General features: G+C 45.6%; 1 protein-coding gene across 1 annotated transcript; it reads right to left on the reverse strand.

The window, feature by feature from the left end:
* Positions 1–15,814: 15,814 nt before the first annotated feature.
* Positions 15,815–43,724, reverse strand: LOC115074984 (membrane protein FAM174B-like). The gene is made up of 3 exons (XM_029575026.1): positions 43,074–43,724; positions 22,655–22,792; positions 15,815–16,456 (listed from the first exon to the last, which is right to left on the reverse strand). Exons 1-3 carry the CDS (start codon positions 43,376–43,378, stop codon positions 16,453–16,455), a joined length of 447 nt encoding a protein of 148 aa, XP_029430886.1. The 5' UTR covers positions 43,379–43,724; the 3' UTR covers positions 15,815–16,452.
* Between the last annotated feature and the right edge of the window lie 28,365 nt (positions 43,725–72,089).

A 72,089-nucleotide genomic window follows, 5' to 3' on the forward strand; every position in this document is an offset into this window, starting at 1 on the left:
AAATTGACTGTGCACTTCCATGGGAAGTTCATAAAAAGGCAGCACCCAACACAAGCTCCTGCCTTTCTCCTAAGTTGTGTAGACCCTGACACATCAGGGAATATCATCCCCCTTTGACCAGAAAAGGAAACATTCTTAAATTTGAAATGTTGCTGCAAAGCCAAGTTTTTTATCCATCTCAGAGCAAGAGGAGGCCAGCAGGGTCACCCCGGAAGTAATCTCATCCTGTGAAGACTCCAAAAAAAAGATGCATGTATTACCTACAAATCAATGACCATCATCCACAAAACCCTAAACAATGATCATCAAGGACTTAAACATAACCCCCCAAAATCCACAAAGAAACCTTCACTTTAAACGCAGGATACTTAAACATCCCCACCATCAGAAACGCTCATCTATCAACTACACGAGAAAGAGCATTTTCCATCGCTTCCCCCAAAATTTGGAACTCCCTACCTAAAGCCCTGAGAACCCAGCACAACCTGAAAACATTCAAAAAAGTCCTAAAAACATTTTTTTTCCGCAAATTCTATTCTAACTCTCAGACGTCTGATCATCAATTTATGAGTGAGTGCCCCACTACTTGCCCTTCCATCAAATCCTATATAGTGCAATCCTGTGTGAGGCTCAAACTTTTTTTTTTTGAGGGAATGCAACATTTTTTGGCCAAATTCAATCTGCCTCTGTGAAAGACAATTGGGGATGCTAAATAAGAAAATATGACATGGTACATGGATGGGTCATGATGTAAGGAAAAGGTTCTTGTGGACTCCCGGGAGCCCCTTGCTAATTATTTCTTACCATGAGAGAGGGAGGAAGAGATAGTACTACCTTGTTTGTATTTTTTGATGAACATCCTATTGTATTTCTATTACACATTGTCATGCTGGGTCAGACCAAAGTCCCTCAAGCCCAGCATCCTGTCTCCAGGTCACACGTAATTGTTTTTTTACATTTTTTTTTATGTATTATTGTTGTTATGTTATTTTGCTATGTTATGATCCATGCTGGGTCCTTTTGGAGAAAAGCAGCATATATAAATTGAAAATGTAATGTAATGAGCCTAACAGATCTGTTGAAAGCTATCCTGCCTCAGAAGAGTCTGCTCAAAACTGTTCCGCCTTTCACTGGTGCCACTCAGTACGATACTAGCAAAGTATTCCTTCCTCCTTCAAATCTTCAACAACATTCGCTAGTCTTAAAATAAAGTGAGACTTTTTCTGTTACCAAATGAATTCATGTATCAGAATCTTTATGGCTTCCAAAGCGTTTAGCAGTGTTTCCAGCAATAAAGTAGGGTCCAGGTGCCTGGATCACACTGCTTGCTACCAGCACCGAGCTGTTCGTTTTTGTGTGCGCTTATTCGTTCAGAATAGAGGCTTCGCTCATTTTCTGCAGATATGTCTATGGCACAGCTGCTTGTTATCCTGGAGGCTCAACTGCTATAGGAAGCAGCTGCTCTCCTGCCTCTAAGCCGAAGGACAGGAGAGGAAACGAGAGAGAGAACGCTTAATCCTTTTTCCTTCACGTATTTCTCTTGTATATTTATACTTTGCATTTGTTAGCCACCAGTCCAAACAAGGCTCTAGGCAATGTACAAGAGGTTACAAAATTACAAAACAACATGCTAGAAAATGCAAATAATGAGAAACAATAGAACAAAAAAAGGTGAACGCAGCTGCAACAATTATAATATGAATGCAAAATGAAGAGATCTAAAGATCACACCCATAGCATCCCCAAAAGATAAATGCTCTGGGCTATAGTGAAATAGGGAAAGCATGCTAAACTAGGTACAAGCTGTAGCTCAAAGCACTTTTTACACTGTTTCCTAAGGCGAATATGGCTTTGCATGATTTTCAAATCCTTGTTCCAGGATTGATGAGAGTAGTAGAACCGCACCACTAAGCCTCCAGTCTCCTGCGAGGGACACATGGGAGCCTTTAGATGACATCCTTGTTTGCGTGGAGGAAAACCGATGATATGAACAGCTACAACAGTACGTGTCCCTGCAAAGGCACCAACACTGGGCTCTAGACGAGTAGTGCTTTTGCCGTCTGTTTTTCTCCATTATATGGGGACATGGAGAGGGGAGGAGGAAATGGCATGAAAGAGGACCCCCTTCGGTTAGGAAGCCATCCTTGGCCAACGGAAAAGAGATCTGCACATTGAAGTAGACAATCTTTCCCTACTCTCACCAGGAGAGCCACACGTTGGCTTAAGCTACAGCCGCATTTATTTATTTTTATTTATTTATTTTATTTAAAAACTTTTCTATACCGTCGTATAGCAGGGCACCATCACAACCAGGAAACCGGTTTTGCATTGGCGTTCACATAGCAAATCAGTGTGGTACTGACTGGAAAACACTAGGAATAGTCGGATCCCTCTTTCAGTCTTAAATTATTTCCCTTCTCATTGCTCCCTTACTGCTTCCCAGCTCTGAAACTCTTGTTTCAGTATTCTGGGCCCTCCCCACCTTATTCTTTATCCCCCATCGAAGGTTGCAACGAGTCCTATCCTGCCACTTTGAGCTTGAAATCTCTATGAGAACAGACTTCTCTTCCTGATGGGCCTACTCTGTTGACTCTCCCTGCTCCATCTCCCAACAATCTCTCTCTTCTGTGTCGCTTAAGAAGCTTCTCCTAACCTATGACTCCCACAGCTCATGCTTACAGCTCCTACATAACGGCACAAGTGTTTTATTTTTTTAGGTAATCACAGGGTTGTTTTTGCTACTTCCCTTTCTTCAACAATCTTGGGTGTTTGCAGGGGGTTTCTGAAGACAGTGAGCATAATACACCACTTTGCTTAAATTTGCAATGATGGACGTAACTAAGCAGGAAGAGCTTGTTTCCTCTCAAAAATCAAGTCAAAATCAGAATGGATCTTAACAATTTTGTTTCATTGCCAACTGAGTAATTTAGAGCAATTTTGCTGCTGTCATTTCCTATTCGACTCCTGAGATATTGCAGCTCGCATTGAATACAGAGGGGTTTTTTTTCATGTAATTTGGGGAAAATTTAAATAAAGAAATTATAAGCAATTTCTTAATCCTTTGGGACTAATAAGACTTGCCATACTGGGATAGACCAACTATCCATCAAGACTAGCACCCTGGCCCCAGTAGTGACCAATTCAGGTCACAAGTACCTGGTCATATGAGGTTAGCATGGTCTATATGGCTAACAGTGGTCCATGAACTTGTCTAAACCCTTTTTAAACTCAGCTAAGCTGTTTTCACCACTTCCTCTGGTAAGAAATTCCTCTGGCAAAAATTGTGTGCCGAGTGAAAAAATGTCTCTGATTTGTTTTAAATGTGCTACCTACCTATTAGCTACATGGAGTATCCCCCAGGCCTAGAACTATTGGAAAGAGTAAATAATTGTTCCCTATTTATCAGTTTCACCCCACTCAATTTTATAGACCTCTATCATATCCCCCCTCAGCCGTCTCTTCTTCAAGCTGAACAGCCCCTGATCTCTTTAGCCTTTCCTCATAGGGGAGCCATTCCATCAACCTTTATCATTTTGGTCCCACTTCTGTTACATTTTTATTGAGATGGGGGTGACCAGAACTGAACACATTACTTAAGATGCAGTCGCACTATGGATCAAGACAGAGGCATTTTGTATCTTCAGTTTAATTTTCCATTCCTTTTCTAATCATATCTAATAATATTTTTTTTTTGACCACCACTGCCCATTGAGCCAAGGATTTCAAAGTCTTGTCCACAATGATTCCAAGATCCTTTTCCTGGGTATATGGAACCCAGCCTCATCTACCAATAGGTTGGATTATTCTTCTCTAAATTTCAGCTGCCATTTAGACACCCAATCCCCTAGTTACCCAAGGTCCTCTAGCAATTCCTCACAATCAACTTGTGATTTAACGATTTTGAATAATTTAGTGTCATCTGAAAATGTGATCACCTCACTCGTAGCTTCCTTTTCCATGTCACTATAAACATATTAACTGGTTCCAGTACATGTCATTTATAAACATATTAACTGGTTCATTTATAAACATATTAACTGGTTCCAGTACAGGTCTTTGAGTTACCTTTCTCCATTGAGAGAAGTGGCCATTCAGTCCTACTCTCTGTTTCCAGTCTTCTAGCCAATTACCAACCTGGAATCGGACATTGCCCCCTATTGCTTCCCTTGAATCTTTAATTTCCTAATGTCTCTCTTTGTTTTTTCTATCTATCTATCATTCCGCAAATCCAATTTATTCTGCACAGACTTTGTCAAATGCCTTTTGAAAATCCAGGTGGACTACATCAACTGACTCACCTTTGACCCCATGTTTATTAACCCCTTCAAAAAAAATCTAACAGACCTGTAAGGCTCTGCCACATTAATCTCTGTCAATCCAAATCATGCTCTTCAGAATCGCTTCTATCATTTCGCCCAGCACAGATGACAAGCTCACTGGTCTGTGATTTCCCAGATTAACCCTGGAGCCCTTTTTAAAAAGGGGCGTTATGGTGCCCACCCCCAATCCTCAAGTACCATAGCTGATTTGAATAACAAATTAGAGATTACTAGTAATAAGTCTGCAATTTCATTTTTTAGTTCTGGTTTACACTCTGGGGTGTAATCCAGCCGGTCTCGGTGATTTGTTGGTCAATATGTATTTGGCGGTCCGCGGGCTGCACGCACAAACAGCCTCACTTACCTCCCCAGGTCAGGCTGGCTTCACACCCCATGAATGTACCAAACATGCAGCAGGACACTGCTGTCCCCAAGACGCTACCAGCCGAAAGCCACTGACAACATGTGCCATGCCGCGCCTTCCCGTAGGCACACAAGCACCACTGCTCGAGATTTAAAGGAACCACATTGCGAAAGTCGCCATGGCCCCTAGATATGACATCATCAGCACTGCCCTATATAAAGGCAGGTTCCTGGAAGCAGCTCGCCTCAGCAGCAGGTCCACCTACTCTTCAGTAGCACGTGTGGCTTCCCAGCATCCAGCTTGTCTTCAGTCTTCATCCTGCCTGCCCTACCTATTCATCCCTCTCTTCCTCCTTCAGACGGATACCCGGTTTTGACCTCAGCCTGGAGCTGATTTATCTGACCGCCATCTGCCTCTGACTACCGATTGGTTCCTGGATACGTCTGACTGCCACCTCTCTACGTCTACAACTCTGGCTAACTATGGACCTTCTCATCTGCCATCAGCAAAGACCTCACCTAGGTCCTGCCAGCCCCAACACCCAAAGGCTTAACCAGAGGGGAGTGTGGGCTGGTATAGATAAAGGTCCTGAGTGGCCGCTGCTTTGCCTGGGTCCACCTGCCAATGGTGAGAACCTGCAGGTAGTGCCGATCTCACCTCGGCTCACGGGTCCACAGACACAACATTTGCTCCATTCCATCTTCCCACTTCTCCGGGATTTACATCCTCAAAGAACAAAGCAAAGAATTCATTTAGATTTTCTGCTATGGCCTCGTCTTCCCCGAGTACCCCTTTTACCTCTGGGTTACCTTAGTAGACCAGCTGCTTCACTCACAGACTTCTTGCTTCAAATAAACATTTTTTTTTTTGTTTTGAACCTTTGCCACTCAAGAAAGTTTCTTTTTAAATTCCCTTTTGGCCTGCCTTATTACTGCTTTACATCTACCGTGCCAGTGCTTATGCTGTTTCCTATTTTCTTCATTTGGATACTCTTTCCAATTTTTGAAAGATGTGCATTTGGCTTTAATAACCTCTTTCACTTCATAATTTATCCATGCTGGCAGTCATTTGTTCTTCTTTCTATCTTTTCTAACGAATGAAATACATGTAGTCTGAACTTCCAAGATAGTGTTTTTAAACAGCATCCGTGTCAAAGGCAAACTGTTACCCTTTGCAACTACTCCTTTTAATTGTTTTCAATTTCCTTGTTCAAAGTTAAATACAAACACAGTAGTTTTCCTTAATATCCTCCCCTTGTGATTGTTAAATCTGATAATACTGTATTATGAATAGGTAGCCCTTCTTATCAGTTCCAGGAAGTTGCTCCATGAAGCAGTCGTTTAAGGCACCTTGAGATTTTCTCTCTCTAGCATGTCCATATTGGGCTAACTGAAATCGCCCATTATTAGTATATTGCTTAATTGATTAGGTGTCCTAATTTCACTGTCTGTCTCTTCATCCTGGTAGTATACCCCCACTGTTACACTTTTTCTCAACCCACATGGAATTTCCATCCACAGAGATTCCACGGTGCATTTTGTTGCCTGTAGGACCGTTACCCTGTTTAGTTCTCTGCCATCCTTAACACATAGTGCACCCTTCCACCAGTTTGACTTGGCTTACCATTTTGTTACAATTTGTACCCTGGTATCACAGTGTTCTAGTCATGATTCTCCTTCCACCAGATGCCGATTACGTCTGCATCTTTGTCCAGTGCCATGCATTCTAACTCTACAATATTATTATTTTAGATTTCTGGCACTCACACATAGACAATTCAAAGAAAGTTTTTAATTGTATTCACAACACGCCTAGCAGTTGAAATGGGTAGATTGGAATCCTTTACCTCTGTATGCTCTTAACTGAAATGCACCTGGGCTACGTCTGCCTTTCTGTCAGGATATTTTAATTTTCCCCATTATGCCAGTATCCTTCGACGATACCTCATTCTGAACCCTGTGCTCCTAAGCAAGGGTTGGCTTTCCTCCACGGATCCAGTTTAAAAGCTACTCCACCTCCTTTTTAAAATATTAAAGCCAGCAGCCTGGTTCCACCTGGTAAAGGTAGAGCCACTCCTTTCAGAATAGGCTCTCCCCCTCCCCCAAAATGTTGCCCCGTTCCTATGAAATCAAAAGCCCTCTTCCCTGCACCGTTGCCTCATCCGTGCTTGCCTGTTACTGTTCTCAGGCCAGACAAATTTCCAATCTCAAGCCCCGAGAAGAAATGTTTCTTGTGTGTATCTACATCAATGAAAGAAGACTTATCACATGGAGGAAAGCTAAACCTGCAGCTGAAATACAGCATTAATAAACCATGCAGTATTAATAAATACACAAAACACGTCATTATTCAACTCGAGAATTCTTTCTGCATCAAAAGCATAAAAAGCAAAGCCCTCCAGCTTATAAAAACAGAAAGTGTCTGAAATGACTAATCCCAGTGTCCCTTGTGACACTCAGTGTAATGAATATTGGATAATTTACTGGCGGGTATTGCATTAGAAGCAACTCATTTTTTTCTGGGGATATAAACAATATGCTGTAACTATATATATATTTTGGTTTGGGTTTTGTTGCAACTTTGACTTGGCTCTTGACTGGAATATTTAATCCAATAGCAGCTTTTTCATTAAAAAGGCTTAATGAAATTAAAATATGCTCGAGTATTGTTAATTATTTCATTTTAGGCAAGCAGACTTCCAATTCTTTTTTTTTTTTTTTTTAAAGGAGAAAAAAATCTCTTTCTAGGGGCCAAAAGGAAACAAAATGTAAGCAACGATTCTGAAAGCTGGCCGCAATAAAATGAATCACTATTATATAGTGCTGTGCTCCGACTGGGCTGAGCGAGTTAGGAGGAGATTTAAAACCGGGTGAAAATCCCCGGAAAACCTCGATGGGACAAAGGAAGAATGAACGAAAGCTAGAAAATCAAAACCAGTCAGGCAAACTGTCCCGGCCACGCGCGGATCCTGGTTTTGATGGTGGAGCATGGCCAGGTAAATCAGCGGTACAGGTCATAGATGAAACCGGAAAATAGTCCATGCATAAAAACTTTCCTCCCACAAGTTAATCCCACCCTGCGGCTGCAAAAAGCAGAGAAGCCCTATCAATAAGGCCTAAATCCATCATTTATTACATAGCAAGAAGAGAGAGAAATAAAATCGTTCTTCCGGCACTATTCCATTTTACAGGGGCTCCCACTCGCAGCAGGCCGGACACATTTCATAAAGGTGAACTCGAGAACGAGGTTTCCCGCACTGCTCTGCCAGTACAGGCATTTCATTTTTGTTTTGGTTTTTTTGCACTTCCTTCTGGCCTAACTGCCTAGGCAAAGCCCAACAGGGACGGGCCCCAGCAGCCAACGTCCTGGGTTAGATTTAGAGGACTTTTTCTTAAGGGAGGGATGGGCCAGGGAAGCTCCTCAGAAGATGGGCCTTCAGCCTCTCTCCTGGGCAAGCAGCCTCTCGCCCTCCTATGGCCGCAGGACTGCTCTGCAGCTCGCTCTTGTCCTGCCAGCAAGCTCTGCCCCTCTGGTTGAGTGTGACAGCACGCAGCTTTCTGCTTCACAGTGCTAGTCACTCCATACAACATCATGCACCCTCTTCTACCTTCTTTAATTGTCCTGTTAACAAGACTTGGTGGTTTGGGTTTTTTTTTTGCTTTTAAAGAGTGTAGATGTGATAATGCCAGTGAAATTAAACAAAAGGTGACAAGGTTTAAAGGAGCAGAAAACAAATTCTCAAGTCTGAACACAGAGAGACCCATGGGAATTGTTTTCAACACTTACTGAGTCCTGTAACAGACAGGGGTCCCTCGTGTGTGTGTGTATCTGTGTGTGTGGGGGGGGTTTGAATGGCTCTGATCACAGCTGAATGATTTCGGATGCACATCACAGCTCCAAGCTCTTCATGTAGCAAAGAGCGCCCCATGTGTGATCCCTCCTTACCCAGTCTGTCAAAATACAGGAAGAGTTTGGGGAGGTATCTTGCAATATTTAAGCTGTCAAACCGCCTCATCAGAGGGTTTGCTGAAGCAGACTGGCTCAGGCCATGCTCTTGGTGCAGCGGGAGGGCGGCAGCTGCTCGGTCTGTCTAGCACTCGTCAGTACGGACCAGGCGGTGCAGAACATCTGGCTGTCAGAAGGAAAGAGGAGGAGCTGGTGGTGTTGCCTGGGCTTGCTGTGACCACTCCTGGAAACCTCAGGCCTTTTTCATCGTCCTGGACTTGCCAAGAGAAGGAGCAGCAGCGGCAGCTAAGTTAGCCCAGCTGGATAATTTTTGGATGGCCGCTCCATTTCCAGGAATACTGGAACATAAATCCCAGTGAATCAGGGACCGCTTCAAGGCCAGATGTAAGTTTCCAGCAAAAGCAGAGCAGGCCAAAACAAAGGGGAGAAGACCTCAAACGCAGCTCACATGACTTATGCCCCCAAACTGAAATTTCTCCTCGAAGAAGGGGGGAAAAATTAACAGTTAAAGGGTACAAGCAAACACCTCGAGGATCAGCATTTGCCATGCCGGGCACTTTCAGCATTCTCAGGTTATAATCCCCCCTGCGGATTATTTTTCCCCCATTCCATAAATAGCAGATTCCGTTCATGATCAAAAGATGCACAATTTCCAAACTGTGCCAACTCACTGACTTGTCAGCCTGTGGCAGGAATATTTTTGGGGTGCTGGGGCAGTGGGGTCAGAGAGTTGCCCAGAACTTACACTTGACCCTTCGCTGTCACAATTGTGATGAGCGCGTGACTTCAGAGCGAGCCATGGAGCTCCCGTCTCTATAACCACTGATGCTTTGGCTCAGCTGAAGCTACTACAAAACCTAAGGAAACAATTATCATCAAGCACTTTTAAAATGGTTTCATGTGTATTAAAAAGAGCTGTGCCCACAGAAAGTATTCTGTCCAGCTGTCCATCCATAGGTAACAGCGCACCTTATGTCACTGCACTTTCCCAGCCGCGCAGACGAAGGGTGCTGGCCTGGACCGCCGCTCTTAAGAGACAGCACCGGTGAGAACTCGAGGACACCTCGAGCTTGGATAGGAAACTCTGGAACATGTGAGTTATATTGCACTTTGTTATAAAATGGTGCCTTCTGCAGGAGGATGTACCGGAGTTAATTAACCCCTTCCTGAATGGACAGCAAAGAAAGAAATTGTTGGAAGATCTCTGAGGCCTGGGTCAAAGGCTCGGTGTCGGGACCTGCCCTCCGGCCATGCCCCAACCTAGGCTGAGCTCTGGCCTAGGCTATGGCTTCCAGGTTGGGCTCAGGCCTCAGGTCCAGTGCGAGGCCCAGGCATCAGAAGCAGTCACCAGCCGTCTCTCTCTCATCTCCCAAGCTCGAGCAGTCACTCACTTAATTCCCACTCCCCCTCATTCTCTCTCAATCCTCCCCAGCAGTCTCACTTTGTTAATCCCCCACCTCATCATAGCAGTCTCTCAATCTCCCCCTCATACTCTCCCTAACCCCCAACCCTACCAGGTACTGGGTGGGTCTCTCTCTCTCTCAATCCCTCTTTATTGCAGCAGTCACATCCCTCTCTCTCTCTCACACTCCCCCAAACTCATCCCCAGCTATCACGCTCTCAAGTCTGACTCCCCCCCCACTGCTTCGGCTCATGCCATTGGGGACCAGCTCCATCATTACCGTACTGCATTCAACTCTTCAATAAGCCGTCGATGGTTTAGGAGGCAGAGGTTGCAAACCCCTGGCTCCTGAGGTTTCGGCCCCTGTGACTTTCCCATCCTACGGTCAAGACCAAAGCACAACTGAAGTGACAAGAACATTTTAATGGAAACCGTTCTTACTGTAACAAAGCCTTGGAAGGCCAACACTAAATGCATCCCCCGTAACATAAGACATTTGTCTAGCAAGAAAACATATTAACAATGTTCTCAAAACCTTGTACAACAGCTTTGTAGAATCAATACAAATTTCCATAGCTAAGTTCTGAGCAAAGCTGAAAATAAGACATTGTAACAAATACGAGACCTGTTAAAAAAAAAATTAATAATAATAATTCCAAAAATTCCTGTGAAAATACAGATTGTCAGCACTGTCTGCATGATGGCACTTAAATATTAGAATACTTTTTTTTTTCTGTTAAGATAGTCATTTATTTTGGAAATGTCATGTGCTTCGGAAAGATTTCTAGAGTCATATATACACTTTGTAGTGTTATAAATTAATCATAAAAATACAACTTTGAGATAAATTCTTATGTTTTCCTGAATTTAAGTAACAAAAGAAGGGGGGAAGAAAGGTTACACAATTATTGTAGCAGCAAGAAAGAAAAAAAAAAAAAAAACCAACCACCCAGGCAGACAAAAAAAGGACCTCATTATACCAAAACATAATGAGAAACATAGGGAAAAGCACAGAGGTCGGAATATTAGCCTGGCGGCCACTTTTCTACTGCACAGCGCCTGCAGCCGGAAAACCCGCAACCAGCTGACTCTTGTTTTATTCGATTAAATGTACTGGTAATTGAAACACAGATCATGACTTTGTAGCATTCAACAGCTAATCAAAAACAGAATGACAAGATGCCTTTCCTCTGTGTTCAGTTCTTGTGTTTCCTCCCCCCCGAAAAACAAAACATTTGAAAAAAAAAAATCCTCTAACAGAGCATTTGTTAGGACGATTCACCCACCAAGCAGCAATACAGATTCTCACACTACAACTGCATCCTCGTGGGTTCCTGGCAGGAGACGACAGGTCAGAAAACATGGGTAGCTTACAACAGTTTAGTGATTAATGGTTATTCAATCTGCAAAAGGTCAAAGTTGCTTCAAAAGATACATTCCAATCACCATTTCAACATCGCTACACCGTAACCCCATTCAAAAATACAAATATAAATATATATCTATTACTTAGACTCAATGCATATATTATATAGGTATTCACATAAAATGCTTTTTTTAAACTCTCAATTATAGAAACTATAGCTTGAAAGGACAATATAAATATGTATAAATCAGAAGCTCAGAGCAATACTGATTAGAAGAGGTAAATTTTGCCCCCCGCCCCCGCCACCCAAAATAGCAAATTAACATGGAGCTAAATATTCCCCACCGTTATTAGCATTTCATATCATCATCAATGTTCCCTCTTCCCAGCAGCGTCTTTCGAAACTATCCTTGCTCATTTTCCTAGACCAGATACTTCCCCCCTCTCCCAGCCCCAGACTCAAAAGAGGCTCAGCTACATTTCACCGTTTACATTATTTCTATAGATTAGGATCAGTATGGAGTGCTTTGCATTTCCGAGTACTCTTACAGCTGCTTAGGATCAGAGACTCTCAATCTCCACGCACTAGCACCATATGTCATTAGACGCAGCTAGGCTCAATCCATTACACTCCGCCTTTAATGCACCTTTCTGCTCAGCAGCACAATCCAACTAACCCCAAGTGGGGGAAAAAACACAAAACGACGAGAGAACTGCATCCAGACCCTCAATATATGAGCATACAGCTGGCCGTGAGAAAGAAAGCCAAAGGCTTAGAATGGATTCGGATAGAGACAAAAGGTCAAAAATCTTGCAAGGTCAAAGACCATCCCCACCAAGCCAAGACGAAGCCTTCAAAGTCGGTGGCCCAGCTGCCTGCCCAAATGAAAACGTTGATAACGTTTGCTGCTTTGGGGCATCCTTGGGATAGATGTCCAAAGAACCCTGTTGGCTGCAGATTATAAACTGCCTTCCTGCACCTCGAGGAAGAGCTAATTCAAGACCTCTCTTGAGCTGGATGAACAGTCAAGTCCTCAGTTTATATACTGCACATGAATGGGAGGAGGTTATGTCATTTCACGCGACAGTTCAGATGGTTAGTTTATGTTTTGGTACATACACTGCTCTTCCATCATCTTCCTCTAATCGCATATTGTAATAGTTTAGTGCATTCACTGAAAGACCATAAGAAAATGCAAAAGCTAAAGAGATGGTGAGAATGCTTCTATTTCTCGAGACAGGTAGCACAGAGAATTCTCCCTTAGCAACGCATGCATCAGAGTCTTCTCTACGCATGGAAGATACACGACATTAGCAAGAGCTTTACGAATAGCTCTGTCTTCAAGGCATTTCCCCATCTCCCTGCCAGAGTTCAGGCTCCCCTCCCTCTTCCCCTTCAGGGCAGTTCTCCAGGTAAAGACCGCTTCTCTTCTCCCCCTTTCTCTTCAGGCTTGTAGGCCTGCAGACTCACAGATTGATTCAAAAGAGCAGAACTGCGAGCCCCCCCCCCGCAGCAGTTGCCCTTCCCATGTGACAGCCCAGCCCCCTTCTACCCTGAGCAGAAAATTAGGCAATTCAAGTTGCTGGACAAAGTAGCAGGAAGCCTCCTCTGAGAGGGCCTTCCACACAGCCACTTCGCTGTCACCTATACAACTATCCTCACCACCTTTATAGAGGCCTCAACCCAACCAGCAGGCTGCAAATCTGATACCCAAGCTGGGACAAGCCCCTCCCTCCCCTTAATGAAGGTTTAATTCAGCTTCCCCCCTCCCCCGATAGTACCCAGTTATAGGGCTGTACATGGGCAAAATTGTATTCTGGTCACTTCATTTGTTTTCTTCTGAATTTTTTTCCCCCCATCATGTTTTTAAAATTCATTTCCATTCGTTTTGTTACTTTATGCGCATGCCTTTGGTTTTTCAACCATAGTTTGTACTCTATGCATGTAAAATAGTGATGCACTCACAGACTGCGTATCCTTACATTACACACCTATAGTTACACTGACATCATCCCCTATGATATATTCTTAAAGGACAAGGGCTCGGATAATCTAGCAATACAACAGAAAAGATACATTACAATCTAAATAGATTTCCTTAATTGATCTATACAATACGATTTACAATACTGTGTTACTTTCACATTTTCTGTCTCTCGAGTCAATATGGATTTGTTTAGCACATGCCATGACAAGAGTGAATGCCACTCTTGAGCCAGGGTACGCTGGGCGTGATCTCAGTCTCTCGGATTTACTACTGGTGCTCTTCTTAATACTTGCATTGTGCCAAAGATGACCTCCCATCCTTCTCCAGCGAGGGACTCTTAGACTATTACCTTTCAAACAAAGCTTCAGTGGCTTGGGCTGCTTTGATAATCCACAGTGCAGAACAATGCATCCACCACCGAAGAGAGGTCAAGAATGTATTTACTGGAGAAGCACTGAAGGAACGAAAATGCTGAGCCTACTCCAAAAAGCAGTTTACGAGTGATGATTCCCAGGTTTCTCAGTGGTTAAATGCATTTCCAGAATTTACAGCCCTCCCTGGGAGACCAAAAGTGGAGTAAAGTGCAGTGCGGTGTCACAGTGCACCCCCTCTTCTCAAGGTGGTTTAGCCAATCACGACAGCCTCTGCTCTCCTCAGAATGAAGATGAGAGGCCTTGGATTCAATGCACGGGCTGGGACCTGAAGTGCAGTAGCTTAATATCACCCTGGGCTGCTTTCTAACCCCTGCATGGAGGGCACATTTCTGACTGCACTTCCACCTTCCACCCCATCAGGGAAGAGAGTTTTATGCCAATGTTGAGAAACCCCAAGCAAAAAGTAAAGAAACAATTAAAATCCATCAGCCCTTTCTCCCACAAAAATAATAATAATAAAAAAGAAATTACCACAGGAGTGTTTCAAAATAAAACAGGTATAAAGGAAGTGCTGCAGCTCTTCATCGGGTCACCCTCAGAACTGCTAAACTGGGGGCTAACTCTTCCCAGCGTCCAGCTTTCAGAAAAGGCACAGAACATAAGCAGCAACAGCTGCCGAAGCATCCATCTCCCCCTGAGTTACACCCAACCCACCCTCACACAGAGTCTCCAGTTCTAGGAGAAACTCGGCAACGAGTGCATTGCTACTGTAAACCATTGAGCTACAAAAATATTTGGAAGGTACCTGCGGTGACAGAGCGCCATTGGTAAAATCGGGGTGTGCCATGGCAATTCCTGTTCATTTCCAGCAGTGGGCAACAGTTGTGCCCATTACCATAGCCAACCTGGAAGCTCCACTAGGGTCACAGACATTAAAATGTGGTTTGCAAAGCCTTAAGATCTTTGTAAAGCACAGGACCTGGAAGATACTACATGCAGCAGAGAACACGAAAGAGCAAACAAGATCAGCAGGCACCCAGCAGACCTGATTTACCAAGGCTTTTTTCTCTTCTCCGTCTATGGGGAAACAAAAGCTGAATGCATCACATCTAGGGGGCTTTCCAGTTTTATGCAGAGCAATCCTCCGCTTCCTTAGGTCATTTTCTTTGTTTTTAATACCAATTAAAGTGAATCACGGGTCAGTTGACACTACCGTGCTGGACGGCTGGGCTTGGCTCGGCTCTCTCTTGTGGCTGGTGAGGTGCCAAGGGCTTTGCTGGAAGGGACATCTAGGCGGGGAGAGTAGATTTTTACTAGGATTGGGGTGACCCCTGCTGGCACACAAGAGTTTCCATCTCCGGAGTTTTCCTTCCAACTTGGCACCAGCCAAGGGACCGGGAAAACTGACTGGCTGCTAGCCTGCGGGGATGAGGAAGTGGGTAAAGAAACTGATTATAAGAAGAAAAACAAAACATTTTGTAATTTTTTAAATGTAAAATGTGCATTGCTTGTGTCATTAAAGACTACTGGCGGGCTTTTGGGATGTCAGGGAGGCGGGAAATGACAGAGCGCGAGAAACAATTCAGCAGTGGGTGCTTCAGATAAAATGGTGACATTTAGTGGCATCCTGGCTCTTGCAGTTACATATTTTTCCCACCTGCATCATTCCTAGCAAGGACCACTTTCCAAGGGCCGAGCCGGTGGCTCAGAGAAAAGGCTGTGTGCTGCCACGGCAGGAGACCTGGGTTCGATTCCCGAGCCCGGCTTCTGTCCTCAGGCCATCTTCGGCCAGGGTTGCCAGGGTTGCAGGGGAGGGAGTCCCAGCTATTGCACAAAGGCGACACCTAGTGGTCAGACTGTAACTGAGTTGTCTGGGTTTGTCGGGGGGGGAAGGAGAGAGAGCAAACAGGGATGGCATAAAATAAGGGGCAAACCCTGGGGAGTTGCAAATGGAGGTCAATGGTGCCACAGCCCAAGCACAGACCAGATCCCGTGAGGTGAAAGCTCAAACAAACAGAAGGGAAAAAATTTTTTTAAAAAGTTTGCAGAACAAGATCTTTGTTATCCAGAATGTGTTGTCTCCTGCTGCTCCCCTGCAGTCGTAATACGCTGCTCTGACATCCAAGACGGTCGAAGAGCCAACAAGCACGATGGCAAAAGCAGAGGACCACGACCTTTGGAGGAGAATCCGACATGAAATTCTAAACGTGCAGCTAAACTGGGTCCCTCCTTTGGTGTCCTTAACTAATAAATTGTGAGGGGAAACAGTAAGCGGAGGCAATGTCAAATTATAAATGTTGATTCGCGTAAATGTTAAGACTTTTTAAGCATTCCCTGAAGCACCAATAAAATACAGTTCAGCATCTTACAGATTTTATACAAAGCCTAGACATTTAAATACGTACATTAAAAAAAACCCAAAAACACCTCAGAAAGAGGAGGTCCAGTTTAAGAGGAACCACAGCGATTCCAGTGTGGCAGTTTGCAAACCGGGCGCTTAACAATGAGATTTTTGAGCCACTGCCAGATGCTGTACAAGTAAACACGGTGCACACATGAACATCGGTTTTGGTTTCAGATGCTACAGAAACGATGGTCTCCATCTTCTCTTCGCACGCGACTCAAAGCGGAGTGACCCCCTGTCTTGCTGCGCTCACAGTCCCGAGATAACATTTACCTGGAAAGAGAATTAAAAAAAAAAAAAAAAAAAAAACCACTTTTTAATCATTTTCTTTCAGCTACACAAAAAAGGTTTTGCAACAGTTTTAGTTAGAGAAAACTTCAGTCAACTGCCTAGTAACTATTTTCCCTCATAACATTTTTACTTTGAAGGCACCAAGGGGGGGAAAAAAAAAAGGCACTTGTAGCTTTGAGTCCGCATAGCAACCTGGGAAGCTACTTTAAGGTACTGATGTGCAGTGAACATAACAAACAGATGTTTTACACAGCGGGAGAAAAGGAGCCAGCACACACCAGACTCAAGTCACTGTTGTTTCTATGGGGAAAAAGTCCTGACATCTGGAGATCTCTCACAGATGTGCTGCCAGAAAGAGTATTTGAGAGGGTCTCAGGGACTATTCAGCTCTGTCCCACTGAGGTTTACTCCTGTGTGCAATTCTTTGCACACCTCCGCGTTTTGAAGAACCGAACCCAACCAAGGGAAGGAAAAGTAGCGCAGTTTGCACGTGGTCTCCGGCAGCCCCACATTTTCAAAGGTCACTATGCGAAGCCACCGCCCCTCTGCGCAGAGGAACAGGACGTGAACCTCAGAGGACGGAAAGAGCAAAGGCCATGGCAGTGCCTAAAAGCAGGGAGGGGAGAACTTTAGATCTGAGCTAGCAACCATGCAGGAAGAGCTCAAACTTCAGCCTTAGGCCTGCTGAAAACCCACGAAGATCATTCTAAGCATTTCAACAGCAACGGCTGCTGGACTTCCCCCCTGAAACTAAAAATGAGCCCGTTTTTGGACTGTAATTCATGGTGCAATCTGTATAAGGTTCTTGGGAGCAGGGAGGAGGGTTGGAACGAGAACAGGCTTCTGTCAGACGGTCGACTGACACCAGAATTTATCAATCCACCAAAACTGAAATAAGAAATGACTCCGTGAAACGAGGGCCTTACAGTGTCAAAGTCCAAGCGCAGATCACAACTGAAACTGCCAAGCCTGGGACAAAAAAAGTACCTCAGATCTGTGCTCAAGTGCGGGTATCTGGAAACCTTTACTTTTTTTCCTCTTTCCCGTATTTTCTAGAATGTTCCATCGCTGCAGGGCAATTTCCAGGCTCCTCTTCCTATTCGTCAGCTGCCGGATGTGCGGGCTCAGGTCTGAAGGATATTGCCACAGGAACAACCTTGCATTCAAGGACGGGAAGTAAGTGAGTGTGTGAGAGTGTGTGAGAGTGTGTACACAGCACCTAATCGCTCCAAGTACTATGGCAGAAGGGCAAGTAAAACAAATCCTTGTAAGAAGCATCCAGGTCTAGTCAACTTGACCAAACGTTGCTGTACAATGTTCCACAGCCCTTCAAGGATCCTCATCTGGAGGGATACAGCACCGCAGCATGCCAAAATATCCCAAGGGAAGAGATACAGGATGCGCCAGGAGGATATCTGCAGCCACACTATTCCTACACCCGTCCGTGTGTCACTGCGGACAGATGGACAACATGAATCTTAAAGAGACAACACCTGCTGCCAAGAAGAAAATGCAAATTGTAAACAGGGCTACGTATATAGTTGAAAAAAAAAATATTTTTTTAAGAAGGGGCATGCGACTCCTCTCCCTCTCATACGTTAACCTGCTTGACGTTAGCGCGTGGTCGGTGCCAAATACAAAAAATGAAAAGCTCTAAAGGCAAGGTGTGCTTGGATCCCTCTCTCTTTCTGCCACACCTGATAAACAAACACTGCAGGATCTTAAAAGCAAGGCCCAACCTTTCCTGCTGTTTCACAGGAGATGTGTTAATCGGGGATGTTGTGTCAGGAAACAAAACGAACAAAGCATCTGGGCTCTCGGCTGAAAAGTGAGCTGGCACCATACGTGTTAGACATAAAATCTATGCGTGGCCAAAAAAAAAGAGACACACGTTAGTTCTTGAACCATTAACACAGCAAGCAAATTAAGTTGGGAACGGTTCAAAAAAAAAAAAAAAAAAGGATAAATAAAGCTCTAGGCAGCTTCCTAAGCAGGGGTGGGCAGGCCGCAGAATCGCCAGCTTAGACCGCGTCCTGGTTCCGTTGTGCTTTCAGTTTGTCTAAGAAAAGCGGGACCACAATGGCTGGAACCAGGACCCAAACAAAATGCAGTCGATTGACAATCAAGTGCGACGAAAGCCTTTTTGCGTCCCAGGGTACTTTTTTAGCTATCAAAATTCACCAAGAGCGTGGGGTTGAATGAGTACTCCCTGCAGGGGCGCCGTCCGGACCTGGCTCTTTTCAGCTGCCGAGAGCTCCTAGAGGGCCCAGGCCTTTTCTTTCCATAAAGCCAACGTGATTTGACGTCACGAACCACAAGTTCCACGTGGAACCCAACGGGGCCTGTTTGTGGGACACGCATGCCTGCGTGTGTGAGCGGATCTCAAAAAAGGTAACCTAGCGAGATCCTGCAGAACTCCCCCCCCCCCCCGACATGTCCGGGGGGGGGGGGGCGGAAACCTGGGTGTGGATAGGATAGCAAACAAAAAACTCTCAGGGACACAGATGCACAAATGGACAAGGAAATCTCGGGAAGTAACCTAAAAAAAAATCAGACTGTTTCCATTAAACCCTAATGTGGCACAAACAGAAACGAGGGGGCATCGACTACACAAGGTACAAGTCATTTTGGGTGAGGAAAGCCACGGCTCATCCTGAAGGGCTTGCAGTGCTGCATCCCTTGCGCTGCCTCCTCTCCACATTTTCCTCCACGGCTGTGGTCAGTTCATTCTCTCTCTCTCCCCACTGCTTCTTCACTGCAGGCTGCGCTGCTGGGATCTCGGACACATCACTATGAAACGGACAGGTTTTGGCGAGGAGTTAAACCATCGGCACCTGCCCCCGCAACGCTCTTCTTCTATCTGTGATTCAGTGCAACTGCGCTCGCAGCCGTCAAGCTAGAAAGCAAATCTTTTCCTGTAAAACCCTGAACTCTGGAGCTTGTGTCTCAGGCAGTTTGGCTCCCCTAAATCTAAGCTGGCCGTCCTGACAAACACACCATGGGCATATCTGCTCTTGGAAATGAATTTCTGTCTAACAGAGACTACCAATGCCCGGTAGACTTAATGCTCCAAACAATACACAATCGCTTTCTGATTGCAACATTAGAACTGGCTGATGCTTTTGTGTCTGCCTAAAACTACATCAATTCTTCCTTTATGTTTCTACGCATCTAGACAAACTATTAAAATTGCCTTTGCAGACTGCCAGCCAATCATTTGTCTGTGCTGGAAAAGATCGGAGAGGGGATATGCACACACACACACACACACACACACTTTGAAGGAAAAGATTTGGTTTGGCTTTGCGTAGACGAAGAACTTTCAACTCAGTCCCCGAATCCTAAGAGTATCCCTCCAGAAGCTTCTGAGCGGCAGAAACCAGAACTCACAAATACCTTCATTTAAAAGCACAATAAAAAATTATCCACACAAAACAGATATTTGATTACTTCCCCTCCCTCCCCAGCTAAAGTTTTTGTCTGGGGGAAATCAGTGCCTGCCTGAAACAAAATGTACCCAGGCGGCTGGACTGGGCAGGGTCTGTTCCTAGGGCGCAGTTTTGCTTTCCAGGTAACTCTATCCAGATAAAGAGCTGTCCTTCAGCTCTCTGGAAGCATCCAGCAGCCCTGTCAGCCAGATATCTGGATAACGTTACCCCGGTAATTTACTTGGGAACAGGGCCCAGAATGGATTTTAGGCACAATAGCACTATCCAGCCACAGCTAAGCAGTTCAGCCTGGATCCCTGCTGAGAAGAGGAGGGAGTCACAACCAGGTCTGGCTTTCAGGAGAGCTGCAACGTTGGGGGATGAAAAACTGAAGTGCTGGGACCAGGAGTGATAGTGGCTGGGGATCTAAAGATGGCAAAGCAATGTGACAAGGCATTGCTGGGCTGCAGAGAGGAATAGCCAGTGAGAAAAAGGAGGTGGTAATCCCCTTGGACAGGGCCTTGGCGAGGCCTCACCTGGAGTACTGTGCTCAGTTCTGGAGCCCGTATCTCAAAAGGGACAGGGACAGGATGGAGGTGGTCCAGAGAAGGGCAACAAAAATGGTGAGGGGTCTGTATGAGAAGGACCTGAATATGTAAACCCTGGATCAGGGAAGATATGGTACAGACCTTCAGACACCTGAAAGGTTTTAATGATGCACAATCGACAAACCTTTGAAGGACTGGAATTGCCTAACTTGAAGCCGAAAGATTATTTAAAAGATGAGAAGAGTAGTTTGTTTTGTGATGGAGATTTCTTTTTAAAAATTTGCATTAGCTCAAATTTAGTCAAACATTGCCAGATTCAAAACGTGCAGAGCACGTGAAGCTATTACAGACCTGTGAATACTTTGAGTACCGGGGTAAATCTGCACAGGTACCCACCCAAACCAGGTAACGGCGAAGCTGAGTCAAGATCCAAGAAGCCTGCATGTACCTTGATCTGTGGCCAGATTATGCAAAGCCCCCCTCCCACGTGCCCCAGTACAAAGGAAGCTCAGATCTCCCCCAGGCTAGCTGAAATACCCTAAAATGGGGTGGTGGAAGCCGATCCTCAAGAGCCACAAAAGCCCGCCTGGTTTTCAGGATCCATGCAATTAATATGCATACAAAGGAGGCAGTGCATGCAAAGCGCTCTCATGCATATTCATTGTAGATTCCTAAAAACCAGGCCTCTGTGTGGCTCCTGAGGACCAGAGTTGGCCACCCCTGCGCCTATAACATCGCAGAGAACAAAACCCTTAAGACATGATATTCAATTTGTCTAACTTAAATATGCATTTACTGCACAGTTTAAAGAAAAAAGTGTTTACAGAAAAATAAACAGAAATGATGAGACTGCTAAATACAGACAGAGACTGGAAACAGCAAAATCCCTGTGTCTAAAATTGTACTTGCAGAAATAAGCACAAACTCCTCCTTGTATGTTGCAGAAGCTGTGACAGATCTAATGCACATAAAGGACGTGTTTGTTGGAAGAGTGGCCAGCTCGTCCACAGAGGAGGTCCAGCTACGGTACCTACACATCACATGAACGCCTTCAGCAGGCCGGAAATCCGCTCAGATTCGGCTCCTGGCCTAGGTTTTGCTCATTATCTTGCATTCACATCAACCAGTGGCCTCAAAACATCCTACACACAACCCACAGCAACGAACTGCCAGACCAATGCAATGAAGCGCAAATAAAATACATACAAGCTTACATTTTCTTTACTCGTGTGGGAAAAACAAGAGAGAGTTAACGCCTAGTGCAGTAAGCTAATGGCATGCTAATGCATCAGTGCTGGAAAAAAAAAAGAGAAAAAGGCAGGCTAACCCAGAAACATGCCCGGACGACGTGCTTAGCACGCAGAAAATGCACGGAAGACATGCTTAGCACGCAGAAAATGCAACGCGTTAAACATTCTGCACAGAATAAGAGGTTTCAGCACACAAATAGTGTTTTCTGCACATAAAACGTGATGCATGCACACAAACTGAGTGCATTAAAATAACATTACATACAAAGCATATTCTTTGTGCACCAAGCTTCACTTGTGCACAAACTGTGTCTGATGTGCATGAATGCAGAGCACAGGACCGCAGCACCATGTTTGTGGCGTACGTCTGCAGTCACACCGCAATTTCTCACTCTCCAAACTGAACACATTGCCCCTCTTCTAACGGTGGCAGCAGGTTATGTTTCATAAGGCGTAATTAGGGGGCTGTCTTGGAGGCTCGGGGCAGTGTTGTCTCCTGCTCCTTGGGCCAGGGGATGCTGCAGAGTTAGCACTCAGAGCCGCTGGATGAGGGGGGGGGGATTGGGGTCTCATCACATAAATACAACCCCTAGTGGCCAGACGCAGATGACTGCAGGTTCCAGAAGGAGCCCTGGTGCATGCCCCCCCCCCACCACCACCACCGGCCGAGGGCCGTCACTGCCATAACTGGGAGAGGATGCAACACTGGGGGGGGGGGGGGGGGAGGGGAAGAGCAGGGAATAAATCCGCAGGCAGATGACATCTAAACCTCATGGTGCCAGATCTCAGGCCCAGCTCCTGCTGAGCTGAAAACCCAAAAGGAGTGGGGGAAATATTAAAACAGGCGCCAAAGATTCTGCAAGGGCTATGGCCGCGTCCGCCGCCACAAGGCGCGGGAAGGAGAAGCCACCAGCGGGTAAAATATTATAATTAATTAAAGGCACTGTACTCTACCTGTACCTGTACTTCACATCAAACACCGTCGCATCTTCATCATCGTCGTTCTCTTCGTTCAGCGGCGCCATTTCCACTCTCTCAGCGGGTGTCGTGATGATGTCATACTTTCGGGTTTTTCTGATCTTTTTTCCAGACCTTAAAAGGAAAAAAAAAAAAAAAGTGACAAAACTGTATTTACGTGGCTTGAAAGACCGAGAGAGCAGACGTTCCCACCATCTAGATTAGCAGGGCTCAATAGATCTAGAGCGCAGCGGGACTTCGTAAATCCGGTTTCGTTCTCTTTCTTTCTTTGGAGCTACCACTTTTTCTCATCTCTACTAAGCTCAGTTTGTCAGCCTTTCCAGGCTGGGATACACAGCAATGATCCTTCGGTGCCCGGGATCAATGTACCGGCACTGCACATTAATGAGTCTCCCTACTGCCTTTTCTGAAGCAGTAATCCTGATGTTTAATCAATGCAGGCGCTTGACAAGTTGACAACTTGAAGAGAACAGCATCTAATTCTCCCCTGCCGATATCAAGGAGGAGCAGAGCAAACATTAGCAATTCACCACCAAAGGAAGACAAACCAAGTGGCAAAATACTGCCCTTTCAGTTGTCCCTATAGGCAGGATCCTCCCCTGGTGCTCCAGCATCAGTGCGGCGGTGCCAAGGCATTAATTCACTCTCTACATCTTAAGTATGGAAAACCAGCAGGAAATCGATGCAAAAGAAGAGCAACACTTAACCAGGACTTCCAGAGCAGTCTGCTCTGAAAATCCTCCCTCCAGCAAGACGGAACCTCTCTCGCTGTCTTTGCGGGCATGATCGAGTCTCTCGGAGGCTTATTCTCAAGCCTAAATTATCTCCAGCCCCCAAATACCTCCTCCTCACCCTTTTTGCTCCTACGAAATATCATTGGATTTTGCACCTCAAGAAAGCAAGGATATATGGTTCTCATTAAAGTAATTTCATTCACCTCCAAGTATTTCCTTTCCTACTGTGTTCGGTATTGCCCCTTACAACGCCGAGCAGCTTCCCTCTGTCATGCCCCAGGTTGAGACTGATGGGTAAGACTCAAATCCGGTGTCCCAAAGATCAAACGTAATCTTGGCAGGCCTTGCTTTCCACATCCCAGGGTCATGACCCTGCACTTCTTGGCCTTGGAGCACAGCTGACAAATCGTCAAACCACTTTTCAAGAATTCTTAAATCATTTTTCATTCTCTCTACTCCTTCAGGCATGTCCACTCTTGCAGGTCTTAACATCATCCACAAAAAGGCAAACTTTTCCTTTTAACCCCTCCAAAAATGTCGCCCACAAAGATTTTGAACAGAACCGGTCCTCGAGGTACTCCACTTCGCACCGTTCTCTCATCAGAGCGGATTCCAGTTACCCTGTCAGTTAACCAGTTTGTAATCTACTCCATCACCTTGGCACCTACATCCAAGCTTCTCATTTTATTAACGAGCTTCCTATGCGGGACTGTATCAAAAGCTTTGCTGAAATCCAAGTAAATTACAGCAAGTGCTCTTCCTTGACCCAGTTCTCTCATTGCCCAATCAAAAAAGTCAATCAGGTTTGTCTGGCAGGACTTTTCCCTGGTGAATCCATGCTGCTTTGGGTCCAGCAACCCACCAGACTGCAGATAGTTCGCTGTCCTTTCCTTCAGCAGAGACTCCATTAATTTCCCCACCACCAAGGTGAGGCTAACCGGCCTGCAGAACTAGGGAAGCATCTGTACATTTTTGGATGTCTAACCTAATAAACCAAGGCCAATAGGTAAGAAAGAACAGCGTTTACACGGTTACCTTCCAACCCAACCTTCTGAAGATTTAGCCCCACATCACCATCAAGTAGCATCCACTTTCTGTCACTGTTACCCTGGGCGCGACTGGAACCATTGGTCAACAGGTAAAAGGCTTCTCAATCCCCTCAGAGTTATTTAGTCCTGCCACGAATGCCACAAATACTGTAAATAATTCACTACAGCTTTCCCTGCCTGGCGCCCTTCATTCACAGGTTTGCAGAAGCAGTGACCAATCTCACTCATTTGATTCTCAGGAATTATGCAATTCTTTTTACTGGGTGTTTCAAAACCACATAGGTCCATTTTGCAAATAAGATTATTTAATTATCAACTTCCCTAAAATGTCAGGTCAGAGAAGGAAGTCTCCACACTTGATAAGGATTTATTTTATTTTAAAAAAATTCTAGACTGCTTTCTTGGACAAAATGACCACCTTAGGCAGTATGCAAGATGTCACCAAATGGTATCATTTACAATTTTAAATCTCGGATTCAGAATGCAGCCAAATCATTTGCCAATCTATAAACCACTTCAGCAGGGAGTGGAGTCAGACAGACACATTTGCTTCTTATCTACTTTGAGCTTGGAAATTTGATTTCTAACTCCCCTCCGTGACATCTGAAAAATAGCCACGGTTTACATATAAAAGGTATATAAAAGGCATCATGAGCCCCAAAGAGCCATGTGCGACTCCTGGTAATGTTATGTGACTATTCTCTCATATCAACTATGGAGCTGACTTTCAGAAAACCACTTGAACGGCAATATAGCCAGTTAGATCACAGCTGAAATGTTTCCAGAATCTAGCAGGCAAAAAAATATAGACACCTAGATTTAAACAAGTTCTGCCTGCACATAGGGACTCCCACCTGACTTGGCCGGCTAGTGCTGACAATTAGCATTGGCCAACTAATGGGGTTATTTTCTAAAGACTTATCGCATGCAAAAAGGCCCTTTTCGCGTGCGATAGCATGCAAAATTGATTCGAGGCGGAGTGGGTGGTGTCTTCGCTGGCGGCGATAAGGTTAGTAACATTACCATCGCCAGTTGCGCACCAAATAGCGCCACCTTTCACAGTAGCGCTATTTGGTGCGAAAGCCGGCAGCGAAGACACCGTGGTGGTACGAAGGCTGCGGGCTTTCGCAGACTGCCCCCCCCCTCCCCCGTTTTTGCTGGATTCATCATTCAGCGATGAATGATGAATCCAGGCCTAAGTTGTTACTTTCTTCAATCCAAATATGTCCCGGGACTGTCCAGAATTTGAGTGCTTAAACACAGTCACAGTAAAAACAGCTGCCTATACCTGTGGCAGCAGATTTTCAAAAGGGGCCCACCTGGTCATCTTAACTGTAGTTAGGCAGCTAGATTGGACCTACAGGGGTAGAAATTATCCGAAAAAGTGGTAAAAAAAGAGAGAAAAAAGTTATAGTCACAACAAGAACAATTTCACATCTATACACACATGCACACAAAACAAAAGAAACGAAGCTCATAAACGTATGCCCCAAAGTGTGAGATTTAAGGCAATAAGTGAAATCATTCCTGATCTAAGCCTGTACCTGCAGAAACTCCAGTCACTCACACCCCGGCACTGGCAAAGTTTTATTCTGTAACAGATGTTAGCACAAAGGGTTAAGGAATAGTCCAGATAGCAGAGGTGCTGGGCTAAGACCCTACTTGATCTTGACAAATCTGAAGGTGTTCCAGTGACCCCCACACCGAAACAGTGACGGGCGTTTGAAGATGTCAATCCATGATCTAACCCAACCCTTCAGTACTCCACTACCCAAAGACGGTAAGTTTCAATAGAGCCTCATAAAAAAACGGCGGGAAATGCAAAACCTCTAGGCCAGTTAGGAAGAATTTAAAGAACCGATTCTTGCAATTCATGATCTGCTTGAGAAAAAATTCAACATTTGAGAGGCAGACGGGACAAACCTGTTCCTTTTAAAAATGGGAGCATGACGAAGACTTAAGTTGAGTACGTAGTTCCATACGAGATAAACCATGCAACTAACAAGACGTAAAGTGGTTTCATGGGCCTGTTGGGGGAAGGGATGACTCAGTTTTTCCTGTTTCTTCCCATCCAGCGGTGCCTTTATTTTATTTTGTTTTCATTTTTACCCAGGGTGTTTTGGGCCAAATCCCTCATCATATGCAAGTTCTTCACACTCCTTGTTGAAGCATCAGTGATGGAAGAAAGACAGAAACTGATTCACTGGCTCATTATCCACTTTCTGGCACCATCCTATTTTAGGTCAGCAGCAACAGGGCGACGGGAATATTTCTATCAACCCTCGTGGCGAGAGCCCCGGAGACCTTGCTTCCGCCCCGCCCCACACGCACGCACACAAAAGGCTGCAGGAAAGAAACGCTTCCATTTCCCTTCCACCCTCATAAATTACATTTCCTATTCCCTTGAAAACTTGGTATTGTGCTAGAAATGAGACCCTTGGATTTGAAAAACGGAGTCGATAATCTCACCACCAAAATAATTCATTTCATGCCATTTCCAATCCATAAAATTGTAAGAAAAGCCACAGCAGAGCCAAGCTCAGTTCATGTATGCGTTGCAACCTGGATTTGGCAGTAATCAAGCGATGTCATGCATTTCTGACAACTGGATCCCCTTAGCCACAAGGAATTTATTTATTTTTAACTTTTATATACCGATGTTCCTGTATAGGATACATATCGCACCGGTTTACATGAAACAGAACTGTCGCCGAAGGGCGGATACAATGAACATGCGGAAACAATGAACATGGGAAACATTAGAAGTACACTATAGTATAATAATAATAAAATCATAATAAGATAATACTAATAATAAAATAGAAAACATAGGGCTATGCCTGATGAAACTTCAAATAATCTTTAGGAGAAAGCCATCGTGACGGGAAAGGAAGCGTAGCTGAAGGGTAACAGGAGAGAACTAACTAAGCATGTGGGCAAGTTAAGAGAGAAGAAGTCCACAAAGTGCAATTAGACGTTTAACTTAAAAGGATTCATAGAGGGACTAAGTGACTTGGTAGTTGTGTGAATGTCCGCGGTTAGGGAATTAATGTAACCTTTGTCTCCCGGAGAAGTCGAAGGTCTGGGGGATATATATAGAGTGCCGGTATAGATAAGAGGGCTTAGAGTCACAAATCTGGTCTATAGAATGGACATAGACCAGGGGAGCCTTAGTGCGAGGAATTATCTCTCCGAAAAGGCCTGGCAGAAGAGCCATGTTTTCAGTTTCTTTTTGAAAACCCAAGGGCAGGGTTCTTGGCGGAGGTCCGCCTAGCTGAAGAAATTGGAATACCAATTTCTTCCAAGTAGGCGGTTCAGTTCAGGCAATTAATAAGGAAAAACCAGGCCCGTGAAGACGATGAAAGGAAACAAGAGGTAATCTTCCCTGTGTTTTCATTTCATGAAATATTTGTATGTATTGAAGGCAATTCTACTCACCCGGGCAAATGGGGGCTTGTCTAGTAGACAGGAAATTAGCTGGGATCTATGGGGATCATTTTGTAACTTCATGTATAAAAAAAAAAAAAGTGGGCAAATATGCTCATAATTTACACCAATTTTCAAAGCAGTCTTATATGCTCAAGTCCATTTTGAAAATTATCCCACCAAATCTACCCAACAAGCTAGATCTGCTAAATCATCCACATAGACGTTTCTTCTTTTCAAAAGTATGCGTATAGATTTGCATGAAAAGCTTTCAAAGTTCACCTCCCAGGAATGCCTCTTGCTCAGTCATAAAGGTGACATACATGTGCAGGTTTTCCTGCATATCGGGCGGGCAATTCCTGCAGGCAAAAACACTGCTCTAACCACAGAAGGCCCCTTTGAAAATTACCCTCCCCATGTACAAATTGAAAATATACCCTTTAGGCATGGTGGTATTTGGTGAACTAGACAACCTGCATTCTCTTTATACCAACACAATATCTTCTGCTGGACCTCTGGCGTGAAAGAAGCAAAAATCAGCAGCCACTGGGTGCACGGCAATGCTTATCCACAGGCACGCAGTACTACAGCGATACGCTTGTGCCAAAGGAAAAACAACTGGAGGAGGCAACTCGGAAAGGAGGCGAGACTGCCCCCCTGGAAACAGAGCTCCCATTACAACCGGGTTCCAAGGAAAAGCAGGATGAGCCACCTCCTACTATTTCCCCAAATCTTCATTTCGGTTTTTTTTCATTTTATTATTCTTAATATCCCACTTGCTTAGCAGTGGTACAATTTAAAAGTAAATACCACAAACTGTGGCAAGTGGCCCAGGGGGAATTCTGTGCCTTTCAGGTCCTCTTCGAGGACTAGTTAAGAACCAAATTGCAAATCGAATACTGCTTCAGAAACAAAAAAAGTGGTTGTGCAGCATTTAGGGAGGAGGATTCGGTGGAATCAATATTCACCCTTATCATCCCCAAGACATTTGGTGGAAAACCTACACCCACCCTACTGCAGTATTAATTCACTACAGCCAAGAAGAAGACCTCACACTGTCAGCTTTAGGAACCCTTTGATTGGCAACGTCTTTATATGCTTCTAGAATTCCTCACAATACACAAGTGTGGATCACAATGACAAACAAGAACCCATCTAAGCTGACCCTACTCCATCTCCAGTTTTGTACTCCTCTCAGCTTTCTTGAATTCCGATAACCGTTTCTTCCTCTACCACCACCATTGGCAATCTAATCAAAGCCAGCGAAGGCTTTCAGCTCGGCTACTGGTGCCTTTCCATGAAACAGCAAATGAACCAGTAATGCTAATTTAATGAAACTAGAGGCTAGCCTAATGAAGCCGAATTCCTCCAATTCTAAATCTTCCATCAAGGGTTTATTTCATGCTAGCAATTAACAATTCCGCTCAGGCCTTGAATATTTCCCCAAAGTACTGGTAATTGTTCTTATTTAAAAACACTAATTTGTTACAGTAATCTGAAACTCACCAGCAGCTGTCCCAGGTACAACACTTGAATTCAAATGTGCGTATTTATTACACAAACTCTAACCGGCGTCCCCTCTAATAGCATTCACCCAGCTGAACCTCAGCTTTCAGGTATCCTTCAGCATTAGTAAAACTATGGCAAGGGTACCCAACTGATGCACATGATGAGTCCAACTAGCATTCAAGCAGCATCTCCCCAGCTGGGAATGAATGACGTCCTGACGACATAAGCACCAACCAACACAGAAGCTCTACTTTTCTGCACTAAGTCCTTATCACTGCTCACCATCAAAAACTTCAACACAAGCTGCAAAAGAGTTCTCATAGGTCCTCATGTTCACAGCACATAAAATAAAGCTAAAGGAAGTATGACATGCACAAGTCTTTACTGGTGTCCAAACCGTTTCGGGGTCCCCAAGTCCAACAGCTAAGTAAAAGCCTCTTAATGTTTGCATCTTCTAAATGCATTCTCGGTTTGGATTTCATGGGTTGATCCAGTTCTAACAGAGGTGTAACCATATGGCCCTGAATTTTGTGTTTGGGGAACTTTAAATAAGAAAAAAAATACTCAGATGTAGGTGTGGAAACTTTTCTGGAAAACTTGGATGCCAATCCATATTTTTAGGAGCCATGGGAAAATGTATATATATTTTTTTATTTTTGCTTTTAATGTCATTCTTTCAGCCGCAGACCAGTTCTTCTTCTTCTTCCTCCCGGACCTCAGATGACAAACTTCTCTGGCCCAGAGTCTGTCTCTCTCCTGACCACAACCAGAATCTCCTCCTCTGGTCTCAATTGCAGGCTCCAGATGCCAAACCTCGGGCATCCGACCTCCTGCAAATGGCCCTGCTGGTTGGAGTAACAGCGCACATGAGAAAGCCACCAAGCACAAAGGAACACGAGGGTCGATGGAGTGGAGCCGCCACTGGTGATCGGGGAGGAAGACACATGGTCTCGTGGTTAGAGAGCCTCCAAGACTTCGTTTCCAGTACTGCCCTTCCACCAGCCCTAAGGGACCTGAGCCAAACCACTATCTTGCTGTGGCTTAATTTGGAAATGAGCGATAACAACATGGTTGCTCCCCTCTCTGTCTTTGGAAGCATCAACAACGATGGCCACCGATTTTCTGCCCCAGAGCTGGATAAGGACAATTTTAAAAATATTATAGCTGTACAGAATGCTGGCTACGCTTTGGATTAAAAAAAAACCCAAACAAAACACTGAATATTAGCTCTCAAGAATTCCACCAAAAACTTGGCGAGGCTCCAAACGACCCATCGCCCTCGCTGCTGCCCTCAGGCCCCGCCTACATAAGAACATAAGAACATAAGAATTGCCATGCTGGGTCAGACCCAAGGGTCCATCAAGCCCAGCATCCTGTTTCCAACAGAGGCCAAACCAGGCCACAAGAACCTGGCAATTACCCAAACACCTAGAAGTTCCCATGCTACTGATGCAATTAATTAGCAGTGACTATTCCCTAAGTAAACTTGATTAATAGCAGTTAATGGCCTTCTCTTCCAAGAACTTATCCAAACCTTTTTTGAACCCAGCTACACTACCTGCACTAACCCCATCCTCTGGCAACAAATTCCAGAGATTATTGTGCGTTGAGGTGAAAAAGAATTTTCTCCGATTAGTCTTAAATGTGCTACTTGCTAACTTCATGGAATGCCCCCTAGTCCTTCTATTATTCGAAAGTGTAAATAACCGAGTCACATCTACTCGTTCAAGACCTCTCATGATCTTAAAGACCTCTATGATATCCCCCCCCATAGCCGTCTCTTCTCCAAGCTGAACAGCCCCTAACCTCTTCAGCCTTTCCTCATAGGGGAGCTGTTTCCATCCCCTTTATCATTTGGTTGCCCTTCTCTGTACCTTCTCCATTGCAACTATATCTTTTTGAGATACGGCGACCAGAATTGTACACAGTATTCAAGGTGTGGTCTCACCATGGAGCGATATAGAGGCATTATGACATTTTCCGTTTTATTAACCATTCCTTTCCTAATAATTCCTAACATTTTATTTGCTTTTTTGACTGCTACCTTTTCTCGGATGCTTTTCTGGTTTGTTTCAGGTTTGCTCCCCTTCTCCCTCCTCCAGCTTCTCTCTCTTCTTCTCCTCCTCTTCACCATGGCCTGCCAGCAGGGTTGGCCACAAACCACAGCAGCAGCAGCAGCATTTTCTTCTGCTTGCAAAGCCATTCAGGCTTATTTTTGCAGTTAGCGAGGCAGGATTCTTGACGTTCACAATACAAGCAGTAGCCTACCTGAGGCTGGGAATTGCAACCCAGCTCTTCAGGGCCTTCCGTGGAGCTCTTTCAGCCCACGGAAATGCTGGAGTCACGCGGAATAGAATGGGAGCGAGAACTGAATCTTCATCGAAAGTGGCTCACCGAGTGACAACAGACAAAGTCCGCCGTGCCTGTATAAATGCAAAGTACAATCGCCTGGCACAGGGCCACAGAGGGTCTTAGCCACGTAGAGCAGCTCAGGCCACGCAGAAATTCACAATTTCAGCTTTATTCAGGCACACAGAAACCAGTGCTGCCCAGGACTTCAGTCTGTTCCTCCAGGGCAAACTGGCTTAGCTGAGAAGTAGCTCTGTAGCCAGCCACAAGTGCATGCACGGTTTCCTGCTTTTGGCAGAGTTAAAAAAGGAGGCGGTCCTGAGTGAGGGGGAGGGAGGGGGAAAATAAAAATCTATAGAAATTTTCCAAACATTGTGCGTTATTTTACGTCACCCATACAAACAGCAGTACACAGTCGATCAGGCCACAGATGTTTTACTAGCTACGTGGGGAGCTTCTCCTTAAAACTGAGCCACAAAAGTACGCACGGCAAACACTTCCACATACTCTGCAACCCTGCAGGCTACCTGAAAAATCCCCCCCCCTTGTTTATTTATTAAACTGTGTACGCTGCAAATAAGTGGCTCTTGCAATCAAACAGCTCAAAGAAAATGCATAAATCCAAGGAAGAAAAAACCACCCTATAACCATTCCAAAAAGCCAGCCTAACAAGTCACATAAAGCAAAAAAAAAAACAAAAACCCTACCCCCCTACCAGCTTCACTCTAATCCCTTTCTAATGTCTAACAAACTCAATTCCTGAACTAAGATCACAGTAAACAAATGAATTCCCAAGGCAGGAATCCCTAACCAGAAGCCTGGCACAAGCACCAAGCTCCAGGATGTTTCCGAAGCCAGATCCTCTGGGAGAGAGCTGCATAAAGCAGGCCTGGCACCTATTTACCGACAGCCTGGCAAAGCTAGCAGGGGAGCGGCCAGAAACACCTGCCTGCCATGATCTCAGCGTCCTACCCGGATGGGAATCCTGCAGTAAAAGTTAGCCTAAGAGGACGTCAGGCAGCCAAAGCAGATCTTGCAGAACGGACTTAAATCTGCACACAGGCCTCAGCCCCCACCAAAAGACAGGCTGCAATATTCTGCAAGAGCTGCAGCTGCTTAAAACCGTCCAACGGCGCGCCACAGTACAGAGCGTTGTGGCAGGCATGAACAGCGGCGGCCAAGAGAGGGCGCAGCTGCCCGGCCGGAGTTAGAAAAGGGATTTCACCACACAGGCGGACAGGGCCTGCATCTAAAATATACTCCCCAATTTCAAAACCACCATTTTAGGTTGCAGAAATTCTCCCATAACCAAACTTACAAGAAGCCGGTCCCAGGGGCCAATCCATAGTGACTTTGATGGATGGAGACCCTTTCTGGTTCACCTGTGTCCAGCCGCTCTAGTGGTGTCCTGGTTCAGCTACCGAACCCACAGCGAGGCAAGAGGAGCGAAATCCTCCAGGGTCTCTTCCAATACAGACCCCCTACCCCACAGACAGAGGCCTCCTGAACTGCAGTATTCGCCCTCTTGTTGCAAAGTCCGGTCTGGCTTGGGCCGATGCTGTCCGGCTCTGACCCACGGAGGTTTACACCTGGGCATGAAATTTTGCACAGCTCCAGATTTCACAAGATCGAGGCCGAAACCAGCTCCAGTTTTGGGGGGAGAAATGCTTGAAATCAGCTTTAAAAAACGTGTCTCGAGCCAAGGTTTTGTGCTCGCCGTGGCCAACCTGTGTTTGGAGTCTGCTGTTTGGATTTCTCTCCCCAGTTGATTTTTCAGCTCTGGATTATTTAGCTTAACTGTAAGAAAAATAAACAAACTACTGCTTACAATTAAGGCCAGCTCTGGCTAATCCAAGCTATTTTACTGGGCGTGCAGACATCCTATGAAGTTCGTCAAAGCCACTGTGGGTCAAAGCAAGGTTTCCAACACAAAAATAAAAAAAACATTCCTTCAAAACATTGGATGGCAAAACACAAGCATGAAACAGCACAGCTACGGCCAGCTTCCGCAATCCACACATCGGCCTCCTGCAGTTTCCCTTCGTCTCGCCTTGCACCGTGCTTCAGCCATTCGTAGTCCAAAAAAAAAGACATTTCCTGCCAGCAAACCGGAATGCAAAAATCAACTGAAAATATTCTCCTTGTATTTCAACCAATTGCCTCCTATAAGAGATATCTGCAACGGAGAACAGCATCAGTCCCCAAAATCAGATCTGTACGGGGTTTTTTTTGTTTTTTTTTTACATCAATATGATCTTTCTTCTAATCAACAAAGGTTAATTCTCCTGTGAACACAACTGAAATGTTTTGTCACCTTTCCTGTCTACTTCTGCAAATCTAGAGCTTTTTTTTTTATTATTCTTGGCACGGTTCTGTTCCATTGCTCTATGGCCCAATCACAGCTGCTACGTGACCGTGAGGCGGCAGGGCCTATTTCAGGTATCAGCCAGCATACATGTACATTGTTGTATTATTTAGCAACCCCTATTTGTCACATTATAACCCTGCTACTGCTGCACTAAACAAATATAACCTGCTTAGCTGTTTCTGTTAATCTGTTAGTATAGTCACTCTGTAAGAGCTGTTCTATTGGTTACACTGTAAAGCTCGGTTGCTGACTCCATGTTGCCTGTAAACCGATATGATGTCCAACAACGAATGTCGGTATAGAAAAAACCTTAAATAAATAAATAAATATACCACTTTTGGGTGGCGATGTACTATTGGAAGTTTGCAAATCGCATTGCAATCTGAATCCGAAAGCTTGGTGTTTTTGGCTTTTTTTCATCTGGACTGATTTTTAGGATCGCAGATTTCTGAGCACTGGATCGGTGGGAACATCTGGCTAGGGGCTCTGGATGTTGCAGTGGCAACGATCACAGCCCCTGGGCGGGGAGGAGGAGAGAGTCTCTGTCCTTGTGCAACAGTGACCCCTAGTGGCCGGATTTAGGATCTCTTGGCCACAGATTGTCGTTACAGTGACTGAGATATAAAATAAGAAGGGAGGGGGGTGGACAAATCCCTGGGTATTAGCAATGGAAGGCTGGTGGTGCCCGAGCCCCGCCCCAACACACTCCTCATCCCAGCCCCTGAAACATGCAACACTACCCCACACGTCTGCATCCCAACCCTCGTCATCGGATTTATTTATTTAAAAGGATTTCCATCCCAAAGTGGGTTACAGCAAAACATTCATAAAAAAGTTCAAAGAAGCAACAACAGTACAAGAAAAGAACACAAAACCTCGGCGGGAGATAGGACAAAACATAAAAAAAAACCCAAAAACATAATTAGGCTTCAGTGCCATTCTTCATCTGACAAGTTACTCATCAATGCCGAAGGCCTTCCCAAACCAACACGTTTTGAATCTTTTTTTTTTGTTAAAGTCAGCTTCGTCGCCTGCTCACCTAATTTCTTCAGGAAGCGAGGCCCCCGTCACAGAGAAGGCGCGATCTGTGGTCTCAACTAAGAGAGAAAATGAAACTGAGGGGGGGGGGGGGGGGGTGGGTCTCAAGCAGAGCTACAGGAAGAACTGGGGGCATGGGCAAAGCAGCCGCGGGGGATCTGCGCTCGCTTTTCTTCTGCAGGTAATTCCCCCCCCCATGGAAAACTCCGCACATTGCTGCCTCCCCCCCCACCCTTTGCCTAGTCACGTGCATTGTCAGCTCCCAGGTGTGCCTTTACCCGGGGTAAAGGTAGGCAATATTCAATGGCGTTTCCGAAAAGTACCCTGAAGAGCTGGTGGTGTTCGTCTACATTCACTTACTGCGTTAACCATCTCCGTTTACAGCCCTCGGAGTTGCAGGAGGGCCCTAAATTCGGTCTCCCCTAGAACAGAGAAGAGGAAGAACAAAAAATACGACAGAAGCATTCAAGTACTCGAGAACGTACAAAACGTTCCACTCCTGGTGTCTTCGCAAGGTAGACATAATGAGCAGGCAAGCATTTTTCAGTCAAAGGGAAGCTCAGTAATGAGAGGTCATGACACGAGACTCGAGGGGGCACAGGACTAACGTTAGAAAATGTTTCTTCAGGAAAGGGTAGGGACAACAATAACAACGGAGCTCCCCCCAAAGCCTGGTACAGGCACAAAGGTTGCTCCGTTGCAAGCTGAAGAGATTAAGTGCGCTCTACGGCATCGAGAAAGGAAGCAATTTCGGCTGTCGTATAATAATATTTCTTTAAGAGCACAGGAAGGCCAGCTCAAGTCTTATCAAACCAGCAACCATGGTGCATTCTAAGCAGGAGACCCTTTCAGTCAAAAGCAAAGGCCCTTGTAGCAAGGCTGGGACTGAGAACCAACGTTAGTACCAAGTTTCGGCATTGGCTCTCCCACTTGATGTCAGACTCGAGTCAAATGTAAGCACATTCCAAAAATCTTTGAAGACCTGGTTGTTCGAGCAGGCTTATATTCAAACTGGTTAAAGTGAGAGTATCATCTCCCGCCCTATTTACTTACTGTATGTTAGGATCATTTTAATTTGTTTCTTTTCTTCCTAGTATACTTTAACCAAGAATTAGTCTATGGTAATGTGTTAGATATGGTGTAGATGAATTGTTTATTGAGTGGAATATTATTGAAACTTGTAACTGACTGAGTGTCATTTTGTTTTATGATTATGTTTATTAGCTGTCAATTTTTAGTTCTAAATTTAAATTTGTTGAAGAATGTTTTAATTATTTATGTTTTTTTTAAAGAATTATGTAAACCGGCTTGAAGTAATTAACGAAAACGTTTCGGTATATAAAAAGGTTAAATAAATAAATAGCTCCCCAGAAGTAATTCAGCAGTTCCCAAATCCGTCCTGGTGGAAGTTTTAAGGATGTGCACCGTGAACGTGCATGAGACATTCTTCTATATCCTGGAGGCAATGCGTGCATGTCTCATGCACATCCCGAAAACCTCAACCAGCCGGGGGTCTCCCCCCTTCCCCCACACGGACAAAATTTGGGAACCATGGGCCTGATGAGCTACTAAAGCTCTTTAAGCAGCCGGTACCATCTGACAGAAAAGGAGATGGGCTTCTCACACACTATGCTGCTATGAGACAGATTTCCACAGCATGGGTCAGACTCAAATCTAAGCCACAAGATGAGCTCCCTACAAGAAAAGAGATTTAGATGCACGGCACAGGACATCCAGGCAGCCAGCCCCGCAAGTGATTTCCAAAAGGCACAAGCAAGCCTCGTTTTTAGGCTAATCATAACGAACATTCATCAGATATATCTACATACGTCAGATCTAAAAACAAAGCCAATGGTTACCTGAAAAACTGGATTATGGGAAGTCTTGCCCTAGAGCACCGAAACACCGCCCCGCCCCCCAGGGTGACAGCCTCGAAGAGTAACGGGAAACCTATTTTGCCACCTTCAGAGAAAAATTCTGTGCTCAAAAAAAGATGAAAACATTTTGCCAAAGGAAACTGTCACGATTACCGCACTAAAACTTTGAAAGGCAAAAAAAAAAAAGATAGAAGGGTCAGGGAAGTGCTTCCTAAGCCCCTCCCCTCCCCCAGCCGGTCAGGTTTTCAGGCAATCGAACATGAACATGCGTGAGATGGATTTGGAAACAACGCATGGATAATCCGACCTCTAAGGCAGCGGTTCTCAACCGGTGTTGCGACACACCAGTGGGTCCCGAAGCACACACAGTGTATGTATGATTAAGAGCATGTGTGTTTGTATGTGACTGAGAGCGTGTAGGTGAGAGACTATGTGATCGAGAGCCTGTGTGTAAATAAGAGAGAGAGAGCATATTTGTAAGTGTGTGAATGAGAGTCTGTGTGTGTGAGTGAAAGACACAGCATGCATGTATGTAAGTGTGTGATTGAAAGCCTGTGTGTGTGTGTGTATGTGTGAAAAGACATCGTGTGTGTAAGTGTGTGATTAAGAGCGTATATAAGTGACAGAGAAAAAGCATGTGTATATGTGCGTGATTGAAAGCCAGTATGAGAGAGAGCGCTTGTGTGTGACAGAGAGAGGAGAAAGTTCCAAGCAAACCACCCCTCCTCCTGCTAACTCAAAACAATCTCAGGGCACCTGGATATCAAACATTCCCAGATATGCAGAGCAAAGCATTTTTTTTTTTTTAATCATTATTATTTTTCATTATTGGGTCTTTGTGCCTGCGATTTGGAAATATTTTATTGGTCTCTAGAAATTTTTGATATGAGTTTTTAAATTATTGGATATTTCCTTCATCAGCTGGTTTTACTGCTATCGATTTTATATTTCTTGATTTGTTTTATGACACTGGTGATGTTTCTCTTTTTCCACTGTTAACACTGCAAACAGAATCTCTGGCTTGTTGTGGTTTCCAGTTCAGTTTTCCTTGGCATGTTTCTATTTATGCTTTATGGTCTCCTTATTCTTTGTTAGGTGAGGATCTGAACGTGTGACTGAGGTCAGGTTTTCTGCTGGCGTGTAGTTTCTGTGTAGGACTCTATAGCAGCCTGGCTTGGTCCGTTTTCCTAATAGGAGGCGTATTGGAGTTTTAGGGCCTGGTGTAATATTTTCAGTTTTGCCCTGTAAGTCTGAGTGCTGGAAATTGGCGCTGTTTTGGGATGGGATGTTTGTGCAATTTCTGTTCAGAGTATTTATCTTTCCCTTGTGTCATTCTGAACAATAAAAATAATACTGGGCCTTTATTTTTTTATTTCCGCCATGAATTGTGATGAGCAGTGTGTCACGGATGTGAGCGTGGCCTGTCAGGTGTGTGTCACGATGGGAAAAAGGTTGAGAACCGCTGCACATTCCCCAGCGCTCCTCCCCGAGGAGCGCTGGGGAATGTGCGCTCCTCGGGGAGGATGCTGGCAACTACGTTTGGGATCCAGGAGACACTTACCCCATGCGGATTTCCGAAGCCCCTCAGGAAAGGGCAAAGGCCCACCCACGGACTCCTGGAGCTCTCGCCACCTAAGCCACGATGCGACTCTTTCATTTTCTATCTTTAGCAAGGCGTCGCATTTTAAAGGTGCATTTTGAAGTTAACTTCTTCTGCAGCAAGCCCGCTGCATTCTGTGAACAGCCGCGGCCCTTGGCCCACATCACTTCTGGGAACGAGGGCAGTGTGCTCAGCTGCCGTGGCAAGCTAGCACCAGGAAGATAGCAGAAGAAAGGTGAAGGTCGGGGGCCCACCCACCCTGCACCATGGGAGCCCTAGGTTGGCTTCTATTTCTCAGGACAGCTGGGGCTGCAGAGGCAGCGCTCACAAGCTCTGGGAGGAGGAATCGCCACCCTTGCATGATGGCCGTACCAAGCAACCCACCCAGGGCACATGCCCACGGGTTTCTCCAAGGCTTGGTCACTGCGAGGGGGAAAACCATGCCCAGGTGCAAAAATCTCATGGCACCACGGTCCAGCGGAGGCCGGTTCCGACCCAGCAGGAAGGAACTGCTGAGCCAAGGTGAACACTAATTCAGCACAAGCTTGAAACTTGTGAGCAGCGGTGCCAATTATCAAAGCTGAACGGCTGCAGGCACTGCTCACCAGCTTCAAACCAGTGTTAATTCAACCCTTTCTCAGTGCATTAGCATGTGCAGGAAGGTAAAGGTAACAAGAGGCTGTGTAGATCTCTAGTAAATATTTCCAGTGTGACTCAGATCACGTGTAAGACAAGTGAACAAGTCAGACGCACTGACTCCCACCACTGTCACCCCCCCCATCAGCAGTGCCACAGGTTAACACCACCTCCTCAAGCCAAGTTTGATTTTGCCGTAGCAGCGAGTGTCTGATCTCCAAGGTGCCTTCCAAGCCCTTTGGATCTGCTGTCCATCTACTGACGAGGCCTGCGCCAAATTAGCTCTTTCAGGCATGGTCGAAAGGTCAAAGGGCTTGAGTTAAGGAACTGTCCTTCCAACAGTGTGGACTCCACAACTGCTCACATCCAGGAGATGGACATGCAAAATCAACAGCCAATATTCTGCCGCCCAAGCACTCTCTCCCTTTTAGAAAGGGAATTTTAAAAAATAAAATTAAAATGTGTTTTGTTTTTTTTTTAACTGCTGCTTCAGTTATGAACTCCAGCAAATCTTCTACTGTCAGTTCGTGTCCACCGGATCTCCCTGCTGACTTTCCACCCTCCCAGACCTGAAATTCTGGTGTCTAGAAAACCCAGTTCACAGGAAAGGGGAACCCGGGAACATTTCTGCCAGTTCAACATTTTTTAAAAAGCTGCATCCTGCACCCTTCCATCTGCAGCACGACATTCTTGAAATCCACCGCCAGCAGCCTACGTGTCACTGGCTCCTTGGTGCCAGTGCGAGCCCCGCCTGACCAGCTCCCAGAGCAGAAAAAAGAACCTGGGACGTTTGTACCCTAGGAGTGGCTGGCTACACGCTAAAGAAAAGGGCACAATCCTGTTCTCTGCCTTAAGATCAAATGCAACCCCTAAGCTGAGGACAGCCCCTTTGTGGTTGACAGACACTGTACAATACTGGGATGGGGGAAGGGGGCTAACCTCGCCCCACTGGGGATAAGAAAAGAGGAGAATTAAGCCTCCTATTAAAAAAAAAAAAAAAAAAAAAGTTGGAAACCCATTTCACAGGTCATCAGACATCAATACCAGGAAATTATTCAGAACCCAAGCTTCTGTAACAGAAAGATGAGATTTCGGCAAATTAAAATAGGGGCTCCTCTTTAGAGGAATCACAGGTGTAAGTGGAAAAGCAAGCAAACATGTGCAAGGGACATATCTACACGCTCCCCTCTATACGCCATACTGGATCAGAACAACGGTCCATCGAGCCCAGCATCCTATCTCTGACACCGGGACCCATCCGGGTCGCTCGGAAGTACCACCCCATAGAGCTCAAGAGTATAGGAATTTTCAGCTTTCAGACATTTTAACCCAAATGCATAAATAGAAGTCACAAGAAGAACAGAGCGGCCATTAAAGAGAGAGTTCACGGTTTTCTGTAACAAGGCTTCTATTCACTGTTACTTGCCAACAGTCCCTTTAACTAGCGTAAAAGGCAATTAAGTAAAATATTATTGAAAGCCACTGCCGAATCCCAAGGCCTGTAGAAAAACTGCAATATTTAAGATACCGAGGGCCCGATTTAGCAAAGGTTTTCTTCCATTCTGCAGCTGTTCAAAAGTTCCTGCTTTATGAAGTCCACGATTAACCTAGCCCTTAAGGCAGTGCCACAAAAAAACAAAACAAAACAAAAAAAAAACCAAGGAAAAATCCATTTGGCAGTAAGTTAGGTTTTAAATTATCACAAATCCAGTCATTTTTACACTACTGACTGCACGCACCAAGTAAAACAGGTGGCAGAAGCCCCAAAGAGGACAGCTGCACATAAACAGGATTAGAACTCAAGGCTGCTGCTACCTGTGCTGCTCCTCCAGATGTTGCTCAGCACACCTGCTTCCACCTAGTGAAATACAGCGAACTAGCTAGACTTTAAGGGCCAGTGCATTGAAAGGGGAAGAACTGGGCACACTATTTTGGTTTCAGCACGGGATATTTTCCTACCAAAACTTCTATGCAAACAAGAATGTTTGCAGAATACCAAACATAGCTTTGCTACAAAGCTTTCCACCTCATTTAGACAGATGTAGTTGAAGTTTTTGTGGAATCTGGTTTGCGAACCTATGCTGGTGTTAGTTTTTGGTACTTATGGCCTGGATTGGCCACTAGTGGAAACAGGATGCTGGGCTTGATGGACCCTTGGTCTGACCCAGTATGGCATGTTCTTATGCTTTTATCTGCTCATAGTTAATGAGCTGCTTTGCATAATGTTTCGCCACAATCCTTCAACTGTAAATAAAATTTAATACGTGTAAAACTGTGTGTGAAAAATAGGTATTTGTGAAGCAATTAGCAAAATACTACATGCTAAATGGTATAAAATAAAAGTGTAAGCTATCACAAATAACGTGCTTTAGAAATTTTATCACAGAAAATGGCCATGGCAAATTTTTTCTGCCTTTAGTATCTGGGCCTCTGTTACCTACACTTTTATAATAATTGTGCTTTTCAGTCTTGCGTTCTTTTTTTGGGGGGGGGGGGGGGGGGGAGTTTAGTAATTAAGAATATAAGAACATAAGCACAAGCCATACTGGGTCAGACCAAGGGTCCATCAAGCCCAGCATCCTGTTTCCAACAGTGGCCAATCCAGGCCACAAGAACCTGGCAAGTACCTGAAAAACTAAGTCTATCCCATGTTACCGTTGCTAGTAATAGCAGTGGCTATTCTCTAGGTGAACTTAATTAATAGCAGGTAATGGACTTCTTTTCCAAGAACTTATCCAATCCTTTTTTAAACACAGCTACACTAACTGCACTAACCACATCCTCTGGCAACAAATTCCAGAGTTTAATTGTGCGTTGAGTGAAGAAGAACTTTCTCCGATTAGTCTTAAATGTGCCACACAGCAATAGAAACTTTAGTCCTTACTTATACACACAACAGTGGCAGTGGTGAATGTAAATTCATCCCCCCCAACACTCACAGCTTTCATTCAATGCACAGCAATCCGGTTCTGTGGCATCTGGGAAGGGCTCCAGAGCCCATTCACTTCGCATCACATTAGGACTGGGCTGGGGCAGCTGCCTGCAGAAAAGCGAGCTGGGAACCCTTCCGATCTCCCCCAGGGCACAAAACCCATCCAAAGAGAGAAACGCTACAGCTCAGAGGGAAAGGGACGAGCCCGGCTTAGAGCAAGCGGCAGCACCGCTCTGTCCACTCTGCTGAAGAGGGGGCCTGACTGAGGTTCAGGAGTGTTGGATCCACCCCCTCCTAGGGCACAGCTCTAGCCTGCCAGTGGGAAAGGAGTTTGGGACTCATGAACGCAGGTGCAGACACGGGAGGACAAGGGTGGCTGCTTTTAAATCTTAACCCCTTGTAAGCTTTAACCAGCTCCTGAATGTCCCAGTCTGGGCTTCCCTTGCTCCAGGAGCAGGGACATAGTGCTGCCTAGGCCCAGTAGCGCTATGCAGTTATAGCAAGGGCTGGGCTGGGGCTACCACCTTTGCAAAGGCTTGCTAGCCCTCCCCGGACGTTTCACAGTGCAGCCGAGGCCCCGGAGTCATCCCCCCCCCCCCAGCCTTGCAGCGGGACTGCTCTGATCTCCCCCCCCCCCCCCCCAGCCTTGCAGCGGGACTGCTCTGATCTCCCCCCCCCCCCCCCAGCCTTGCAGCGGGACTGCTCTGATCTCCCCCCCCCCCCCCAGCCTTGCAGCGGGACTGCTCTGATCTCCCCCCCCCGACTTGCAGCGGGACTGCTCTGATCTCCCCCAGCCTTGCAGCGGGACAGCTCTGATCTCCCCCCCCCCCCCCAGCCTTGCAGCGGGACTGCTCTGATCCCCCCCCCCCCCCAGTACCTGCAGATGCGGATCACCAGGCAGAGGATGAGGAGGGCGGTGACGCTGCACACCGCGATCACGGTGCTTCTGAGGGCGGGCAGGTCGCGCAGGATGCCGGATATGTAGGTCACCAGGGTGGCGTTCCGCAGGTCGGCGCCCGCCGCCGCCTCCGTGGCGTTCGCAGCCCCCGGGGCGAGCTCGGGGCTCTCCTCCTGCCCGGTGCTCCCGATCGCCGCCACCGCAGGCAGAGCCAGGCTCTCCCGGGCGAGGAGCAGCGCCAGGGCCAGCAGCAGAGCGGGCATCTTCCAGCCACGGGCTCCCATGCACCGCTGGGGGGGGGGGCTGCAAGCAACCGATCCTTCCAGCGAAGCCAAAAAAAAAAAAAAATTATTTCCGAGCAACTGCTGCTCCTTTTTTTTTTTTTTGTTAACGTCCCTGAGCTGCGCTGGGAAACTCCGGCGGATCGCCCGCTAGTCCCCCCCCCCCCCGGCTGTCCGACGACAGAGGAGCCTGCAGGGGCTGCCTGGCAAGGACTCGGCGCGTGGCCCGATCGCCCGGGACTCCCGCGGCTTTCCTGCGTCCTGCGCGGGGTTTGGCGGGAGTGCAGGAAGCAGGTGCTGCAAACCCGGAAGAGGATTTGGCACCACGTTGCGATGAATCATTTGATCCGGGAGCCACGGGGGAGTGGTGGAGGGGGAGGACTCCATGCTGCTCCGGCTTTCTCTCCTCCGGGATTTCGAGTGCTGTATGATCTTATAAATGTTTATTGGCATTAAAATCAAGAGAAAATTCACAACTGTATTCATGGAAGAATATGTGTCCACTGGGGGGAAACCCAGCTATGAAATCCCCCCCTGGGAAGTTTCTTTTCTTTGAAATATCGGGGCTGCTTCGACTCCTCTTTGCCTGTTACTGTGAAGGGATTTCTTTGCCATGGTGGCTGCTAAGTGGCTTTCTTCCTGAAGGAAAGGAAACGGCCTTAGTCGGATCTCCCCCCCTCCCCCCCCCCCCCCCCCTCAGGCTTTCCTAGGGTTATCACCTTTATCAGGAGGAAAACCTTGAGGTTTCAGCAAGCAGTGGGTAATACTGGGGGTACAGCTGGCTCTGAAGAGGTGCACATTTCTTTCACAAACCATTTCAACCCTGCAGGCTCCCAAAACCTGTAGTCAGTCTCCAGGATGCTGGGCTTGATGGACCCTTGGTCTGACCCAGGATGGCATTTTCTTATGTTCCACAAACCTGACTGCTGGCAAATCCCTGCCAAATCTATCAGCAAGAGAGCAGCAAGGCCTCTCCCGATGCACCATGCATAATCCAATGGATTTCAGTGAATCTCCAGGGAAACAGCGTATTCTTGGAACTCAAACCAGACTGAAATGTGGCCCCTTTCACACCAACTGAATGTTTCAATTACAGCAGTTTTAGCTACATTCAGCCACTGAGTCCATATGGGTAGAGATGGGGGCCCTTCTATGCCTACAAATGTTTAAAGGTATTGACTTTTGGGGAAGTGTCACGATAGGTGGAATATTAAAAAAAAAAAAAAAAAAGTGACTGTGTGATCTGAAATGATCAGGCACAGAAATCATTTTGTATAATTTCATATTATTTGGCCAGCAAAAGGTTATCCCAGAATAGCAGGTTTCTCCAGCACACGAGGGCCGCTAAGTGCTCTGCACAATCGGTTGGGAAAGGTTAGCTGGGAGGGTGGAGCATACGTAAAGGGACATCTGTGTAAGCAGATGCTGGATACTCGTGGTACCCTCGGAAGGGACGGACTTTGCCAGGCTGCCCACATCTCACCCTCAAACCTCCCAAGATAATGTGCGGCACGCGCCCAGAGCTCAGCTGCAGCGCACCGAGCGCTCCAGGCCCTGCCCCTCCCCTCCCCTCCTCCGCATGGAAGCCTAGAGGGGGGAGGGCAGGGTCTGTGAGCGCAGGCTGACTCCCCCCCCCCCCCCCTCGCTGCACTTTGAGGATTTCCACGGAAGCCGAGGACCCGGAGGGAGGAGGCAGAGACGGCGGCAACAGAAGGGGGGCATCTTCCAAAGTCTGGGGTAGGGACTGCAGGATGATGAGCCCCGCGGAGGCAGCGTTCACAGCCTCTGTTGGGGGGGGGGGGGGAGCAGGTCACGGTCATCCTGGAACAGTGACCCTTAATGGCCGGACTTAGAGGCCCGGATTTCCAGGGTTCCAGAAGGTTGCCACAATGGCCGGGCTGAGTGATTTGGGAGGGGGCTATAAAATAGCGCAGCAAGGCTCCCGGCACCGTTGCCCAATGGAAGCCGCCGCTGAGCAGCAGGAGGAAACCGCTGGGCCCAAAAGCAAATGGATGAAAGAATACAAGAAAGTGGCACAGAAACCTTCGAAATGACCTGATCTGTGGTTCCCCTTCATCGTGAGATGAAACTGAAGACCGAAGGGGCTATGGCGAAAGCTGGAGTTGGAAGTGCAGCGGTGAAAGCAGGGCCTTCCAGTCTCTGAGTCCTGTCCACCACACATCTTGGAGAGCTGGAACAATTTTTCGAGTGGAAACACTGTCTTTGACCCATGAACGATGAACGCCTGCGCCCTCCGGGTGGCGCTCCAGCGCCCTTCGTTCCAACGCCTAGTCACTCGGTCTTCCTGTGCCGAGGCTGAGATCCTAAGCTCTTTGGGGCAGGATCTTTGTAGCAGCATAAATTATCCGTCCCTTGACAGCACTACAGAAATAAATGGGGGTGGGTATTTTTGGGGGTAAATCTAGCCCTGCTGCTTTAAAATGTGTAGTTACGGGGTATGACTTGTATTATATAGGAAGAGCAGAGAGAGGTAAAAGTTGCTTTCAGGGTCGCACAGGTCCCTTCTTCAGAGGTGAAAAGCTCAGGTGTGCTGCAAAATCTTTTGATTTTCTTGCCCTGATGAATGGGCGGGAGGCCTATAAAGATTCCAGCTTCTTTCAGGACCAGTATGGATGCAGGCGCTCCACACCCGCCTGTACTCCCCGTGTAGGTGGTGGGGGCACGGACAGGGCCTGAATTCAAGGAAGCAAGGGATAAACACAGAGGATCTCTCAGCGGGGGATGTAGGGATGGCAAAGCCGAATTACCTGGTATGGATGGGCAGGCTACGCAGACCAAGCCTGCCCCGGGCACCCCACAGCCAGTCGGGTTTTCAAGATAGGAGAGAAGTATTTGCATGCCACGGAGACTCGGGGTATGCAAATTTATCTCCTGAAACCCGACTGGCTGTGGGGTCCCCCTGACAGGTTTGGGAAGCCCCCGCCTCATGGACTTTTTCTCCCTTCATATTTCCGTGCACTGGCCTCATGCGGGGCGCAGTCCGCGTTCTCCTCTGAAGGTGCCAGGGGCTGCCGTGGAAGAGCGCATGGCCCACGCTTTGCCATCCAGCACACCGAAGCCTCACCCAGGGTGCAGAGTGAGCCCTTCCAGCTACTCGGTGCCCTGCCCCGCTCTGTGATAAGGGCAGACTCATTTTCAAAGCATTGAGAAGTAGTTGTGCACGTAATGCGGGGAAGAGCCGTGGAAACACCCTGCTTTCCTTCCTTTCTGGCCGGGGCCGTTTGTGCTTGCTTGTACCGGGTTTCCTGTTGCTCCTTCAGGGTCCCTTCCTTTCTGCATGTCAAGAGCGGTTGGACGGGAGTGGGGACTGGGAGTTGCACAGGGCTGCAGACTCTGCGAATGATGCTCCATGATTTGCAGTTTCTAAACAATAGTCCTGAGCTGCATATTTCTCAGGCTGTGCTTATTCTGTACTGAAATCTATTTCATTAAAAGGAACTTCCCAAAAATGCTGCCAGCTGCTCCATTACATTTTTTCTTGTGGGACTCGGAAGCATTTTAAATAGACTATAGTGCCTTTATAATAAGCATTTTCCTACAGACACTCTTATTTATTATTTCAGTTTATAGATAACTTCCTCACAGTGGTGCTCGGTGAGGATAACAATCTGAGCAATGCACGGAGCACAATAGGCAGATAAAAACATTAAGGTGTGACAACAGACAATCTGTTTAGGTCAATAAACAGCCCTGTGTAACTTATTCAGAGCTGCTTAGCTAGATGAGTTAGGACTTACCTGGCTAAGCAGCAGCAACAGCTGAATATCCGACTCTGCTGAAGGGATAGGTATCCAGCTAAATAATTAGCCAGCTAAGTGGCGAGCAGGGTGAGGGCATATTCGGCTAACTTTAAGAAAACCAGATATATTGAGTGGCGTGACCGCATCGCTGAATATATGGGCTTAAGTAAGCCAGATAAGTTTATCCAGCTACCTACCAAACCGCACAAAAAGCACAATACTTACCTCATAGTTAAGAACAAAATACTATAGCAATAATCCACCTTAAATTAGCAATGATTAGCTAAAACCAAGAAACGACTACAATAGAAGAACAAAAAATAGACAGTATAGATCAGGGGTCAGGAACCTTTTTGGCTGAGAGAGCCATAAACGCCACATATTTTAAAATGTAATTCCATGAGAGCCATACAATATGTTTAAAACTAAATACAAGTAAATGTGTGCATTTTATGTAAGATCACACTTTTAAAGTACAATAAGTCTCTGAAAATATTACACCAGGCCTTAAGACACCAATACATCTCCTATTAGGAAAACGGACCAAGTCAGGCTGCTATAGAGTCCTACACAGAAACTACACGCCAGCAGAAAACCTCACCTGAATCACGTGCTGTCCCTCACCTAACATAGAATAAAGAGACCAAAACGCATAACAAGAAGCATGCAGACAAAAACTGAATTGGAAACTGCAACAAGCCAGAGTCTCTGTATGCAGTGTAACAAAGGAAAAAAGAAACATCACACATCCTTATAAAACAAATCAAGAAATATAAAATCATCAGCAGTAAAACTGTACTAACAAAAAGAACATATTTCGAAACAGCTGATGAGTGGAATATCCAATAATTAAAAACTCATATAAAACATTTCCAGATACCAACAAAATATTTCAAAATAGCAGACACAAAGATCCAGTAATGAAAAATAATAAGGATACAAACATTTTTTTGCTCTGCATACCTGGGAACATTTGATATCCAGGTGTCCTGAGATTGTTCTGAATTAGCAGGAGGTGGGGTGGTTTGCTTGGAACTTTCTCCTCTCTCAGTCACATACCAGCGCTCTCTCTCACACTGGCTCTCAATGACACACCTATACACACATGCTCTCAGTCACTCACATATACAAATGTTTTTTCTCTCTCACTTATATAGGCTCTTAATTACACATTTACACACATGCTGTCTATCTTTTCACGCTTACACACACACAGGCTTTCAATCACATAAATACATGCTGTCTTTTTCTCTCACACACAGACTCTCATTCACATGCTTACAAACATGTCCTCTCTTTCTCTCATTTACACACAGGCTCTCAATCACATACTCACATGCTCCCTCACCTAAATCAGCTCTCAATCACACACATACACACATGGTCTCTCTCTCTCATTTAAACACAGGCTCTCAATCACATACTCACATGCTCCCTCACCTAAATCAGCTCTCAATCACACAGACACACATGGTCTCTCTCCCTCATTTAAACACAGGCTCTCAATCACATACTCACATGCTCCATCACCTAAACCAGCTGTCAATCAGACACAGACACACATGATCTCTCTCTTACTTATACACACAGGCTCTTAATCATACATACACATGATCTCTCTCACACACAAAGGATCTCAATCATACACACATACTCTTTCAAACAAACAGGTTTTCAATTACAAACTTACACATACAGGTTCCCAATGGTAAACTTACATTCATGCTCTCTCTCTCACAGGCAGGATCTCAATCACAGACATACTCTCTTTCACATATACAGGCTCTCAATCATCCACATACATGCAATCTCTCACTCACACACACAGGATCTCAAACACACATGCTTGCTCGCTCATTCATTCACTCTCTCTCTCCCCCTTCCCCCCCCCCGGGAACTCGCGGCAGCAGCAGCCACCTCCCAACGCTAACCTCCTTCATTTTCAGCCCTCGCGGAGGCGAAGGCGGAGTCCCATCGGCCGCGGTTGAAGATTTTCATTTTCCTCCGAGCCGCGCTGCAGTCTTCTTCCCGTCGGACACTAGCGTGCCTGCGCGGGTCTTCCCGCGCAGGCACCCGATGCTCTCCACTTCCTCTTCCGGGCCGCGGGAAGAAGAGAGCATCGGCGTGCCTGCGCAGGAAGACCCGCGCAGGCACCCGATGACTCCAGCGCTGACACCCGGCTGACACCCGATGACTCCCGCGCAGGCACCCGGATGACTCCAGTCGGCGTGCTCTCTTCTCCTCCCCCCCGCGGCCCGGAAGAGGAAGTGGTGAGCATCGGGTGCCTGCGCGGAAGAAGAGACCACGCTAGTGTGGTCTCTTCTTCCCGCGCAGGCACCCGATGCTCTCCACTTCCTCTTCCGGGCCGCGGGGGGGGAGAAGAGAGCACGCCGGTGCCGCTGACTCCAGCTGTCCTGCCGCGTTCCGCCCGGGCTGACAGCATTTTAAGCCCGGGCGGCGGAGGACCGGGGAGCAGCTGGGTCAGCGGGGAACCGCGAAGTATGGCGACACTTGTCTGCGAGCCAGATGCAGCCCTCAAAAGAGCCATATCTGGCTCGCGAGCCATGGGTTCCCGACCCCTGATAATCAAAATGCATTAGGCATTTTGCACTTTTTCAGCACTTCAGAGCCACTCGCGCACCTGCCCCACTCTTGTACGGGTGATTATAGTGTTTGATTCACTTGGGCACTGGAGAAAATGTATGCTGCCCTCCTCAAAGTTGGTCGGGCCGTGGCCCACCCCATTTCGACAGCTGTGGTTGCAAGGCTTGGAAGTGGGATGGCAATGGGGGTGATGAGTGTTGAACTGGGCGTGGAAACTTGTACACTCAACTGCCTGGATTGGTGGAGACCCAAGGAAAAGAAAAAAAAAAAACAACAAAACCTGACTCGGATAAGAAGTGACATCCTACAAGCAGCCAAGCTTCTGTGGCTGGCAGCGGGGATATATCCTTAATACCGTGGACAGGATAATTGGGCAGACTGGATGGGCCAAATGGCAGTTTTTTGCCATCGTCTTACTGTGTGGTGCTCTATCTCCTTATAGTGTACAATGTTGGCTTTCTATTTCTGCATAATGCTATACAGTAGGAGGTATAACTTCATATTTTCATAGCATAGCATAGCATAGCTTCCTTTTTCAATGCTATGCACCACAGTTGATCGTTTTATTTCGATATTCTTAGGGATCTCCTTTCGCTACGTTTTAACATTTATTTAGTTTCATTTTGTTACACTTGTAAAATGCATTTTTTCGGGCATATGCACACTGTTCTGGGTGTGGACCCTTGGACTGAGGTGGAATTGGTGCAGCCTGCAGGGAGGAGCCCTGCAGATCCCCACAGTTGGCAGGCGAAGCTGGCTGGAGCAGAAGCCCAACTGGAGCTTCACCAATACCAGCCCACATTCCCCTTAGGTTGAGCCTTTGGGTGCCAGGACTGGCTGGTCTTACATGCAGGCCTCTGTGAAGGTGATGATCCGGCGCGATGAAGATGTTCTAGGACAGCATGGAGAAAGAAGCAAAGTCGGGGGCAAGCAGCAATCGGGGCAGGCAGCAGGCAGACACAGTCAAGTTCAGGCAGTGATAAAGGCAGGTGGAATTCAATTGGAGTCGGAAAGAAGGTGGTGGTCAAAGGCAGACGGAGATCAAGTAGTGTCGAGGTCCAGTCCGAGGGTCAAGCCAGAAATCCAGTCCAAGGCAGAGTCAGAGCTGGTCTGAGGTCAAGCCAGAAGTCCAAACCAAGGGAACAGAGAAAGAAGAAGAGAAGGACGGGAACCACGGGAGCAGGAGACACTGAAGACAGATAAAAAAGATTGACCACAAAGACAAGAACTCAAGAGGAACTGGACTGCCAAACAGGAACGAGAACGAGACACAGGAGCTCAGGGACACATGGCAGGAACAGGAGCCAGAAACAAGAGTCAGGAACACGGTGGCAAAGCACTTCTCAAGGTGAGACAACCTATGGCCAAGGCACTGGAGGGTTCTCCGTCTCAGCCCTTTGTAGGGTTGGTTGGATGATATCATCAGGGGCGCCTCCAGAGGTTTCCCGCTGCTGGTCCTTTCAATTTAAATTTAGGCCAGTCATCACGCATGTGCCTTAAGGGAAGGGAGCACACCTTGTGGATCTAGTGGCGTCCTGCCATGAAGAGGAGAGTAGTCGGGCACAGCCTCTTGTTGCACTCCAAGGAGGGCCTGACGCCAGGAAGTGGATGAGAGCCTAGATGCAGGCACGGCAGGTGGCCACATCCCCGAAAGCTGGTGCGATGTCAGGAGGCAGATAGGGCTGGCCCAGCCTGGTGGTAAGGGTGGTAGGCCGCCAAACACAACACACAGAGTCAATAAATATGATTTTACATGCATAAAAATGTGGTTACTTTTCATGAAAAGTAATAAAACAAAACAAATGCACATCCCTCATCTCCAGCTTCCCTTCATTTCTTCTCAATTAAAAATCCTCTGTGGTTGCTCCCTGCCTTCCTGCATTCTTCTGCCATACTGTACAGGGTTTGGTTTCCTGTCTACTCACACAGTTTCCAGGATAAATTTCCCCTTCCAAAATACCATGTAGAATAGTTTTAATTTTAGAAGATTTGCCAGTATGTGAAAGGCAAAATGAGGAGCATTTTAGGGATAAAGGAAGAAAAACACCTTCATCTCCCACTGGCATACAATGAAATGGGAATTTGCAGGGCAAAGAGCTCATGCTTAGTAGATTTCTCATTCATCATCAGGGATTATCCTGCCAAATGCTTGCTTTGTCCCTCCGTTCATTATGACTTTGATTCCAGTATGTATTTTAAGGTGTTCATGAAACAAATCCTTAGATATGAAAACACAATATCAACTCAGATCCAAAGATGCTCATTTTGCAACTTTGGCATCAAAGAGAATGAATCGTATAATTACAGTAGCACGTTCTGAAGTAACGTGGAAGCAGACCTGGCTGGGGCTGGACTAGGGTAATGAAGAGTTAGTTGGGTGGAGACTGGAGAGAAGAAAGCAGAAAAGTCTCAGGTCATGATGCGACTTACCCAAGGTCATGTAGAGTATCACTAGCAAAAGTGAATCTTAAACTCATGACCAATCATGTTAAATAATGCATGAGCAAGTGCTCTAACTGCAAGAGCCTTTCTTCCTCCAAATTGGAGCTTATTTAATTAGATCCTCTGCAGTTCAGTAAAAATGAAAGGTTTTCCAGTTTACTGAAGCAAGGAAATGTAATTACTCAATCGCCTACAGGAGCATGGGATTGCCAGGAAAGCTCTAGAATGGATTAAATCAAACCTTTCTCAACGGCAACAACAGATTCAGATTGGCTTTTCTACATCTGCCTGGCACAATTTTGATACTAGGGTGCCACAAGGATCCACGGTATTGGCCCTCCTCTTCAGTATCTGCCTTGTCACAATCTGAAGACTGTTTTCCTGTTTAGGTGTGCATTACGGGATATATACAGATGATATCCAGTTTTATCTACCTATTTCATTTTCGTGGCTAGCCACATTTCAAATGGTTTCCCTCTATCTGATGACAATTAGAGTTTGGTTATGTCACAAAAAACTGGCTCTAAATGTAGAGAAAACTGAAATAATGATCCTGGAATGTGAACCTTCACAGGATAAAGGAAGCCATCTACTTTTCTATTTGAGGGACACTGGTTTCTGGGAGTCCTCTTAGATTCTAAAGTGTCAATGAGACCACAGATCAATTCAGTTACTAAGACGTTCCAAATAAAAATCTTGCAACACCTAAGGCTTTTACTCAGAGTTGTTGTTTTGGATAATTTTGCAAGCCAAGCTATTTTTCAAGCTTTGACTACTGTAATATGTTATACCTTGGTGTCCCTGCCTCAACACTGAGACCCTTACAGATTGCTCAAAACACTGCCACTTATCTGCTAGCTGGTATGGACCAAAAGCAACATATTAGGCCAGTTCTTCAGAGATTTTATTGGCTACATTACCTATACAATAGCTATGACAATCCATAAATTTCTGAAGAATTTGGACTCACCATGGGTTGCTGCCTTATTAAAGAAATATGTTCCATCGACACTCACAGCCCTTTTAAGCTACGCTCCTCACAGTGCCATTATTGAAGATGGTGCGCTCTCTGAAAGTAACAAGAGAATAACCTTACCAGAACATCTCAGACAGAGAGCATGCACAAAGAGCTTCAGAAAACTATTGAAGACTTACTGTATCTATTTGAAATGCATAATAGCACTCTTGAAACTGTGTTTAATTTATATCAAGATGCAATAGCACCTTGGGAATTTATTTTTTGACTGTGATGATATAGTCTTATTTTTCACTGAGAGATTTGATTTAATTGTTTTGGTTTGATTTTTATACTTTTACGTCTTATTTTTAAGTATGTATTTATTTTTGTGTTCTTTGAATTTTTATTTTTTTTTTAATGTATTAATTATGTTTGTATTCTTGGAAACTGCCTTGAACTTTGGAGCAGCGAGCCCGCCGAGTCCTTACTGTAATGCAAGAGAGCTCGTTTAATCACCTGCTCACCGCCTTCAAAGAGAATAAATAAATAATGCACCTTCTCCTGATACTCTAGAAATCAGTTTTATTCCTAAATGCGAACAAATGGAGACAGATGCTTAAAAAAGAAAAGAAAAGAAAAGCAGTTTTGTTTTCTTTCATCGTGCGCCTGCAGCGACGAAGTCCGAGTCCAGCATGGTAAACCCTTCAGACTTGTGGGCCATTTCCAATGCTGAAACTTGAGATCATGCTGGCTGCAATACTAATAATGCTTATTGTTTCTCGCAGATAATTCACATGGTAACAGCATCTGCCCCCGCCGAGGCTTACGGCCTCAAGGTCACACCGTGAAGGACAGAGGAATCGAAGCGAGTGCTTCAGCTTCACGGCTCTGCGTCTCTGCACTTTTTTTTTTTTTAAAGCATTCTGCTGCTGCCGTGCACTTGCGGCTGCAGGGTTCAATAAGATTTGTTCAAAGCCCTGTGCTTTGAATCCAAGCAAGCCCGCCAGTTGTGAAGCCCTCATAAGGTGAGCCTCTACCGCTGTCTGCAGCTCTATCCGAAGAAATAGAACTCACATCAACACAGGGTTTTGGCAAGATTGTCTCATCTTATTCGATCCTTGGTCTTTGTTTTCAGATTTAAAGATCAAGAGAAGAAAACAAACCTTTTTATTAGGACTGACATAATACATTTCTTGACTGGCTTTCGGGAGTTAACCCTCCCTTCCTTGGATCAAAACGAGCAGCAGTTCAGAAGAAGAGCTGACATTTGCCAGAAACTAGCGGTGAATATAAAATGCATTACAGTGGTAGCGTGAAGGGGGACAAAGGATGTGCTGGAGCGATAAGAAAGCCACAGCCAGCCAGCAGCATAATTTCTGCTAGTGAGTTTAAAAAAAATCCTTCAGATAATGATCTGATGACTGAGTATTGCCTAATGTTTGCGCAGGCACATTTTTCCAGTCATCTCTGGAGCCACCAGTGTCTGTTGCTATCCACCGGGAGGAAACCGGGCTCCCCTCGGAGCACCGCTCGGCCCAATGAAAGCGAGCGCAGGACGCGCGTCTGGGCCCCAAAGCCGAACAATAAAACTACAAGGACGAGGACAAAAAAAAACCAGAAGTGCAACATTAGAAAAAGCCATCACGTGCAGCATTTATCTACTGAGCTGTAACAACAAGAAGGGGACTTTTTTTGACAGCACAAAAAGCTGAAAATTATATGCAGAGGATTTTTTTTTTTGTACTTATGGCTTAATTTATTATCATAGTAAATGCAAACTTAAATACATTGAACATCCATTTCAGAGCTGGAAGACAACAAGAGTGAACAAATGTTTTGTTTTTTTTTCTCTGCCTTCACTCAAAATGCTGCGAGTCATTACTGAAAGTGGAGTTTTGTCGGTAATGCCTTGCATTTTCACATTAATTACGAGTTCAGTGACAAGACTTGTATGATAACAGCACGTGCTCTCCTGTTCAGGTGGGCTTCTTAAGCAGCGGGGCACTTATTTGCTACTGCAGTAGTTTGCTGAAGACAGAAGGTTTTTAGTTTCCTGAAGCATCATTGCAGACAGCATGGGTAGGCTGAAATGAACAGCCTATGACCCGAAGCATGTAAGAGGGATCATGACAATGTTCTTCTCTGACACTCCAGGAATTATCGGGCCGATACAGTAAAGTGTGCTCAGGCCCAGCGCACCGTTAGCCCCCATTTGGACGCGCGTTTTCCACGCGCTATTTTTACCCCTTATACAGTAAGGGGTAATAGCGCGTGGAAAACACGCGGCCAACCCTCCCGAAACTAATAGCGCCCGCAACATGCAAATGCATGTTGATGAGCCTATTAGTTATTCCTGCACGATTCAGAAAGTAAAATGTGCAGCCAAGCCGCACAATTTAATTTCGGCCGGCACCGGGAAAATGTACAGAAAAGCAGAAAAAACTGCTTTTCTGTACACCCTCCGACTTAATATCATAGCGATATTAAGTCAGAGGCCCCAAAAATAAAAAAAAAAGAGAATTCTTAAAAAAAAAAAAAAAATCGGCCCGCGGATTGGAAGACGGACGCTCAATTTTGCCGGCGTCCGTTTTCCGAACCCGTGGCTGTCAGCGGGTTCGACAACCGACGCCGGTAAAATTAAGCATCTGCTGTCAAACCCGCCGACAGCCGCCGCTTCTGTCAATAAGGAGGCGCTAGGGACGCACTAGCATCCCTAGCGCCTCCTTTTTACCGTGGGCCCTCATTTGCATGCTCTTGCTTACTGAATCGCGCGCCCAGGAGAGCGGCCTGGGCGCGCTTCGGGAGAGCGGGCGCTCGCCGGCTCTCCCGCGCGTTTTACTGTATCGGCCCGTATGTGAGTTCAGGACACTGAAATCACATAACTTCCCCTCTTGGTTTCCAAGAACAGAGCAGGCACATTATTTCAGACTTGACACGGACCATGCTTCTGGATTTTGCATTACTATTGCTGTGGCTACATTCCTTTTGAGAGGATCCAATAAATAGGGCCACTGGAAAAATATCTGTAAATGTATTTATTTCTTTTGCATTTTCTCTCACTTTTTTTTTTTTTTTACAGTTTGTTTAGACCACAGATCAACACAGTAAGCAAGTGCAAATGCGCGGACCAGGAGGATCAGGTGCTCCTTTGCTGTCCACGCTCTTCCTCCGGCAGCGTCACATTATGTGTGCCAGATCAGACTGCAGGCCGCCTCTCAGGGGGCTAATCCTTGAACTAGAGGAGGGTACAGTGAGACAATCCCAGCACTAAACTAAAGACATCCCAGGAACACTGCGCAGGATGGAAGCTACAATAAAATCACTCAGAAAATAATTAATGCTGCTGTTGTTGGCAGCTTCCTCCTGTTACTTTGAGCTTCCTGCTCAGCTAGAACTTGCTCCAACATGAGCCTTCACTCATTCATACCTGGATTTCCCCCCATTTTTATTCTCTTTCCCCGTTCTGTATGGCCTACAGCAGTGGTCCCCAACCCTGTCCCAGGGGTTCACCAGCCAGTCGGGTTTTCAAGATATCCACAATGAATATGCATGAGAGAAAATTTGCATGCACTGCCTCCATAACATGCAAATTTTCCCTCATGCATATTCATTGTGGATATCCTGAAAACTCGACTGGCTGGTAGGCCCCCAGGACAGGGTTGGGGACCACTGGCCTACAGCACTCTCGAGGAGGCATGGACCCCATACACGTACATTCTTGGGGCAGCTAGTAGATGTCTCTGTTGTGGCTGGGGCCCCCTCTCTCGCAGGACTGTGAATGTTTACGTTTCAGGATTTGATGCTTGGCACTGTGGGGGTTCTGTCAGATCCTGGAAGCCAGCACCTGGGTGGAAGAGCCCTTGGAAAGACCCAGGTGCTGAGAGCTTGCAGAAGGCAAGAGCAGACCTCCGCAACATCCTGCCAAGAATGCCAAGCCCACATGATGGTCCATGATCAACAAAATCTGTGAAAAACAGATAAGCTGCAAGCTACCACCACCAGCCCTGTGGTTTCCAGGTGGCACAGCACTGAGATCTGCTTGGGAGTGCCATGGCTTTGGGGCCTGCTTCCAGAAGCTATGACATGGGGGCATGCTTTTCGGCATCATGCATTTGGCATGCAGAGCCTAGCAGGGAGATGCTGTGGGGGAACATGACTCCCTCATACACTCTACAGGGACTTGAAGCATTGCCAGAAAGGGAAGACACATTTTCCTGGTACTTGTCAAGCCTGAAATCACAGGCCAAGAAAGAAACACACACTTTCCTGCAAAGCCAGCTGGCAACAAAATCTGTATACAGCAATACGTTTCCTCTTCTGTGTCTTTCACTTAGTTTACTAGCTAACCCTTTTGTTCAATGTGGGTACTCTGCACAGCTAATATAGCTAAGGAAAACATAACCATATTCTTTCTCCTTGTATCACCAGCTGCAGGCAAAGCCTGCCGACAGCAGGATGTTTACTGGTAGCAGTGATGCATGAAAGGAAAGGAATACAGCTCGTCTTCCATCAGTGACGTTGGCTTGGTTAGTAGAAGAAACTGATAAATAAAAATGTATTTGGATAAGCAAAGATGGCATGAAAGTCAAAGTTAAGACAAGGAAGATATTTCTGCAATCTCTGTTGTCTCCATTTTTAAAGACTGACCCACTCCATCAGAAAAAAAAATGCATTGATGATGGCAGCACTTTAAGAGGGGGAACGTGGAAAAAGGGTATGAAGAGTGTCCTGCATAAAAGGGATGTAGTGCCCCTCACCTCTAGTCTGAAGTGCCTGCAGCACCGTGCAGCATCCCGGGAACATGGCTGCACCCCTGCAGCTCCTGAGCCTGTATTGGCTCAAAGATGGCAAATGGTTGTAATTGAATCAAATACAAATAATGGTAAGAAAAAGTAACTTGAGGCAGCCAAAAAGGATGGTTCTCTGAGGTTCTCAAACCATTCCTCAGGACACACCCAGCCAGTCTGATTTTCAGGTTATGCAAACTGAATATGCAAATCGAACTCATGCATATTGGGGGCTGATCCAAGATGGCTGTTTGACGAGAGGCACGTTTTTTTGGAGCTCTTCATTTTCCTCAATCCTTTTCTTCCATGCCTCATACCAAGTGAAAGGCAAAGATCAGGGATCTGGTCCCAGCCACCCCTAGATCTGACCCTTCTCAGTTCACCATTGAGGGCTTCTTTTCTCCTGCGCCTGATGTTTCTCCGGTGGCGTCCTTGGCATCTTGAGCCACGGAGCAGTTGGAAGTCATTTTCAGCCCCGGAGCCCTGACGAGTCCACCTCTTCCCCCACTGCTGGCGAACTTGGGTGAACTCTCGCCGCTATGTGGGTATTCTAACCCTGGATTGGCGGCTTCTGGCGAGGGCTCTCCCGTTGTGGCCGTAACAAAAACAAACAAATACATAAAATAAATTTTCAAGTACTTGAAAAAATGGCTTCTCATTCTCAGAAAATCTCTGCATTGGAACAGCAAGCTATTTCTTTTCAACAAGTCCAAGAGACGCTGGTCAAATCTGATTTTTTTCATTCTAGAAAATTGGAAAATATTGAAAATTCCATTTGCTATTTAAACCTCTGGATATTGAATTTTCCTCAATCCAATTTAATTTCTCCTATTGATATGTTTAAAAAATACACATCCGAGGTTTCGAAAATACCTACTGAAGCAATGCCTACTTAAATGCCAAAGTCTTTAGATTTGAACTTGGCTGACCAAGCTCAAGAGCCGGATTTGGACCTGACCCAATTTTTGGAATCTTCAATGTTTGGTTTTCCTTCGACCTATTTTACTACACAGAATACATTTTGTCTGGGCCTCAAGGATGCAATTTCTAGACATGGGACTCTCTTTATTTCCTTTGGTTTTTTTTCTCAAGATAGAGATGTGTTTCCGCTATAGATTGTCCCTTTTCTTTGGTCAGCGAATCTGGATATATCCTGAAATTACACGTCAGGAATGTCGGAAAAAATTTCTTACAATGCGTTCTCAGGTCTTGGTACTTGGTGCAAAATGTATTTTGCAATTTCCCTGTCAATGTGTTGTTATCCACCTTGTATTTTAAACATGTATATTTTGATCCAGTCCATTTACGTCCTTACTTGGATGCCCATCCTCCGGCTAATTCTGCATAATTATGATCTATTATTTATCGGCATTTGAATATTTTCAGTATCAGCTGTTCCCTCTTATTTCCAATTTTTCTTAGTAGCTTATTATATTAATATATACCACTCCTCTTTCATCTTGGATCTCTCCTTTTTCCTTATATTACATGGGATTTGAGTTGTGCTCAATAAGGGATGTATTCTTTCATTAATTTATCATTGTTAATCATTTCTACAAGTTTATATGCTTGATAATTGTGAAATTTCAATAAATATAAAGTGAAAAAAAAATCTCATGCATATTCATTGAGGATATTTTGGAAACCAGACTGGGGGTGTCCTGAGCGCTGGGTAGAGAACCCCTGCTCTAGGTTATTCTATGGTCAGCAAAGGATATGGTTTTAGCATATGCTGTGAGCAGGAAGGCCAAGCATCGCATTCATCGTAAAGCCACTGCTGCTTTGCCCATAGGGTTTCTCAGGCTGGCAGGGCCAGCTCTAAGGCAAATGGTACCCTAGGTGAAAATCATTTGGCGATCCCGTCCCCCTGTGTCCCAAAACTGATCCCCGCCCCTAGTCCTTGGCATGAATAGGCAGGGATAGAGGTGCATGCAAGCTTTCCTTACAAGTGACTAGTGGGGACAGGATCCCTCCTCCCCTAGCAGCAGCACCCCCTCCTTATTCCCTCCTCCAGTATCCACCCCACTGATTATTATCCCTTTCCCCCAGCTTCCTGTCCCCTGCCTCTTACCTCTTCCAGCATCTTCTCTTCTGTCTCTTAACCCCCTTATCCTTAGTATCATCCCCCTTGCCTCTTAAACCCCTCTCATCCCTAGCATTCTCCCCCTCCCTCAGTATCTACTCCCATCTCTTACTTCCCCCATCCCCAGCATCCACTCCCCAGGCTCTTAACGCCCTACCCCATCCCTAGCATCTGCCTCCTCCCTTATAGCATCTCCCTCCTGCCTCCCCCCACCCCACTAGCTGCTACTACTGCATCTGCCCCTTCCTCCTTCCTCCTCCCTATTTAGTGACAGAGTATGAGATCAGTATATAGTAAGGGCCGACTTGCAAGTCTTGAACATGCTCATAGGGCCAACACAGATGGGAAGGAACCCTTGAGGGCAGGCAACTCCTATATGTATGAGATTAGCAAACAGGAAGTTCCAGTCCACAAGTTCTGAACATGTTCGCAGGGCCAAAAAAAGAACAGTGGCACAGGCTTCTACTGCTTTTCTTACTCTCCCAACAGGGCAAAGTTTAGATCTGGGTGTGCACAGCCTGTGGTGTGGCATGCATGGCTACTTGAAGGACCCTGCTCTGCTGTGAATACACACACCACAGGAAGAGTGTTAATGGTAACCTAAAGCTGGCAATTCCCCTTGTCACATGGCAGCCTGGATGACTGCCCTTCTCATCCTACCCAAAAGCCAGCCCTGTATACAAATTAGATTGTCTTTTATGGAGAGTCAATTCTCACCACTCTCCCACCCCCAAAGCTCGCACTGAGGATGATTATAACACAGCACATATGCAAGGCCTGTACAACCCATATGCTAATTCATGAATGGGCTCAAATTCTGATGTGCCATGTGAATGGTGATCTTCCTTCTTGCTGCCTGTTCAAATATCTCCTTCCTAGGACCGGTGCTTCCATTAGGCAAACTAGGCGGTCACCTAGAGCGCCAACATTTGGGGAGCAGCAAGATCATGCCAGCGCTTGGCATAAAGGGGTTCTGAATCAGATCTACTACTGCTATAGAAGGGTTGGAGCTGCCACCAACAGGTGAGTTGGTGAGGGTGGGGGGGGGGGGGGGTGCATGATCGCAGGTGCCAAATATTCTTGCACCAGCCCTGCCTCTTCTTTTGCCATAGCTGCCAAGTGGCCACAAGTGAGGCGCACTGTAACAGTGCAGTGGCACTTCTGGGAGCAGGGGTAACCCCCTTTTACAAACATTGCTTGACTAGACTTTACCCTCTGCCCTCTCACCAGCCTCTGAGCCAAAGAAAGGCCTACCTAACTGTGCAAACAGGACTTGGAAGACATGAACAGAGTCTCGAGATACGTCCAGCCTTGTCTTTAATGACCAGCTGTTCATTTTTAAGTCCCCTTGTTCTGATATTTTTTTTTTTTTCAAGTAATTCCAATTGTTGTTTCAAACAGGATTTCCTCTCATTGAGCTCTTTATTCCCACCGCCTCCCCGCTCCCCAATCCTTAGGTGCCAGAGGAACGCAGCTGGTGGTCAAGCATTCTCCAGCGACAAACTTTTCCAGTGCTCCTGGCATCTGTAAGTCATTGTCAGAATGGTTCAACAAAAGCAAGACTGTTGTCAACCTTAAAACGGACAGAAAGTGCTTCAAGCTTCTGATCAGGGGCTTTTACACGAACAAGAATCTCTTTCAGGAATATAAATAGAACAGGTCATAATGCTTTGGAGGGATTCTGGGATTGCATGACTGTCAGAGTGTTTTTTACATGGATGGAAATCAGGGGACGGAACGGTCATTAGTGACTGCGAAACCATAACAGCTTCCTGGAAGAAATCTCAAAATAAAGATCACTCTTCACTATCAAAAACTGTTTGTTACATCTACATGCCTGAACGCACGTAATAGCAAAGCCAGTGAAATTCTCTTAAGTGTGCAAGGGTTTATTTAAAAGCAAAGCAGCTGGAGCACAGTGAAAGGAAGTATTCTACTTCATGGTTTTCTTTTAAAACCTTTAGGATCTGCGTCCAATGCGGAGGGGGCTGCCATGGAAGCAGGGTTGGGGCACGGGTACTGGGGCATCCTCACACACATCGCCCACTCAGCCTCGCCCTCTGCAATGTCCTGCATCCCCTTACCTTTGTCCCCCATCCCTTCTCGCTATCCCTCCATCAGGCATTGCTTCTCTCATCTCCCCCCTCCCACCTCTTTAACTCCCTACTCGGCACACCAGCATCAGCCCAACCTAGCTCCCTTTCGCTGTGCCCAGCATCCTCGCTCGCTCTCTCTCTCCCCACCCGCTCCCTGCTCATAATTCTCTCTCCCTCTCTGCTCACCAGCCTCACCTGTCCCAACACCTCTCTCTTTCCAGAGTTCCCCTTACCCATCCAGGCTCCTCTCTTGTCTCTACCCCAAAATCACAAAATCCAACCCAGCATTCGGTCCGTTTTCTCTTGCGGTGCCAAGTTTCAAAAATAAGTTGATAAAACCAATGTGATGCTGGTTTCCTCTTTCCCTTCAAGCACATGTTCCTCTGTTTCCAGTCCATAAGCAAACTATAGCAGAGGGTCTTGTAAAATGCAGGAAGAGATTAAAGTCCTTTTAAAGGGTAATTGTAGTTCAGAATTTACTCCCTTTTCACATAACCTATTGACCTATTGAAAAGTTACTATCTTTATTTTCATTGGTTTCTTGGGGGGGGGGGGGGGAATGTACAAAAATGTGGCAAATTTCACAAACTCGATTTTGCAAGTAAAAATAACAACGTTTGTGCCTAAGCTGGGCTCAGGTGCACAATTCTCCCTTTTTTGCATGCAAAGCAGATGCTGCTTTATTTTTTGACTTCTTGTGTAGTGAACTCACAAGCATAAGTTTCTACTTGCAAAATTGTATGCAAAATCAAAATGAATGCACTGCTGGGATGCAAACTCATGCAAAGTAGCTCATTAAGTATGTTTGCGGCCCTAAAATATGTGCAAAAGGGCCTTTGGGGGCCACTTTTTGCCTTGCCTGTGGAAAACGTCTGTGTATACGCTTTCTACCAGGTTTGTGTGTGTATGAGTCCCAGCAAAATCACAACTTTTGTGTGAAATTCAGGGCACTTTAGTACAACAGCCCCTTGGCGAAAACACCAGCATCAACAGGCGGTACACATTACCCATCACAGAGACAGCCTGAGAGTCGTTAAACACAACAGTAGCAATTAACCAGCTACCCGTGTTAATTAGGGGCTTCTTTCAAGCCAATAAATGAAGGAGGATTGTTTAGTTAAAGTGGTCAAAGGGAGTCAGGGAACAGAGGGATATTATCTTCCAGTTCCAGGTTCTGATTCCAGTCTGAAAGTGTTTGGGATTTTGAAGTCTTTCTCATAATATGCGGAACAGAAATATTTCTAGTAAAAGTAGAGCTATAAATTCCAAATGCAGTCATCAGCTGAGGCTTCCATTCATTCCTAGCTATGCATTTTCTGGCTTGTCCATGTCAGCTCAGGATGCTGTTTGATGAATATAAAAACGAGGTGCATTTTTTTAAAACAAAAACAGATTTGAACTGTTCTATATTTTAATTGCATAAAAAAGCAAAAGCCAAAGACAAAAGAAAAATAATCATGAAAGTGAGACATAGCCTGGCATATGATTAAACCTCTGGTGACACTGCGTTCACATACATAGGCTGTTTATACCACCTTATGATACCAGTTCATTACACATATTTTGATCCTGTAAAGTGTTGTTGTTATACCTTTATTATCTGCGGATCAAGCGGTACTTGTGGTTTTGTAGCGTTGGCTGAATATAAAGAGGAGACATTAAAGGGGCAATTTCCAGACAGGCCATGTAGGTACAAAGTCCATGGATACTTTATGCTTGTGCACCTCGGAGCTGTTTTTCAAATGAAAACTACCCTTCCCTTTGGAAACTGCCTGCAGGTACAGAGTTCCCACAAACTTTGCACCTGCATGAGCTTTCATACAATTATACCTGCAACAACGGTAGAAATCTGTGTATAAACAAAGCTGAACGCCATATGTTGGATTATTCTGCACTGACTCTGTCTTCCTTTTCTAAAAATCAAAATGTTCTTAACCGGTAAACTGAGTATTTATTACCAGAATATCATAAAGCAGACCAAAAAGTCTCTCTAAACAACATTTATTTATTTAAAATGTATATATCACCTATTAACATTTCTAGGTGGCTCTTACAAAGAGAATATCCACAATTAAAATCAAAATAATACATAGTTAAAATATATAAAACATGATAGACAATAGATACTAGATGATACATGCTATAAAATCATCAAAAATCAAATTGTTCACCACTCCATAAACAAGAGACATATTGCTCTTGTACCGTTACAGTACAATAAAAAAAAATCACACCGCTTTCTGCTATTTTATAGGCAGTTGCTGTAGATTAAAAGCTTGTTGAAACAACTATGCCTTCAACATTTTCCTAAATTTGGTTAGTACATTTTCTCTTTTTAAATGCCATGGCAATTGGTTCCATAGGGTGGGGCCTTGTACATAAAAAAGTCAATCATCGGCTTTAGTAAAGAATATTTGTGTTTTTAAAGGGGTCACTTTTAAAGTCAGTTACACGCATAAAACACGGGTATATGCACATCAAGGGTTTGTTATCAAATTCTGCAGTATGTGGGTGACCTGATTATTTTTATGCATGCAAAAGGACCTAGGCATTCCGGGGAGGCAGGGGGTGAGGGGGCGGAACTGGGATTCATGTACATGCTTTTGATTTTAGAAAACATCCGCACATGTTATGCTCTGCAGAGAGCAGGTGAAACCTTGCACAGATTACTTTGTGGATGTTCTTATGCATATTTATGCATATAAATTCACTTTGAATACTGGTGTAACTTAGGCGGGTAGCTGTTGCACAAGTCACCCGCGTTGTTACAAAATGACCGGAATTGTTTGTAAGTGATAAAAGTAAAGCATTCTCAAGTCTCGTGCCCATGTGCAATCATCTGAGCTATGATGACTGCAAGAAACAGGCCAAGGAAGTTGTGAATTATTTTGTGTGCCATTTTGTAGAAGTTCACCCCCTTAGATAGATATGAAATGTGACGGATTACACAAATATGTGTAACTCCAGCAATTTTCACATTTCAGGGTCAGCTACCCCAAACTTAACAGGATGTCATTTCCATTATCCAAAGCTTTGTTTAGGGTAATGAGTGCATTTCCTCAAGGAAAAGATGCTATTGAAAAAATACTGTCTTTAAATGCAAATGCCCTGTGACTTGGTTTTTTTTTCCACCCCCTCAATAATCCTTTTGGATATTCAGCACATTCCGTTAAACGTGCGGGACCTGCACAAAGTCAAAGCAAGTGGTTACTGGGGGCAGAAGCATCAGCGTTACAATGGTACTGAAAGCCCGGCTCTTTCACAAGAGGACAGGATTGGCCCCTGAGAGAATGAAACGCTGGAATTACTAACACCATCTATAATCTCTGTCTTAAAAGCAAACTGGCACAATCATTCATTTTGGCTTCTTCCTAGACAAGGGATGTTTGATAGAAGCTTACTAAAATATGGTTAAAAAATGAAGTAGGAATTCAAGGAATCAACTGTTAAAAATGTCCAAGTTAAATAAAGGCATGAATCTGCAGATGAACAAAATAATTTTAAAAGTAGTTCAAAAGAAAACTAGGAAAATGCTCCACACAAGTAACTCCTCCTAGCAGCGAGACTGCAGCTGCAGGTAATGCTTTGCAAGCTAGCAATAGTACAAGCTGAAATGTAGAAACCACCTAGAAACATGGAACCTTGCTGGAGATGCATGGATGGCAAGTCCTTCTCCAGTAGCGATGGCCATATAGCTTGGATGTTACTACTACAAGAAATCCTTGCTTGGTGGTTTTCCTCTTTTTCTATTTCCTCTGTGGGTATTTTAAGTGCCAATGTAATTTTCCTGAAGAGAAGGTTTGTAGTCGTATCATTTTTGTTGGAAAGACTCAGTGCTTTGAGGCGTTTGTCTCGGTTTCTAGGGCCAATGTGTAGGTGGTGGTAAAACAGAGGGGCCGTTGCAATATCATGCGTGCAAAAAAACTCGCTTCCGACGTTTGAATGCGCGCACATCCCCATTCTTGGGCGCTCAATTTAATACTCAAATGAGCTGGCGTGCTAGTCCTAGCGCGTCCATGTGTTACGCCGGTCGGACACGGATGCCGCGACCGACTGCACTTACCTCCCTTGCCGCCGATGTCTCGACCCACTGCGGGCCGCTGGAGCCGCCCGCAGCACACCGCGTTGCTCCTCCTGCCTGCTCGGAGGCTGCAGGTCTTGACTCACGGCAAGAGCGCCGCCGCCGACTTCGGGCTCTACCCCCTGACGCCTGCTAGCGCGCGCCACACAAGAAGAATTTAAAGGGCCCAGGGCGGGAAGCCTGGGCCAGCCCTCCAGATGACATCATCCAGGGAGGGATATTTAAACCCTTTTCCTGCTATTCTTCAACGAGTTAGCAAGGATCTCGGTCTAGCTACTCTAACCTCCTCTAAGCTGTTTGCTTGGAACTTTTTCCTACACTTCGGGGTTGTCTCGCTGATTCCTGGAAGCTTCAGGTACCCGCTCCTCGGGGGCCTCTCTCTGCTTTCATCAACCCTCCGGGGTTGCCTCGCTTAACCTTCTGGACACCCGCTCCTCAGGGTCTTGTCTTCTCTCTTCTCAGGTACCCTTACGGACCATCCTAGGTACTCACTCCTCGAGGGCCTACCTCGCTGGGTATCCTGCACCTCGGCTCTCGGGCCTTTCTATCGACCCAACTATCCTGAGGAAGTTACCATCACTGCTACCATTTATACCCTGTGAGTATATCAACGCTCCCAACTCTCATTCTGCTTCACCTTACCAGGTTCACAGGTCACTCCGCTCCGCAGACCACCATCAGACCTACATCTACAGCTTGGGTGAGAGCCTTCTACTTCCAGAGTCTGTCTGGAACCTTCTGGAAATACCACAGATCTACTGGCACTGTCCGCCTCTCGGACAGCACCATTGCAGTTCAATAAAGCTTCCGTTCTTCTGTCTCCACTTACTGCTGAGAGTAGCCTAACGCTGCAAGCCCCCACAGGACTTGGCCTGTGGAAGGTACCACCTCTTGGAGCAACCAAGAGTCCACTATTCACCAAGTTTACAACACCATGGCATCGAGCGCCTAGGAGAAGTGGCTGTATCCAGGTAAGGAAAACAGACATTCAATTTTCTGAGCGTTCATTTTCCTAACCTGTGCACAGCCACAGCCACTGTCATGTTGCAGCTTTCTGTGATCCCTCCTTCTTAGTATCGCAACAATATGAAGTAGGAGGAGCCAAAGAAAAGCTGTAATTTTTGCTTTTCTGAGCATGGCTTGGGGTGCCTCAAAACGTAACACCAGCTCTGGGCTAGTGTTACTTTTTGAGGGTTAAAACGTGTGTGCTGGCTGCACATTTTTTTTTTTTTACATTGGAGGTACTAGCAGCCTCATCAACATGGCATTTGCATGTGTTTATTTATTTATTTTTATTTATTAACTTTTATTTACCGACATTCGTGCAGCACATCATGCTCATGTGTTGAGCACTTCTAGCTACGTGCCAGTATGGACACGTGTTTTGGACGTGCTAATCCCAATATTGCATTAGGCACATGTCTAGTGCGACCAATAATGAACAAACACATCAACAGGAAAGAATTTTGGAAAGCCACCACTTACCCCTTGGAGTAACAAGAAATGGATCTGCTGGGTACTTGTGACCAGGATGCTGGGCTCAATGGACCTTGGTCTGACCCAGCTGCTCTTATAACACATTATAACACCTTATAATACCATTCATAGTCAATAAGTGGTTGACTACAAGCAGTAAAACCAATTTAATTGCAAAAAGTATTCAGAGAGTAATAAAAGTAATCACTCAGCATAATAATGAAGGACTTGATTTTAAAGCATTTCACGTGTGTAAAACCCTGTTGAAAATCAACTCGGAGTAGCAGGACATGTGAAACCTGATTTCACATAAGTCCGCTTTGAAAATTCAGGCTAAAGTCTGCTGTGAGCTGTTCTAAAATTACCTTCCCTAAGCAAAAAGGAATAAGGAGATAAATCAGGTTTGTACAATCATCACACAATAAGTTAATTTAAAGGGACAATGAAATTGCCCATGAGTTTATGGAGTGTTATTCTGATCTGTGTCAATCATAAATATGTAATACTGAGGATATGAATGCATTTCTTAATATGCTGGATTGGCCCCAGTTAAATCTGAAGGTAAAAAGTAAATTGGACTCTACAATTACAGAGAGAGAATTTCAAAAGCCATGAAATCTCTAACTCCTTGTACAGTAAGTCACAGAGACTGGAAGATTTTATGGTGGAATTTTATCGTCTTTAATAGCAATCTGATTCCCATATCAAGTCCCACTCGGAGTAAAACTGAAGGTGCCTTTGACGGGACCGTGATTATTGTATCAGAGAAGCCAGGAGGAGACCCACTGCTTCTCAAAATTACAGGCCCTACCTCTATTAGTTTATTAATCAATGTGGACTCCAGGAAGGAATTCGAAGATATTTGCCGAAAGATTAAGCAAAGTCGTAGGAGGCTTAATCTACATGATCAGTCAGGCTTGCATTATCTGTTGTTACTCCACAGATAATTCAAGGGTTTTTTGTAATATTCCGTATAAAGCTAAAGAGGTAGAGGTTACAGTTATAGCAATCTCATTAAATGCTGAAAAAAACTTTTGATCAGATAGCAAGGGAGCATTTACTTCAGGTCTGAGAACGGTTTGCTTTTGGAAAATCTTTTGGGCAAATGATACATGTGCTGCCTCGGGTCTCTAGAACGAAGTTACAGGTCAATAATATTCTTTCAGATTCCTTTGTTCTAAGATTTAATTTTTACTTAAATCACCAATTAGGCAAACTAATTCCTTACAGCTTTGCTCAACAAAGCCTGCCCCTCCGCTTAATTAATCCCATCTGGTTCACTGTCTTTCTACCGTTTAAGAATGGGAAGTCACGTTTCAAAGACATTTTTATGTGGGTAAGCAGTGATTTTGTGGCACAGCTGCAGTGTTTGAGAACTTATTGACTTCTCAACTATTATTGATCAGAATTCATTGTGATTAGAAAAAGGACTCCTTCTATTTGTCCTAATAATGTCACAGGTTTGAATCAGGGTTTTAATCTATGAAACATAACACTCTGTAGACCAGAAGGGTGCTCGGTCACAGCAGGTGGATCCAGTGATAGGGGACCTCCTCTTTTTAAAGGCCTCGCTTTACATTTCTCGGCCGCATTAATGCAGGTTAACGGGCTGCAAGCTGAACAATATGCTTGGATCAGATAATATTTTTTCTCAGACAGCGAAGGTTTAAGCTGTAGTCGGTGTGGAGGTTGCGCGCACCTGTTGGCAGGGATGCTCTGCAGATAAGGATGCGGTCACTTTCTTTGTGGGAAGATTACAGCGCAGACATGGAGGTGACCCTGTCCAGCAATTAGTGCAGAGCTGACACCTCTCTTTCGGGCCGATGCAATATCAGCGTGTAAAAAACGTATCTCCAAACTGGGCACACGTTTTCTGAACACGCTGAAAGCAGGCGTAAATCTGCGCACGCCAGTGGGCTGCTGGCGCTCCATCACCCGACCCGGGGGCTGGTCCGGAGGCCTCGCCCACACCCCCGGGCCGATGTCACGCCCCCGGTCCCGCCCCGAACCGCCCCCTGACCCCGGTCCTGTCCCCGGACACGCCCCCTCCCCGCCCCTTTTACGAAGCCCCGGGACTTACGTGCATCCCGGGGCTGTGCGCGCCAGTGGCCTATGCAAAATAGGCGCGCCAGCGTGCAGGGCATTTAAAATCCGGCCCTAAGTGAACTAAATAGCAGGTAATGGCCTTCTCCTCCAAGAACTTATCCAATCCTTCTTTAAACACAGCTATACTAACTGCACTAACCACATCCTCTGGCAACAAATTCCAGAGTTTAATTGTGCGTTGAGTGAAGAAGAACTTTCTCCGATTAGTTTTAAATGTGCCCCATGCTAACTTCATGGAGTGCCCCCTAGTCCTTCTACTATCCGAAAAAGTAAATAACCTCACAGGCTTTCTGCTTCGGATATATTTTAAAAAGTTTTTACTGTGAGATTTTGCTTCTATGCCCAACTTCTTTTCAAATTCTCTCTTAGCCTGTCTTATCAATGTCTTACATTTAACTTGCCAATGTTTATGCTTTATCCTATTTTCTTCTGTTGGATCCTTCTTCCAATTTTTGAATGAAGATCTTTTGGCTAAAATAGCCTCTTTCACCTCCCCTTTTAACCATGCCAGTAATCATTTTGCCTTCTTTCCACCTTTCTTAATGTGTGGAATACATCTGGACTGTGCTTCTAGGATGGTATTTTTTAACAATGACCACGCCTCTTGCACACTTTTTACCTTTGTAACTGCTCCTTTCAGTTTTTTTCTTACAATTTTTCTCATTTTATCAAAGTTTCCCTTTTGAAAGTTTAGCACGAGAGCCGTGGAGTTGCTTACTGTCCCCCTTCCAGTCATTAATTCAAATTTGATCATATTATGATCACTATTGCCAAGCGGCACCACCACCACCGTTACCTCTCTCACCAAATCCTGTCATCCACTGAGAATTAGATCTAAAATTGATCACTGTCTTGTCGGTACAGATAGAAGAAATTGGCGGGAGGCTACAGCATCAGTGTGAGTGAGCTAGAGTAGGGGTGACTAAACGTTTTGAGCTCGGCAATTGGTTGGGGGTCCCCAAGATTGGTAATGGTGGGGGCATGGAGGAGGTGCAGAAATGCATTGGTCCCCTCACTACATCACTGGGGAAAACCTGCCTTCCATTCCCAGTACCTCCAGCATCCTTTAGTGAGCCCAGGCCCAGGGTTGGTGCTTCTGATACTGCACTATAAGCAGTTGTTCCTGAAGCATCCAGCAGTGGGTGAGGTGGAGGGTATCCTCCACTCCGAGAGAATAAAAAGGTTTGCTTTTCTGTGTGTGTGTGTGGGGGGGGGGGGGGGGTGGGGGGAGAGAAGAACCTAATCTGAGTTCTCTGAATAAAGATCTTCTCAGGGGCGGCGGACATGAGTGTCAGATGCCTGGTAACCAGCAGTATAGAGAGAAGAACAGAGAAAGGAGTGGGCTGCCCCTCCGGTGATCCGAGCAAGGAGTGCAAACAGGAGAAGGAGAGAGGTGTGCAGGAGAAAGATTCAGCTACCGCAAGAGGGTCCTCTGGAGACAGGGAGCCCAGCATCAAGGGAAACTTCAACCCCAGGAGAAGGAGTGAGGGTGTCTCAGCGTGGATTACCAACCCCCTTGTGAAATCTCAGCACCTGCTTTTGGATTTTCAATACTGAAAGGGTTGAATCAATTGCCATTTTCTGATCTGAACTGTTTTAGTAAAGCCTTTAATTTTTGGAGCCCCAACACCGTGGGTCAAGCATCTCCTTAGTGCTAAGCCATTAAAACACCTTGGGCCCTGAAGGGAATCCTTCCTCTTATCAAAGGATCCATGCAGGGTTTTACAAGACTGAGCCCTGGTATCGAGTGTCCCCGTAGCTTAAGGTTGTACCTAGAAGGGGGGAGAGCTTTACAAACATACCAAGGGTTTTTCAGGGTTTCAGATCCTCGACACGAATGCAAAGGAGGAACGGAAGGAGCAAAGCAATACCATTCCTTTTATTTTCAGAGAGGATCCTAATGAACCAAATGGTAAAGAATTAAACAAAAATAAAAGCTTTTTTTTTTTTTTTTAAGACAAAGACAAGCGCCTGTGATGGCATAGACAGAGCCTGTGCTGTTGGAATGCCAGATACGTGCAGCGAGATACAATGATTGCCTACAACTTTCTCTGCGGTTCTTCAAAGTGAGCTCAGAGCTATCATCTGAGACCGAACATTAGCTTACGGCTAGAGCAATGCAGTTCATTTTACATGAAAATGATTGCTTTTCGTGTAATCTCAGCTTCAAGAAGAAAATATTAGACAGCGCTGGGAATTTTTCTGGAGCCTAGGTGAGAGTAACCTCATAAGTCATGGCTGACAGAATCGCGGAGCGCGGCTACTCCGAGGCTAGCTAGGGAAAGAAGCACCTGGCTAATTTTGGGAAGACGCGGCGGAG

This window comes from Rhinatrema bivittatum, chromosome 13, assembly GCF_901001135.1.
Source record: "Rhinatrema bivittatum chromosome 13, aRhiBiv1.1, whole genome shotgun sequence".
NCBI lineage: Eukaryota > Metazoa > Chordata > Amphibia > Gymnophiona > Rhinatrematidae > Rhinatrema > Rhinatrema bivittatum.

Bases quoted from the DNA above. Each gene is read 5' to 3' on its own strand.
- LOC115074984 (XM_029575026.1), bottom strand. From the start codon at position 43,378: ATGGGAGCCCGTGGCTGGAAGATGCCCGCTCTGCTGCTGGCCCTGGCG. The intron at 22,793-43,073 runs GTACTGGGGGGG...TTTCCTTTTAAG, and splicing joins CTGGTGATCCGCATCTGCAG to GTCTGGAAAAAAGATCAGAA.